Raw genomic sequence first — 72,089 nt, 5'->3', positions numbered from 1 at the left:
ACCCTTATTGATGACATTTCTGCAGCAACCAGCACGGCTTCTAGAGACAATGGTCTCTCGAAACGCAGCTTGCTCTCTTCGTCCACGTGGCCCAGAAGGCGGTTGATGCACACGACAGGTAGACGCCGTGCTGCTTGATTTCTGGACGGTGTTCGGCACAGTTCCACACTGCTGCTCTTACAAACAAAATACAGGCGTACAGAATACCAGGCCGCCTGTGTGTTTGGACTGAACTGTTTCTGGTAAGCCGGCCGGTGTGGCCGTGCGGTCTAGGCGCTTCAGTCTGGAACCGCGTGACCGCTCCGGTCGCAGGTTCGAATCCTGCCTCGGGCATGGATGTGTGTGATGTCCTCAGCTTAGTTAGGTTTAAGTAGTTCTAAGTTCTAGGGACTGATGACCACAGATGTTAAGTCCCATAGTACTCAGAGCCATTTTGTTTCTGGTAAACAGAATACAGAAACTGATTTTCAATGGGCTGAGGTTTGCAGACATAAAAGTAACTTCAGATGTACCACAATGAATGGGCTATTATAGACCCACTTTTATCAGTTTGCATGGAGTGGCAACTGATCCTTAAGATAAGTAGATGTAACGTATTATGTAACAGGCAGGAAGACACACTGCTACATGACTACAGGATTGCAGAGCAATCAGTGGAGGCAATTACATCCATAAAATATTTACTTGTAGGTGTACAGAGCAATCTAAAAGCATCAGCAGGTATCCTAAAAGCCAGGCTAAAGTTCACTGGAAGGATCCTTAGGAAGTGTAGTCTACCCACAGAGGAGGTAGCTCACAAAACACTCGTTCAACCAATACCCGACTATTGCTAATCGGTCTGGGATCAGCAGCAGGCAGGACTGATAGAGGAATTGAAGGGGATTCAAAGAAGAGCAGCTCCATTACAGGTTCGTGGCAGACGACCTTGTGTTTGGATTGAAGTGTTTCTGGTAAACGGAATGCAGAAAGTCATTTTGAATGTACAGAAATTTTCAAACATAATAGTGACTTTGGCTTACTCAAAAGGAGTACTATAGAATCATTTTTATCAGATTATATAAATTACCTAGTAGTTTGACGCTTTTCACGGAACACGCTGCTGTACATTGAAAAAGTTGCAACGCTAGGAAAATCTGCAGAGGGTCGGCTCTTGTTTGCAGGGAGTGGCAGCCGACCCTAAAGATAAACAAATGTAATTTACTACTCATAAATAGGGAGAAAGTCCCACTATTACATGATTGCACAACAATCACTGGAAGCAGACAAATCCATAAAATTTCCGTGTGTATGTGTACAGAGTGACTGGAATTGGAACGTCCATGTAAAAGTAACAGTTGGTAACCTAGATGACAGACTGAAGTTCATTGGAAGGACCGTCAGGAAGTGTAGTCCACTCACAGAGGAGGCAGCTCACAAAACACTCGTTCGGCCAATACTTGGATATTGCTCGTCAGTCTGGGATCTGTAGCAGGTAGGATTGATACAGGAATTAACGAAGATGAACAGAAGAGTAGCTTGTTCCGTTACACAAGCATCACGGAGACGCTGCATGAGACACATTCTGCAGCACTGCGTGGTTTAATGTTAAAGTTCATAGAATGTACTTCCAGTCATCTCGCAAAAGACCGTGAAGGTAGAATTGGAGAGAGTCGAACACACACAGAGGCTTACTGACAACCGTTCCTCCCTTGAAGCATTCTCGACTGGAACAAGAAAAAGGGGAAGTGTCAGCGACTTACAATGTATCCTGCACCATATACTGTAAGGTGAACTGCAGGGCACAGCACAACGACATCTGGTGTGCAGCACAGGCCGCCAGCACGGCGAGCACTGTCGAGACTTCCCTCAACGCCAACAGCAGAGACGGGCGCAGTGACAGTGGTGTGTGCAGCAACAGTGCAGCAACAGCGCAGTACACAGGGCTGGCGCCGTATCATCGTTAGAGATCAGTCCCTTTTCTGTGTACCGTATGACGGTGGATCTATCTGCGTGTGGTCGCTAAATAGGAAACAAACGTATCCAGGCTGCATTTGTCATCAGCATGAAGGCCTACCACCTGAGGTGGTGGTATGGGGTGCCATTTGGTACGTGAAACAATCTAGTTCACTTAACCTATAACATAGATGTTGCCGGGTACATTTCTTATGTGCTAAGGCTGACTGATGTGCCCAACTTTTGATGTCTACGTAATACTATTTTCCGACGAGATAACGCAAGACCACATGCTGACAGTGCCTCCCTGACATGCCGCCACACGGAGGGCGCTGGACTGTCTCCCTGGTCAGTCCATTCTCCAGATCTCTCAGCCAGTGGAGAACTCTGGTGGCTTGTTGCTGGGAGGCTGGGACGCCACCACTTGGCAGCCACTATGGTGGCCTCTGGCAGACAGCTAAAGCAGCATGGAGGCACACGTGTATTTGTCGTCTGAGCCCGGTTCAGCTTGATGGGCAGCCATATTAGAGCGACTGTTGATGCCAGAGACGGCAGCTTTGAGTACTGAATGTCGCACCCTGTATACCCTGAATCACCTACAAAACTTAATCGTGCATCCTCGGTATTACGCTGTAGTATCCACAGCAAGTATTGTTAATTGATATTCCTGCTTCTGTTGCAATTTCATTAGCAGGCAGTGCCAGAGTAATTAATTTTATGTCAAAAACTGCTACATAGTTGCAAAATACATATGTGACCTGTTTAGCCCGTCTGACTGGAATCAAGGACAACTGACCGACTATCATTTGTGGTACAATCGCAGCCATTCTACATCCAATGCCAAAAGTTACCGTTTGACGTCGTTCAAACTGAAAATGCGACAAATTTTTCAATTACGGATAATCGAATTTAAACGAGTTACCGAGTGCATTGCGACATATCACATCCCAGGGGAATAAAACATTTGTCTGCGAACGGACGGGCGGATTGCGCAAGCGTGTTCACGCGACAGGTGACACGCCGTGACCTCGGATGCGGCAGATAAGCCGGCAGGCGCTGCCCGCGGGTGACGTCACGCGCCGGCCGTAGCAGGTGTATAAAGAGCGGCTGCCGCCACCTGCGCTGCCGACGGCGCTCCCTCGTCTGACGTCTCTCTGCCGCGGTCCGCCTACACTCTACAGGGTGAGTAGCGGCGCTACTAAATGGGGGCTGCAGAACGCTAAGCGTTTAGCAAACGTTAGGTTTTTTGGCGCCGGTCGGGCGCGGAATGAGTCATCTATGTCAGCAAAACTCCCAGCTAGCGGCTGGCACACCAGAAAAACTTCAGTGCGATTATCCACAGGTCTTGGGTCGAGGCTCTACGTCCAATCATTTTAATTTTCTTCATTTTATATGTCACGCAGCGAAAAAACCAGAATAATACTCCAGACAACGTATTTATTAATATTTTAATAAAACGCATGAACACTAATGTGAAAGTAAAATTAGAGATTGCAAATATTTGTGCTAGCTGTAAAGTAATGCCTCCGAATTTTTTTTATCTGAAAACTCTTAAAGCACTTTAAGTAAATCTAAAGTTTATTAACATTCTACATATCTATTAATCGACACGACCATGCTTGCGACCAACTCGTTTGTCCCGACAAGAGGCCAGTTTCTCGGTGCTGTCACTGTAGAATGTTTGACTTTGTTGACGAGCCCACAACCTCACCTCCCCACGCACCGCTTCACCACTACCAGAGTCTGCAGCTCGTGGTCTAGTGGCTAGCATTGCTGCCTCTGGATCATGGGGTTCCGTGTTCGATTCCCGACCAGGTTGGGGATTTTCACTGCCTGGGGACTGTGTGTTTGTGTTGTTCTTACAATTTCGTCATCATCATTATCATTCGTGACAGTGGCTAAGTAAAGAAATTGGACTGTGTGAAATATTGGGTCTTTGTATTTGCGATGACGACCGCGCAGTTGAGCGCCCAACACAACAAAACTCATCACCAAACATGACTATTAGAGTGAAGTGCTCGACGGCGTTTCTTTAAATTTCGCGAACAGGTGAAAATCGGATGGGACGAAGTGGGGACCGTACGGAGTGAAACAAAGGCGTCGGATGGCCGCAGATGTCGCAGCGCCTGTGTGAGGTCTGGCAGTGTCGCACTGGAGGACAGGATTCTCCGCGTGCGGACGGACTCTTCTGCAGTCAGAAACTGAATTACGGGCGCCACACTGTTTCTCACGCACTAACGTAGCTACGTTGCACAGCGACGTGTCGCACGCCACGAATCAGAGCCCTCTAGCGGCAGACGGTTGTTACATGCGTCAGCGAAGCGGGGAAGTCGACCGAGTGACACGTACAACGTGTGATACCTCAGCCGATGTTGAGAACAGGTGGAAATATTCGGAGGTGTTGCTTTTCAGCACGGTCTCATAAATTTTCTGGAATGGATTGTAAGGCACGCATGAGAAATTTGTATGTATAACTAGATACTTTTATCGTTTTAGAGTTGACGATTCGCACGTGCTGGAGTGATATAAACGGGAAAAGCAGTAATAGTCTCAGTGTCTTACACATGCCACAAATGCTGACTTTTTTTCAATTACATGCTTGTTTTCAAGATTCCCAAGAAAAACAAACTTAGTTACATACATTGTCGAAATACGTCTGGACTGTAGAATGACACACACTACAGAACAGTAGAAATGTAACACCAAAACTATAAGAGAACTGACAATGAGTCTATAAGTTTAACCACTTGCAAACCTTCACATGTTTCAGACATTATAAAGGCACATTTGCATGCCGAGCGTGGGTTTCCTCGGAAACGCGAAATATTAATTAAATAAATAATCAGTGACAAATAAATAAAGCCTATGGCACACAACTGCAGCGCTGTGTCGCTGATAAAACAAAACCACAATTACGTTACTCTTATGTTTGATTAAGAAAGGGAGAGCTCTGGTTGAAGTGGTGCGAGAAGCACGTATTTTATTTTATTGTCTGGCACACCGCCATATTTCATGTTATAGAAGAATTCTGCGAGTTGCAACCACACTAGGCACTCGATTCTGTAAAGAATTTATATTTATAAAAGTAAGTAGGATTATGAACTGTAGGCTTATTCATTGAATATATCTGATTTAACTAACTGTGTAACTTTTTTATGTTTAGTAGACAATCACCTCTGTACGACGTATTAGCATGGCTGGCAAATTATTGTAATATTGAGATTTAGATTATGAGTCCGCACCTACCGCAGCAGTCTTTGGAAACGATTTAATTACGAAGTCCGATTATTCAGTTTTATTTCACGGTCAACTACGAGTAACATTGCCTTTACGAAAAAGCCATTGTCAAGCGTCTGATAACGAATAATCAAACGTCCACGTTCCAGATAAGCGAACACAATTGCAATCACAATCACCATCATACAGATAGAATAATTAACATATTCAAAATAACATTTTTTTATTTATTTTATTTATTTTATATTGGCGACTGCGTGTCGGACTTGTTATTTTGTCATTTGTTACATTGTTCTCTTTGTTTCATGTAAAAAATCAACTTTCTGGACCTGGACGTCAATGTATGAGAGATAACAAAATCTGAAGATATTTTCCAATTCTGAAATTGTGCGGGAAGACGCAATGAAACTTCCAGCAAAATAAGGTAAGACGCAGCATCTTTGCATTGGTAGGCTTGACCAGACGTATAATTCAGTGTATTAGCTTTTCAGTAAATTCTGTAGTGTTTCTTTTCTGCATAACAGTTTCAGTGATAAATTTCATTCTCAGTACTTTTCCCTAAACAATAACACACAATACACGAGTGTACAATATGGCCGACTTCTGTACGATATCATGTAACATGGCTAGCAGCCATTACCAATAATCTCAAATTCAGTTTATATTTTTAAATTAACAGACAGCCATTGTTGCTACGAGCGATTCATGCTCAACTACATTTTATTTTAAAATCAGTGTCAAAAAATTTTCTTGAAACATATATCACGTGTGGCATGGTAATAACTAGAAAACAATACGCAAAAATGGAACAGCAAGGACGTACTATTCAGACGCAATCCGACACGGACGTGAGACAAGTGTTAGAAAATGACTTTACGACAGCAACCGGTAGTGACGATTCATCAAACATTGACGCAAGTGTTGACGAAAATTTTGACAATAGGCCGTCCACTACAAAAATTTCAAAATCTCAATCAGAGCCCATGTTAATGCATGACGTCACGTCTAATGACGCGGCGGGGGCAGAGAACTTGCAAACGGTAAACATTGCCGACATGTTACAAATGCTAATGAAACAAAACGCCGAAAACATGGCAACCTTAAATGAACAGTTAAAAACACAAAATGACGAAATCAAATCTGATCTCATAGCAATCAAGATAGGTAATGACACTTTGTGTAAACGTGTGGAACTTATAGACGCCACACTGACCAAACAGATGACCGAACTCAGTACTAAATTTTCCCAGCTCAATACGAGACAAGAAAAGACTACAACTGACGTAGCACTTTTACAGACACAAGTAAAAAACATTAATGTCAAGTGTGAAGTTCTTACTGAACAAATTCAAACATATCCTTCAGTACATGACAGCCTTGAAAAACGAATTATTGACGTACAGAATAAATTTGACAATGTTGAACAACACCTGACTGACATCTTACAATCAGATGCCACAGCTCATTTTCAAAATATTAATAAAGAATTTCATGATTGGGTTGAGAACAAAGACAAACATTTTGATAGATGCTTACGTGAAAATTTACCAACAATTGTGCACGACTCCGTAGCGCAATACATTACTAATAACAAACAGCTGATCAGTGACGCAGTACAATCCGTCACTGCACCCATGAGACAATTCACCGATCAACTACAGTCTGAATGTAACGAAAATATCAGTCAAAATGTACAGTTCAGAAACCAATATACATTCGAGTATGATTCACACGTTCCGCACACGACAAATACACAAGAACAAAACACACCACGACTACAACACATACCACGATGTGGAAACACAAACACAAGCTATTATCATGGTAAACCACAGCAACATTATCGTAATTACTCGCCAGCTGAACATACCAGTAATTACAGTGGAATAAATCCATATCACAATGCGAAGGAAGATGAAAGCTTAATGAAACACAGGCAATTTCAAATTTTTATCCCAGAAAAACGAACCATTCATCCGGTGATTTTTCTTAAATCTTTTAGTAACGCATTTCCACGCACTTGGAGTGACCGGAAAAAGATTTCATATATTGTCGGTTACATCAAAGGGGATGCAGCTGTCTGGGCATACAGTCAAGCTGACGTATGTACCACGTACAGTGAGTTTGAGCGTGCTTTTCTGAACAAATTCTGGTCGCAATCCGTCCAGGAGCTACTCAGAAGACAAATTTTAGAACCTGAAACTTTTAACAGTAAAAATGGTAACTTACGCAGATATTTTGAAAAATACTTGAACATGGGACATTTTTTAGACGAACCAGTCGCAACGCGTGATATACTCCGAGCGTTGAAGGCCAAATTGCCTTTCAACATTAAGGAAAAACTTCTACATATCCCGGATGACGATTCAGATTATTTTTTAACAGCTTTAGATTCGGTTGACATGTTACATGAAGATCAGTGCTTCGCGCGGCAAAACAGCAGCCACAATGTTTACACTAGTGGTATGCAAAACATGCAGGCTTGCCAACACAATTCTGGCGCGCCCACAGTTGGATACGCGGTACAACAAAAACAGCAAACTCACATGCCGTCTCAGTACGGAAATCAAAATCAACACGCGTATTCCAATACAAACAATAGTTACAACAGTAATAACATTTCATGCGGCAATCCATACAAAAGGCACCGCGGTAATAACTACAACGGTAACAACGGATACAAAGGTAATAACAAAAACACAAACAGAAATAGAAATAATAATAACTACGAGCCAAGACCGCATCAAGGTTGGACTCGTAACGATCAGTACTTTCATTCAAACTCTGCTTTACCACAGCAGCCACCAGGTCAAAATTGGAGCATACCTTACGACCGACAGGTAAGTTATAATGCGCAACAGCAACAACAACCGCAAAAGTTTGGAGATCATAATAGGCAATATCCGAATGTGAATATAATAGAAATGACACCTGATACACAACCTCAATCTGTGTCAGTACCTAATACAAATGCTAATCCAACAAACTAGAAACAGTCACTTCTATGCCCCGGGTCGTGGCTGAAGAATTCTTGGGGGACGACTTCAATGTTAATCAGTTATTTGACACCACACTTGAACAACCGAATAATGATATGCCGAGTAATTCTAAACAAAAACTACCTGTTTTATTTATAAGATACAACCACAATAACAATATATCAGATGAACTTTTACAAGACAGTACACAATGTCGTTTAAACACAAATGAAATTGTTTTAGCATCTACTACTGGTGTAGTAGGTGGGATTCCAACTACTATTATCCTAGATACAGGTGCAGCTGTAAGCGTTTTGTCTTTTAATTTCTATAAAAAGATGTGTGAATTGGAACCTGTGCCTGAGTTTCCTGCCCAAAACTGTAAAATAACTACTGCACTAGGTAATAAGTCATGTAGGGTTACGAAGCAAGTTTTTGTAAACGTTAAAATAGGTAATGGAACCGTACAATGGCCATTCCTGGTTGTACAAAACCTTGTGACAAATTGCATATTAGGAATAGATATTATGAGCGAGAAGGACTGCATTATAGACTTCTCCAAAGGTAAATGTATTTTAAATGATAAAAGCAGTGTAATTATTATTGATTTGGACAGGAGAACTCTAAAGCATGACAAACACTGTACAGGGTACAAGGTTCAGTTAGTACTTCACAATGACATTCAAGACATGCAAACACACTCATCTGACACAGAGCTAATGGACTTGAAAACATTGCTTGATCATAAGATAAGTGAAGCTACAGCTCTCAGTGTACATGAACGTATAAAACTACAGGAAGTGTTATCCAAATATTTACAAGTTTTTACCAAACGATTAGGTGTTATCAACACGTATGTGTACAAGATTGAAGTTAAGCCTCACAAGATCTTCTACCATAAGACATATAACGTACCGTTATCTCAACGACCTACTGTGTGGCAAGAATTAAAACAAATGTTAGACTGGAAGGTCATTGAACCATCCACCTCACCTTATTGTAGTCCTCTACTTGTTGTCAAAAAATCAAATGGAAGCCTTAGGTTAGTGTTAGACGCACGAGCTATTAATGAAATAATTTTACCGGTTCACACAAAACCTGAAAATTTAGAAGAGCAATTACAGAGATTTCTAGATGCAAAATATTTTTCCACAATAGATCTCGCTAATTCGTTTTGGCAGGTGGGTATCACTCCTGATTCTCGGAAATATACTGCATTTATGTTCGGGGGGCGAACCTATCAGTTTTGTGTTCTACCCTTCGGACTGAATGTCAGCTCGGGGGTATTCATTACAGCCCTGGATACCGTGCTTGGCGACGATTTAGTTGAGACAGTCACACACTATGTAGATGATATACTGATAGCTACACAATCTTGGAATGAACACGTTGACACTCTTCAAAGAATTTTAGAAAAATTTGCACAAGCTGGAGTCACAGCCAACCTAAGAAAATCAAAATTTGGTAGCAGTGAGATAAAGTATTTAGGACATATCATTAATTCACAGGGCATACGTCCGGATCCCAGTAAATTAGATGCTATCAGAAACTTTCCTAGCCCTCGAACTAAAAAGCAGTTAAAATCATTCCTTGGGCTATGTTCATTTTTCAGACGTTTTTTGCCACAACCACTTTTGAACAGTAAACATCTGCTAAAACTACTCAGAAAGAATCAAGTTTGGATCTGGTCGGAACAGTGCCAGAATGACTTTAATACAATTAAACATGCTTTAGTGAATGCTAACATATTGAGCCATCCAGATTTCAATTTAGATTTTTGTATGACTTGTGACGCTTCACGTACTGGCTTGGGCTGTTGCTTATTTCAAGTTGTAAAGAATAAAGAGGAGGAACAGATAAGAATTATTGGGTTTGCGAGTCGCACTCTAACTGAATGTGAGCGTACATACTCCACTACTGAGTTAGAAACACTTTCCATAGTATGGGCATTCAAGAAATTCAATTATTATTTATTTGGAAAACATACGGTAATTTACACCGATCACCAGGCCCTGACATTTTTGTTAACTTGTAAACTTGTACATCCTAGACTATCACGATGGGCAGTTACACTCCAGAACTACTCTTTTGAAATTAAGTACATAAGAGGTAAGGACAACACCATTGCAGACACTTTGTCTAGACTTCCACAAGGTATGAATGATACCAACAGTGACTTAGAAAATATAAATGACTAAAGGATTCTCTTAATGCAAGACAAGCAGTATCACCAATATTATATTGATATGTGCAGAAACATGGCTGAATTACAAAAATCTGATCCTCACTGGTATAAGATAATAACATTACTGGTAGAAAAACACAATCATCCTTTGACTAAGTATTACAAGTTACACAATGATGTGCTATTTTACCGCCGACATCCAAATGCTACTAACTGGTGTGTATGCATTCCCAAAGAGTCTGAACGTAATTTAATTTGGCACACACACTTAGTTTGGGGTCATTATGGGACAAAAAAGTGTTTAGCGAAGCTCAGCACATACTGTTATTTTAGCAATATGAGAAGAAAAATTTACAGGGAACTAAAAACATGTGTCATATGTCAAAAATCAAAACCTCAGAATTTATCCACAAAAACAGATTTACATTCTATTTTACCTAGTAAACCCCTGGAAATTCTGTGTACTGACATCAGTGGACCGCATCCAGCAAGCTCTGGAGGCGTCAAATATATCTTAGCTTTTTACGATATATTTTCTAAACATGTAAAACTTTATGCTTTAAAATCCGCCACTGCAAATGCTATAATACGAAGATTCTCAAGTGATTACCTGACGCACGTGGGAAAACCTAAAGCAATTCTATCAGATAATGCAGCATACTACTCTGGGTACAAATGGAGAAATTTCTTGAAGGACAATAACATTAAAAGTATATTTATTTCGAGGTTTAGTCCACAATGTAACGCGACTGAGAGACTTTTCCGAGAATTAAATCGATTCATGAGGACCTATATTTCATCAAAACATACTAATTGGGAGTCCTACCTAAGTCTTTTCGAAGACGTACACAATAACTTAAATATTTACTATACGAATTACACACCTAACGAGATCATGTTCAATTGCAAACAGAACGATCAGTGGATAGAACCATTACCTAAGTTGTCAGACAAGGAAATCACACCTGAACAGAAAATAAAAGAAGTATTGACTACATTGACACATCACGCACAAATACGAAACAAACATCACAGAAACATAATAAAAAGAAAACAAAAATTCGAGGTAGGAATGCTTGTACTACTTCGTACTCATCATAAATCTGTAGCACTCAAACGACGCAACGCTAAGTGGCGTCTGCTATATGAAGGACCGTATGTAATTGTTAACATACCCCATCCTGGTGCGTATCTGTTACAACATCCTAGAACTAACAAAATTATTGGGCTATACGCACACCGAGATCTTAGAGCATTTCATGCTGAATAATGTCAAAGTCATACCCATCAAAATATTGCTAAGCAACTCGAAAAACTCTGTTGTTACAACACAGATAATAAGTAGTATAAAAATTTTCATTTCAGCGGTTCCAGTGACGCAGTTGAAGACAGAAGAACTCTTCTTTCAGCGCGCGCCTCCACCTGAAGGACGGAATATTAAAGTAAAATTTATGATTACGTAGCAGTGGATGACATATTAATTTTTCACGGAACATTTGTTACTGAAGGTACCACTGACTTGGTGTGACACCTGACGAACTGACAGACGTCATCTGTGAAGCGATCTTTTACTTTGAGAAATAGATTAGACGCACATCTCTCAACACGAAAAGCATCTATCAGTAGTCAAGGCCACACAGACACTCTATACACACGCACAAAACGCGAGGAATCGAACATTTTCTCTCTCTTACTATTTTGAATATTTATTGAGTAGTGAAAACGCCTGGTCTTGCCTACTGATGTAATGAATGTTGTGTATAACCTATCTTAATTTCAGATGACATCACAAAAAAAAAAAAAAAACATCGATAATATCCCAGCAAAACCGCTAAAGAGGATGTAAATATCTGCAATTCATGTAATCAAATGTGACACAATGTAATAACCTATAGCGATGTAATGATGATGTAAACATGTTTATGTGCAACTATATTATGTTTATGCTAAGAAAATATGTGACGTGTGTATGTATAATTACTTATTTTTTTAACTGATGTATAGTGCAACTGTTACTATGTAAAAATTTGAACAAAACGAGTGCCAAAAAGACATTGCATAGTGAACCACTGTTCACGGACATTAACGAACATTACTAACTCTGCAACTACGCGGAAACCTATGTGAAAGAAACTGTTAATGCCATTCATTATGCAGCGTATCTATGTGAACGCGATGAACGATTTCCTTGATTAATAACTACGAACATTTAGGTGAGCTATATTCAGCAAAAATCTGAAAATGTGAAGTGCATAATTCGTGCATCGTCTAGTGACATTACTACAGTACCCGACTTCAAGATGTTAACTGGATTAAATGGACACAAAGTGCCTGTCCAGAAAACAACACGACGGGTGGAAGAATTTTGGTTGGAACTTCAGGGAATGAAATGTTCTCGAAATGTGACGGACACTCTTACCTGGACTGTCCAAGGATCGACGCCAGCTGTGTGCCGTCCGAGGTTCTGCAACCAAGCTTCCACGGAATGTAAAAAACGAACTGCACGTGGACCAATTACTCGACGGGTCACGTCTGATCTGTAATAAGCAATGCTTTTAGTCACAACGAACTGCATCACTACGACTATAATGGAAATGAGAAATGGACACGCTTATGTATTAATCACGTTGTTATACAACGATGTTACTGTGATCAAAAAACTTTACCACGACGATACTAACCTGTAAAAAATTATTGTACAGCGGATGAATATGAACTGTAATAACGACAAGATGTGTATAGGTCAACGCACCTGAAAAATACGGACATTTTTCTTTGAAGTATTTCAAAACAATACTATGTAACTAAGAACATTCAACAATCTAAGTTGTATTGTGTTATAACAAATATTGTAAATTTAAAACTAAGTTACCTGTCATAGAATGTAGTCTTCATATGTAATCTTGGTTGAATATTTTCTTTGTGCAACAACTGAAAAACGCGCGCACACGAACAATATGAACTGCAATACTGTGCCGCGTGATCTAACTGTACGATATAACGGCAGTGCCGCAGTTACACAGACACTTCTGCGCATGCGCGCACTCTATCTGCCAACATTAGAACTTTTACGGCGCACCCGCGTCATTCAAATTTTGTATATAATGTGTATAATGTGTAATGTAAGTCATGTAAATAGTTGTAGATAACTTAGATTTTCTTGTGCCTTTAGGTGAATTGCTCGCCTGCAGGTGTGTCCTTTCGCCTCGCAATTCAGGGGGCAATATAAAGGCACTTTTGCATGCCGAGCGTGGGTTTCCTCGGAAACGCGAAATATTAATTAAATAAATAATCAGTGACAAATAAATAAAGCCTATGGCACACAACTGCAGCGCTGTGTCGCTGATAAAACAAAAGCACAATTACGTTACTCTTATGTTTGATTAAGAAAGGGAGAGCTCTGGTTGAAGTGGTGCGAGAAGCACGTATTTTATTTTATTGTCTGGCACACCGCCATATTTCATGTTATAGAAGAATACTGCGAGTTGCAACCACACTAGGCACTCGATTCTGTAAAGAATTTATATTTATAAAAGTAAGTAGGATTATGAACTGTAGGCTTATTCATTGAATATATCTGATTTAACTAACTGTGTAACTTTTTTATGTTTAGTAGACAATCACCTCTGTACGACGTATTGGCATGGCTGGCAAATTATTGTAATATTGAGATTTAGATTATGAGTCCGCACCTACCGCAGCAGTCTTTGGAAACGATTTAATTACGAAGTCCGATTATTCAGTTTTATTTCACGGTCAACTACGAGTAACATTGCCTTTACGAAAAAGCCATTGTCGAGCGTCTGATAACGAATAATCAAACGTCCACGTTCCAGATAAGCGAACACAATTGCAATCACAATCACCATCATACAGATAGAATAATTAACATATTCAAAACAACATTTTTTTATTTATTTTATTTATTTTATAACATATATGTGGTTCCTCCTAGTATAACCACAGTCCCAGATCGAAGCATTAGTTGTACAAGTGTAGAAAAAAGAAAATATCGAACGTAAACAAACCTGTCACGTAGTATGACTTTGGCTCTCTGAAGGGTGTCACACGAGATGGACAACAAAATTAGAAACTTGTATAACACCTGCTAATCATGTCCCAGAAGTACTTTCGTCTGTGTGTAATGTATGTGTGTTACAATTATCTGATCTGGAAATTAGTGCAACATCGCATTAAATGCCAACGTCCCATGCTAATAGAGCTAATATTACCTCCAGTACACTATATCACACGTTCTGACGTTCAGGCAGTGAACTGGGACCTGCATTTCAGGACTATTGTTCCTGAGCAGGCGTACCACATTACTGGAAACTGTGAGATGCTGAGTCAGAAAATTTTCACCAGTCGCACGTTTGCTAGATCCTTATGGCTGTCTTGAAGAATGAGTCATCTGACACAGACAGAAACAATTTGCTATATTTTATAATGTGCTGTCCAGAGATTGTTTGGCAGTGAATCTCTAATCTCCATGACTCTCTGATTCCAGCCGATGTGTTCCTTTGGTTGTTTTCCCATTCACAGATTCACCTATTATTGTTTCCAGGACCCCTTTATGTCTCAACAGATAAGGGAACTAACATTCCTCCTGGGTTTATGTTTTGTCTGCAGCTGTAGGTGGCGCTTAAGGGGTCGACGTTTTAAACTAAAAGCACAAAGTCATGTGGTTGTGTGGGTAAAATTCACACACTTTTGTTTCCAATGTTGGTGTAGTCAAGTAGGCAAAACTACAGACATAAGGTATTTATCATTCTCTGACAAGATGACATTTGTTCAACCACGTGAACAGCTACCTCGCTCACAGCTACATAGCTTTTTGCACCCTGATGATGTGGTGCAGGTATGACCCTGCTGGATCTGTGAGGCTTAGACGACAGTGTTTCAGTATTGATTGCTCCACCGCCCCCCCCCCCTCCAGATCTCCCCGTCTATCGACATTTAAACAGTCACGGATGAACACTTTCGGTTGTGTTGAGGGCGTGGCCGCTTGTGGTGACCGATGTCTTCATATGTGGCGGCCGCTGTCCTCCAGTCTGGAGGTACCTGGCTGTCGCTGGAGCAGTGTGATGGCAGCGTGGCGTGTCTCTGGTCAGTGTAAATACCACCAACCCCGCACTTTTTTTTATCCGAAGTGAGATTCTTGAAATTTGGCTTCACCTTTTTAAGGAAATAAAGTTACTATTTCCGCTGGCTGGACAACTATCTTAAACGTTCAGTAACTTTACACTTTTCAATTCATTCTTCTTTCTTTGAATGGAAATCCAAATGTCTCTTTCAAGATTCGTGGACAGTGTTCCTCGTTCACTGATTTAACGCATAGGAATGTAGAGCCAACCTTTCACTTTCATTGCTCGCACCCTGAGAAGATCAGTAGAAACATTGTCGATGCTTGGTTCATGTTAATTATCGACTTCTACAGAACTATTTCGAATGGCTGGTCCATGTTAATTCTCGACTTCTACAGAACTATTTCGAATGCCTGTTTTAAAATGGATTCTTTGGCGACTTTTACTAATAAAACAATGTAAATCGAATAAACAAATAGTGATTTCCCATCTAATTCAAAGGCCGAGACTCGGCATCTAATGCACACAGTCTACACAGTCAGTATAAGCGCGAACTCTGAACTTCTTCAGCGAAAATTAGATCTCGTAGATGAGAAACTGTATCATCGAGTGTTATCTACTGTTACCAATACCATCTGAAATGCCGAGTTACCGTGGTTTCAGCTACAAAATGATAGTGTACGTGTTAGTTGAAGAGAAAGCATATTCTCTGTGGCTGGCTCCAACACATCATGCTGTGTGTTGTTGTCGGATGTCGTTCTGTTCGACTATTTGAGAAGCTCTGAGAATGTGTTGCAGGTTGAGTAGGCATGCTTCCCATAGGTAATGTTTCCCAGAAAAACCCTTCAGGTTTTAGTAGATGGTTGATCCCCTGTATGAATCAGCTCCTGCAAGGATGCACGCACAACTATTGGTTAAATGACGAGTAATACAGATTCCAGCCATAAAATAATGTTTTCTTGAATAGCAGGAGAAGTGTAGAGAATATCTCTTTGAATACTGCTACAGTTCTCGACAACCTTCTTAGTATTTTGGTAGATGTCCACTTCGAACGATTTCCAGATCAATTAAATTCGCCTTGTAGAGAAAATAATGGAAATGATGCCTCCGCTCCTTCTGAGGCTTGTTGTGCAAATAAAATGTGCTGAAGGAAAAAAGTAACTATTTGAAATGGCATTATTAAAGATTTGTGGCTATTCAGCAATGGCATGAGTCTCACACAGCAAGGACATGACGGTACTGCAACTGGTTGGTGACTGACTACTTCTATGCACTGTCTCTCAAGACCAGTCTGCCTATCGCTCGCAGAAGTATCGAGAGTTGCCTGTAAGCTGAAAGGGCTTCTCGGTGATGCCGTGTTTCAGAATCGTCCACAATGGAAGCAATTAAGGACATCACGGAGACGGCGGCCGTGGACCTGGGCGACCTGCTGGACGCCGGGGACGGCGCTGTGGTGATACTCGAGGCAGGTGACACGCGGCTGTTGGCGCACAGGGCCGTCCTGGTGGACAGGAGCCCCGTGTGCGCGGCCATGTTCGCGGCCATGTTCGCGCACGACACCCTCGAGACTAGCACCGGCGTGGTGAGCATCCCGGACGTGGGGGGCCCGGTGCTGAGGCAGCTGGTCTCCTACCTGTACACCCTGCGGGCCCCCCAGCTGCCCGGCACGGCCCCCCAGCTGCTGGCCGCAGCAGATAAGTACGGGGTGTCGCGGCTGAAGGCGGAGTGCGAGCGGCAGGTGGCTGCTCAGCTGACCGTCGAGACCGCGGCAGCCGCAGCCACCCTCGCAGTCCGCCACTCCTGCAGTGACCTTAGGCGCACCGCCATCGAATTTATTAAGACTCGTACCCACGAGGTGATGGCCACTCAGGGGTGGGCAGATGCCATGCGGAAGCAGCCGGAAGACTTGATCAAAGTGAGCCGGTTGCCGTATGATCCACCACCACGAACCAGGTAAGTGTGAGACAACCCACTGATTCGTGTCTTTCAATTCTGGATATGTGTGTGTGTGTGTGTGTGTGTGTGTGTGTGGGTGTGTGTGTGTGGGTGTGTGGGTGTGTATTTACAACTCTATAATTTTTGTAACTGAGTTTCCTTAGATGTGTAAGGAAAATACACCATCATAGACCACATTCTGAGCCATCAGGAAATGACTGCCATTGTCCTCCTTTAGCAGGTTTATTGAGTCCCTAAACTGAGTCCAGTTCATTGACAGGTACGTTACCTAAGAAAAATCATCAAACAACCAATTTGTAGACATTATTCTGTCTAACTATGTGTACAAAAGTGGTTCTTCAGATTTTGGCGTCAAGTGTCGGAAGAAAATGGTATATTCACTGTGTGAATACAGCATGAGCCATTCTGCTGTTGACACAAACCTGTATTTGCCAGCACAGGCTCTAGCACAGTGATTTGTGCATCCTGTATGGGTATCTGTAAGCCTGTTCTCATGAAGTAGCGTTTAAAGTAGTTCAGTGCCTCTGTGGCTGATGACAATGAGGCACCATTGAATAATGTGACGTTGAATAAACATGGCGACCAACTTCGTCACTTCTGACCGACACCTCAAGTAAGGTAGCGAACTGCAGAATAGTTCGAGGAGGGTGGCAACATATTTCCAATTTTCAATTGCTGATGTTGATCTGTGGAATTTTCTTCACATAGTAAAGCAGACTGCTTGAGTAATCGCTATTCACACCTCACTACTACTGCTTTGTCTCTCCCAGATCAGCGCCAACATTTTCAACATCTCAAACTCAAATACATGCGCTGTAACTGTACATGACGATTGGTCTAATAGTGAAATGAGTACTTTCAACTCGATTTTGTAGTCGCTGAAATAAAATCACATAACAATCAGCTGCACTATTGGCATTATGGTATGATGCAGAAATCTCTGCAGGAAGTGTTGTCCCCCAGCTGAGAAGATGTAATTTTGTACGAGTTAATGGTTACACTAACAATGGATCATACAAAATAAACTTGGTGACCAATATCAATCAAATTTCCAGAAAGTTCTCAAGATAGTTTTGTCACATTTATAGATGCAATAGTGTGTCATCGTGTCAAGAGTAGTTAAATACTTTATAGTGCTTTATTTTTGTGTTAGAGGTTTATATTTTTACAAAAAGAATAGATGTATTAGGCTTATAAGGACGTCATTCATACATAGTCATTATTGTGTTCAGGCACTGGGTCCATTGTTATTCTGGAAGTGTCGTTCTTTTATTACAATTTCCAAAAAGGAATTTATTTCTTACAATGAGATGGTATTAAGCTACAAAGCAGCTTTGTTTATCGAATACTATTTACACCATTCATCTTGGCAAAGACGAGGCATATCTTCAGTAGATGTAGCTTATGTAGCACAGGTGATCCCTCTGGATAAATTAGATGTGGAAAAATTTACCAAAGGCTGTAGGGGAGTGGAAAGAGACCTAAAGAAAGTATCGTGCAACTGCTCAGGAAAGTGCATATTTTTTCTCACATAGCATTCAACATTGATGCATATGGCCTAAAGAGCATAATCAACCGAAACAATTAGATTTATTCATAAGACAGTAGAGAATTTGTCTGATGTGTTGTCATACAGGGATCTATAAGTCCGTTTATCGATCGTCATTTTTTATTTGGAGTTATTAACTGTTTTTATAGTGATGTATTGATAGTTGTACATTTGAAGGTTATAGGGATTAATATTTAACCATTCAAAAACACTGCACGAAACATTTTGTGCGTGTATGTGGTAAGTGCAGCGAAGAATTCACATCAGAAAACAGTTTTGTTATTTCGAGTAGGATTGTTTTGATTAGGCAGTTTACTTGGGGTTCAAAGTCCTATCAACTGCAAGACCATTATGGTCAAAGCAGAATCTACAGCTCCCTAACTCGAGGAAGGAAATTGATAGTTCCCTTTTCAAAGGAAAGGTCAGCATTTGCGTCCATCGATTTAAGGAAATATAGGAAAACGTAAATCAGGATGTGCAGGAGGGCAACTGAACCACTGGGCCTTAACTTAATAAAAGGAAATTGTTTGGCCCTGTCAAAAAATGTACAATCAAAGGTTAATGTGAGTTCTCAGAATGTAGCATCACGCATCTGGTGTGAAGAAAGTGTTTTGCGTTAAGAAATCCTTCCAAGCGCTATGCCCATAGTAATTAGCATGTTTCGTAATCGTGGCTGGATGCAAAGGTTTTCATCTTGTCATTTGAACTAGTAGTATGTGCAAATGGTTCAAATGGCTCTGAGCACTATGCGACTTAACTTCTGAGGTCATCAGTCGCCTAGAACTTAGAACTAATTAAACCTAACTAACCTAAGGACAGCACACACATGCATGCCCGAGGCAGGATTCGAACCTGCGACCGTAGCGGTTGCTCGGTTCCAGACTGCAGCGCCTAGAACCGCATGGCCACTCTGGCCTTCTAGTATGTGAACATCAAACGAAAAGAGAAAAGTAATTGTGATTCTTATTGTCTGTGCATGTCTTGTCAACAACGACGGTTGGTGTTGGTTTCGACTTCGCCACATACCCGACATTTCAAGGCATCATTTCAGGTTAAAACATGTCACTCCTCGCGACTGGCGAAACAGAAATCGACAATCAATATCTCCTTGTGTGCAGTGATTAAAGATGCTGTGTGCAGGTTTAGATTCCCCCAGTCACATAGAACTTTTCGTTACATTATATCCAGTTCAGACATGTGCACATATCGCTGCAGGTGAACTAAGCAGATGTTTAACGTGTATTTGTGGCTAGAAAACAATGATAGGTGCTGGATTCAATTCCACTAAAGGAACAAAATTATTTGTCTCGCCGTTTCAGGTTGTCATCTCGCTAACAACAAAATATTTGGATATATAACGTATTATTGTTCTTAGTTAACAATTCCATTAGGTGCTGGGTTCAAATTGCCATACACCCAAAATTTTATAGAACGTCAATGGAAGATTTCAATGTTGCAGCATGTGGACACTGGCTTACCTGTGGCTGAAACGATATTTAATATCTTTGGTATTTAGTTAACAGAGACAATGGTTGTTCGATCTGAGTCCAGGATTTCAGTGTGTACAAAAGTTTTCGCCACGTAATTTCAAGCAGTAAGTTAGTTTCTGAAATGTCATTTATTGCAATAAACTTGAGTTTACCGTAATCAAATAATAATTTTTTTTTCTGGCATTGACGTTATTGTGATATTAGTCTGATTCTGGACTGACAGCCTTACAGATCAGTTTCCCCAAGTGTGCTCTTGCAGTAACCAATTTGAACCATGAAACACCCATACCAGAAAAGAGAGCAGAGGGACTGCAAGACAGTAACACTATATGGGTGTATACTAATCAGGTGGAGTGGAATTCAGATCGTTTGGATAATTTCAAGGGTGATAGTACCTGAGCTGACCTGTCCAGTAATTCTGTATGTACCTTATGCCTGCGCTTGGAACTACCTGTTGTATGGTGGTGTGTTCAGCTGCTGTAGGGAGTTCAGGTGGCGCAACTGACTGTCATTAGCTCACCGACAATTCATTTGTATTAACTGGACTGCTATCATAGTGTTCGGCACATGTCGTCTGCTGGTGGCCTGTGTGTGGACGGTCCCTCATCTGGGCTGGCTGCAGTAAGCCACGCCACATCCCCACGTGGACAGGCCAGCCAGCTCTCACTCTGCCTCTCTCTGTATGTGCAGCGCACCAGCCGCCACCATCACCACTGCCACCGCCACCACGGCCAGCACACCCTGCCAGCCACCTGCCGCTGCTGCACCGCCCATGTCTCCTCCACCTGGACAAGCCACTGTCTCTCGCATCTGGTGAGTTCCCTCACTACACACACACACACACACACACACACACACACACACAGAAACACATTAGCACTACATCGTACAGAAGGTAGAAAGACTAAAAAAGGAAATGTAAAGCCTCAGTCTAGATTCAGTGAGGGTTAGCAACATGAAATGAAAAGGAAATCATAACATATGGTCAGATGTATAATGGGGTGGTATCCACAGAATGAGAAAGTTGTATTATGAGAGAAAGGGCAATCTAAAATCTATTGTGAACATTTCAGTGATATCTTCCCATCAGAATCAGTAAACCAATCCTACAATAACTCTGGCATTTAAGGCGACGTCACACACAGAAAATCCAGTCACAGAGAGGGATTATGAGAGCACTTCATGCATAACACTGTATTTAAAAAGATATAAACATCTAAAAATCACGGAATATAGGAATGCTGTAGCAAGGGGCGAGTAAAGACAGATCTATGAGGCAATTTAAGGTCGGTGGTAGAATTAAAAAAGGAGAAAGGTTCCTAGACTTCTGGAATAAGTTTGTGCTAGTAACAAGAATCATTCTGTTCAAGAATCAAAACAAAAGGAACAGTCTGCTGAGGTGGTCTGTTCTGCCTAAGCTTCTCAGGGCTACGACCAACTTGTTTGCAACACTGTATTTTGGTGTAACAGGTAGTCAAAATAACAACAGACATGCAAAGCATAAACTCTGCCTACTGTAGATCATATTTCTGTCTGTCAACACATTTAAAGGGCTGAGATACACTCATTTATTTCTGGGAAGAGAGGGTGCAGGGTCGCCCTCTTCACCACAGAGAAGCATTTGCATCCAAAGTCTTATGTTATTTGTTGGATGTAGTCCAAACTTTGTCTTCCTCTACTGTTTTTGCTCTCTGCTGCTCCCACCAGTACCATGGCGCTTATTCCCTGATGTCTTCAGGTATATCCTACTTTCCACAGTTCCTTTCTTATCAGTTCACCTAATTCTCAACATCTTTCTATTCCACCCATTTTGAATGCTCCAGTTCTCTTCTCTTCCCGTATCTCCCATAATCGATGATTCATTTCCGTACATTACTGTGCTCCAAATGCACATTTTCAGATATTGCGCCACCAAATTGAAGCATTAGCCGTGTTTTTCCTGTAACGATCTGTTTTCGTGTGCGACGTTACTTCTTATAACAACCTCGATTTGCCCTACTGTGTAAATTTGCTTTCCTGGTGGCAGAATCACTTAAATTCCTTCACTTTGTGGCCACTATATTTTTATTTTAAGTTTGTCATTGATGTTATTTCTGCTACTCCCCAATACTTCTGTCTTTCTTTTGTTTAAATCGTAACCATGTGCCCAACCTACTGTTTACTGCGTTCAACAGCTCTGGTAATTCTTCCTCACTTTCGAGAACATGGTAATATCACCAGTGAATTTTATCAGTGAAATCTCTCACCCTGAAATTTAATTAAATTCATTAAAGTTCATTCAATTCCACGAACGATTCCTTGATGTACAGTTTGAACAGCTGAGGATACTACCTTAATACTACCTTAATCCCTATATTGCACCTTTTTAATCATGATACTTCTTTCTTCAAATTTTACTGTTCCTTGTGCATTAGTGTACATACAGTTATTTATATAATCTGCCTGCCCTCTATATCTCACACGTATTTTTGAGAATTACACGTGTGTCACATTACTTTACATTGTCACTCTTTTGAAAGCTAGGCTAATCCAGTGTAATTTCCATGATTTTCCTTAGACCTTTGCTTCCCTTATAAAGTGCAAGGTCAGATCTGCCTCTCTGGAGCCTATATCTTTACTAAATGCAAACTTATCGTCCTCTGACATGTCCTCAGTTTCCTCCTTCCATTCTTCTGTATATTAATCTTGTCAGCAATGTTGTTAACTCATTGTGCAAAAGCTATCGCATTTATCAGCCCTTCGTCGCATCTGGAGTGTGCAGATGATATCGTTCTAGAAGTTTGGTGGTATGTCTCTAGTCGCATAGATTCTACAGATCAAGTTGAATAGTCATTTGATTGCAGCCTTCCACAAGAACCATATATATTCTGAAGGAATGTTCTCTAACCATTCTGCTTTATTTTTGTGCAAGACTTCTAGATCCTTGTTAAACTTTGAGTCAAATGGCCAATCCTCTGTGTTCACCAATGCTTGACCTTCATTTATGCTAATATTGTGTCATCCGATAGTTCATTCCCTCATGGAGGAGCACGGTGTACTGTTTTCAGCCATCTGCTCTCTCTCTCTTTCTCTCTCTCCCTCTGTCTCTCTCTCTCTTTCTCTCCTCTGCATTTAACATTGGAATTCTTTTCCAACTCTTAGTGTTTTTAACGTTGTATTTAATTTCACTAAAGGATGTTTAGGCTTTTACAAATGCCGATTCTGTCCATCCTATGATCACTTTTTATTTACTTAATCTGATCCTTTCTACAGACATTCTACTTTATCGCACCTCATACTTACAGTGACATTATTTAGCGAACTGCAATACTGTATTCTTGGCTTTCCCTGTCTATTGTTGTACTGCTTTCTTTCATCAGTCATCATATATATATATATATATATATATATATATATATATATATATATATATATATATATATTTGCTAAGATTTCTTCACAGTTTTAATGTTTGGCGTTTTGAGAGACATCATTTGCTGTTCACCTGAAATTCCAAATTTGGCATTCATTGTCGATTTATGTACAGCCTCATAGAATTAAAAATAACCATTGTTTTCCTCAGTAGTTCAGTATACAATTTATTTACACACAGATTCCTCCTGACAATCCTCTTAAGCTTCAGTTTACTCAACAGCATGCTTAAATTGTGCTCTGAGTCAGCATCTACTCCTGGATCAAACTTATAATTCATCAGGTTCTTTGTCTGGATTTGATATAATACAGCTGGAATTGTCCAGTACCTTCAGGTCATTACCAAGTATGCCACTGCCTTCTTCCTTAACCTTCTGAAAGGCCAGACACACTGCGGCACTGTAACCCACATATGAATATCACAGAATACATAATGTAGACTTGCAGTAACGCCGCCAGTAACAACAGGAGTTGGAACGGAGCAGGGGGCGTCTTACAGAGGGTGCAGTGTGGAGAGAACCTGCTGATAACTGATGAGCAAATGCCATTGAGGACACTTCAGTAATGGTAGTACACGATAATCCAAAGATCTTGTAATTTTTTCTGGAGGTGCTGTCCTATAGGTGATACATATTTCAAAATTGGTTGTTGAATAAAGAAATTTATTAGCAGCTTGAAGTGTTAATCATGGTACTTTTCAGAGTTTTGAAATGTCGCTTGTCCTTACTATTTGACTGATTGTTACCATTATAACAGCTATAAAGACAGACACACATGAATGCGAAAGGCAATGGTCCCGAGTTCGAGTCTTGGTCTGGCACACAGTTTTAATCTGCCAGGAAGTTTCAACTCTGTAATTAAGTTATGTGTAAGTGTAGGGCACTGTACATACATTTCGTTCAAGCTTGCTTTTGAACTACCTGTTGTGCGGTATTGTGATAAACTGCTGTGGGAAACTCAGGTGGTGAATGTGATTATGTCACTAGCAAGTCGTCTGCACTCTCTGGACCACTAGTCCCATTGTCGGCGTGAGTTCTGTGTTTGTGTGTGTGTGTGTGTGTGTGTGTGTGTGTGTGTGTGTGTGGACGATCCCTCAGCAGTGCTGGCTGCAGTGAGCCACCCCGAGGAGTCTGTTCACACTTTGCCTCTCTCTCTGTGTGTGCAGCCCACCAGCTGCTACACAGCTGGGGCCCACCACCTCCACCGCCACCACCACCGCCACCGCCGCCGCCACCACCACAACCAGCACCACCACCACCGCCACCACCAGCACCAGCGCCACCACCAACACCACCGCCGCCACCAGCACCACCACCACAACCGCCACTAGCACTGCGAGCACAACCTGCCAGAGGCTTGCTGCTACTGTGCTGCCCATGACTCCTCCACCTAATGAAGCCACTGTCTCTCTCATGCAGTGAGTTCCCTCATCACACACACACACACACACACACACACACACACACACACACACGACCATTATCTGATAGATAACATATAAATACTGAAAGACGAAGTGTAAATGCTGAGCCTGCATTTAAGGAGGATCAGCAAAGTCTTGAACTGGGAATAAAATCAGAACATACAGTTAGGTAACAGGGCGATATCCACAGGATTAGGAGTTTCTATCATGAGAAAGACGTTAATGAAGAGGAGGTTTGGTAGGGAAAATGGTGAGTCGTTGTCAACAGTTCAGTGATCCCTTGTCATCAAAATCAGCAAACCAATGCCAATAAGAATTCAAGCATGTAAGCCAACGTCATAGACTGAAAATCTAGTGCCAGTGAGAGAGTATGACTGCACTGAATGTGTAACTCTCTGCATCAAAAGAGATAAACGTCTACTACTCTTGGTGCATTGGAATGGTCTAGCAGGGGTCAGATAAACACATGTTTGTCAGACCATTTGGGGCGGTTGGCAGGAATGAGACATTTCTGCTAGTAACAAAAAATATATTCGTCAAGCACCAAAGAGAAGCAAATGTCGGCAGAGCCTCAGCTTGTCAGGGTGTGGACCACTTTTGGTCACTCTGCCGCAGTATGGAGTAACAACCAGTAACAGTAACAATACATATGCAAATCAGGAACTCTACCTGCTGTAGATGATGTTTCCATCTGTTCAAGCAACAACTTTAGTGTGCTGTGAGCACTCAGAGTTCACAATCGTTTGTGGTGTGCATTAACATCTCTGTCTTCCTATAAAGTTTTTACCCTCTAGTACCAAGGCACTTATTCCCTGATGCCTTCACATATAATCTATTACGCTGACCCTTGTTCTTGTCACGGTTTTCCACGTATCGCTATCCTCACCTATTCATGAGAGACATTTCAGGGTTCTTCTGTTATGAGTTCACCTAATTTCGACATGCTCCTATTGCACCGCATTTAGGATGCATCGTTCTCATTCTTGTTTTTTCCCTTTATTCCACGATTCATTTTCATACATTACTGTGCAACAAACATTCATATGTTGAAAACTTCCTGGTAGATCAAAACTGTGTGCCAGACCGAGACTCCAACTCGGGACCTTTGCCTTTCGCAGGCAAGTGCTCTACCAACTGAGCTACCGAAGCACGACTCACGCCCCGTCCTCACAGCTTTACTTCTGCCAGTACCTGTGAGGACGGGGCGTGAGTCGTGCTCGGGTAGTTCAGTTGGTGGAGCACTTGCCCGCCAAAGGCAAAGGTCCCGAGTTCGAGTCTCGGTCCGGCACACAGTTTTGATCTGCCAGGAAGTTTCATATCAGCACACACTCCACTGCAGAGTGAAAATCTCTATCTGGATTCTTTGTCCCATGGCGTAAATTGGCTTCTCAGGTAGCAGAATCGCTGCAATTCGTCTACTTTGTGGTCCTTAATTCTGACGTAAATTTTGCCACCAGTGTTATTTCTGCACTCCCCAATACTTTCCTCTTTCTTCCATTCATTAATCCTAATTCTGTGCTCACTCGACTGGTTATTACAGTCACTAACGCTGGTGATTCTTTCTCACATTCAGTGAACACAGTAATATCACCAGTGAATTTTATCAACGAAATTCTTTTCATCCTCAATTACAATTAAATTCCACGAAGTTTCTCCAGTTGCACCAACGATTCTTTAGTGTTCAGCCTGAAAATTTGTGGAGACTACCTGTATCCCTGTCTTCAGTCATCTTTAACCAGAGAACCAATCCTTGTTGATTATTGTACATATTCTACGTTACCTGCTGTTCCCTATGTCTTATACCTATTTTTTAAACGTTTCGTACATTTCTCACAATTTCACGTTGTCAAACGTCATTTAAAGATCTAGAAATCCAATAAAGATCTAAATTTTCCTTACACTTTCCTTCCACTATCAAGTCGAAGATCTGATCACCTATGCCAGCAATAATTCAGGCACGTAAGCCAGCGTCATAAGCAGAAAATCTAGTATCAGGGACAGAATTCGACTGCAATGAATGTGTAACTCTCTACAAAAAAAGGGATAAACGTCTAACATTCTTGATGTATTGGAATGGGCTAATGGGGGTCAGATAAACACATGTTTGTAACACCATTTGGGGTGGCTGGCAGGAATGGAAGAGGACAAAGAACCGAATAATATGCCATAAAATTTCTGCAAGTAACAGGAAATATGCTCGTCAAGTGCCAAACAGAAGCAAATGTCGGCAGAGCCTTAGCTTGTCAGCGTGTGAACCAATTTCGTCGTCCACCATAGTGTGGTGTAATAGCCAGTCCCAGTAACAAACACATATGCAAAGCAGAAACTCAGCCTGCTGTTGACAATGTTTCTGTCTGTCTGAAGAACCGCTTTAGATTGCTGTGAGCACCCAAAGTCCACAATTATTTCTGGTATGCATCCCTATTTCTGTCTTTCCCTAGAGTTTTTCCCTTCTACAGCTCCCTCTAGTACCATGGCAGGTATTCCCTGGTTACTTCACATATGACATATTACGCTGACCCTTGTACTTATCACGGTTTTCATATATCACCATCCTAACCTATTCTGCAGACACGTTACAGAGTTCCTCTCTGATGACTTCACCTAATTTTAACATCCTTCTATAGCATCGCATTTAGAATGCTCTGATTCCCTTCTTGCTTTTCCCATAATCCACGATTCATTTTCATACAGCGATGATGATGAGATCCCATACTCCGAGTAGCATAGGGTATGATGTGGGAGATCTACACCACCGACTAGGCAATTTCCTAGAGGAGGTGGTTTTCCATTGCCTTCCTCCGACCAGAATGGGAACGAATGATGATGATGAAGACGACACAACAACAGCTAGTCATCTCGAGGGAGGGAAAATCCCAGACCCTGCCGGGAATCGAAGCTGGGATCCCATGCACGGGAAGCGAGAACACTACCGCAAGACCACGAGCTGTGGACTTTCATACAGTAATGTGCTCCAAACTTCTATTCACCCATATCTTCCCCAAATGAAAGCCTATTTTTTGTATTAGTAATTTTGTTTTGCGAAGAGCATCCTGTTTTCCTGTGCTACATTACTTCTTATAATAACCTCCCTTTGTCCCTCGGCGTAAATTGGCTTCACAGGTAGCAGAATCCTTGCAGTTCGTGTACTTTTTGGTCCTTAATTCTCATATAAACTTTGCTATCAATGTTATTTCTGCCACTCCCTAATACTTTCCTGTTCCTTCTGTTCATTAATCCTGATTTGGTGTTCATTCGACTGTTTATTACATTCAGCAACTCTGTTGATTTTTTCTCACTTTCAGGAAACACAAAAGTATCATCAGTGAATTTTGTCGATGAAATGCTTTTCACCCTCAATTTTAATTAAATTACTGGACATTTCTTCAGTTCTCCAGAGCTGTTTAGTTGTTAGATTATATGATTTTTTTCTGAGAGCGGTAAAACATTTACCATTATTTGTGTGTGTGTGTGTGTGTGTGTGTGTGTGTGTGTGTGTGTGTCTATGTGTCTGTGTGTGTGTGTGTCTGTGTCTTGAAGCATCAAGGCTGTTTGGTTTTGAGTGGTGTTTAGTTGTTGGATTACGTCATTTTTTTAAAATCGATGTTTCTTTCAATTACTGTTCTTCTAGTTGGTTTGTTGGGGTTTCTTTTGCCAGTGGCTTGCAGACAAGCAGGGCAAATCTCTGGTGCTTCTGCTCCTGAAGCAGTGACTGATAACTTTTGTCTGGGCGATCTTTCTCCCAAATGAGGGTGTCAGGCAACAATATAGTCAATTGCTGTCACTTAGTTTCATTCTAAGTACTCTGAACAGTGTAAGAATGTGTTGGTATGCATGAAGCTATGAATATATCCCACCCCCAGAAGATAGTCATATGAAGACTGGCAGGAGGCAACTCTTCCTGTACTTCTGTGATACTTTCCTGTCCTATCCTTTCATACTAAGTGCCTTGAACGACGTATGAGTGCAAGGGCTGTGACACAGTACTGCAAACTAATGAATTCAGTGTGAAAATTTTGTAGGTGAATCTCAGGTGAACACATGCAGAGCGTTTCCACCCAATCTATAGGATCGTATTTAGGGCGTGTAGTAATAGCCACACCAGTAGGTAAGTTTTTTCCTTCCATTTAACGGCTGTAGAACAGTTTAGAGTGGTATTGCTAAGTCGCACACGTGCTCAGCAAATAGTAAGGCTGGGAGCCATAGAAAGTGAGTATGGGAGGTGGTGATATGTGGGGGTGATTGTGGAATGGTTTGAAGTCACTCTGATGGCTGTATTGTGAAGTACAGCAGTCAGTCTTCAAACGTCAAGCGAACATATACACACACAATGGGAAAAAAAGTGGGAGGACAGGACTGCAGATAGTGGGGGATGGGGGTGGTCGATAGTAGGTGCAGAAGGTGTTGGAGTGTGGAGAACAGACCAGCCGTTTCCCACCAAAAACAGTTATACGATCACTCACCTCACTTGCCTCTCCAATAGCAGGCAAACTGATCATTTTCCGACAGTGTCATGGGAGGGAGCTTGGTGGAGGGTGGGTGAAGTCATATTAGTGGAGGTAGGAGTGGGGGAGGCAAACAGTGCTCTTGGCTGTATGTGGCATGAAATAGCTCAACTGGACCCCGCATGTTTTGGCAAACACACATGTCTCTGGGTTAGGCTATTGCAAGTAACCCATTTGATTTCTAAATAAATTAATTAACTAATTACATACCATGCCTTCCTCTCCAGGAATGAATTACTGTTTCCCACCAAAAATAAGGTAAACAAAACTAACTATCCTCTTCTGTAACTGGACAGAGACTGACCATATCCCACCACTATGTGGGGGTTGGGTGGTGGGTGGGGTCAGGAGACATCATATGGGGTAGATGTATGACGTAGTTAAGTAGACACATTATCATTTTTGCAGGCAAAATTTCTCCAGCCATTGAGGGAGGGGGGTGTGACATTATAGAGGGGTGGGGGAGGGGAGGTGGAACCCAACTACTATTTTGAACAAATTATCTTCACCAGAAATCTCCAACTGCCACAACTCATGCTCAATGGTAAATTGTGACACTGGTGCGGTCTTGCACAGACTTCATTCCAGCTGAAATACTGAAATCATCTGCATGTGCGCATAATATCTGTAAAAAGAGAAACTGGGGGTGTGGTTGGGCCACACTGGATTTATCAGCAGCAACCTCTCCTTTGTCGTACTAGTAGAAGCACTTGGCTCTCAGTTGTAACTGATTTGCAAGAAATTTGCTTTATTTTACTCATGACCACATGTAACGCACAGTGCATGGGACTGGTATATAGGTATTCTCTGTTTGGCTCATTGTAGACAGGTTATCACATGCCAGTGAGAAGCTGCCATTTCCGGGTACTAACATGTATGGTGTAAGGTACAATGTGTGTTCAGAAATCCAAGGTTGGATTACAGTAGTAAGTGTGACAATATGTCAGAGTGCACACATTTTGGTAATTGCTCCAGACACATGCCAGCTGCAAGAATATAGTTAAAGTGTATGTGTAAGCGAAGGAGGATGGTGTCTTGGGTTTTTGAGTGTGAAAGTGCGTGAAGATGTACTAGTTCGACAACCTACACGCCATGGAAACCTTTTACGTCTTGTAGCTACAAACAGGCCTGGCCTAACTGACGGCATCTGTATCGAGACAGGAATTTCGGACCATGATGTCTTCATAGTGACACTCATTACAAACATTAAACCAATCACGAAAGCTAGGACACTATTTATGCTAGAAATACCAGATACACAGCTGCTAGATCCCATTTGACAATGGTTTGACATCATTCACTTCGAATACAGTGAACGTAGATGAATTATCGGAAAGTTTCAACAGACTGTAAATCATAGTCTGGAGAAGTATCTGCCGAGTAAGCGGACTAAGGACGGTAAAGAGCAACTGTTGTTCAACAAGAAATTTCGAAAAGTGCTGAAGAAGCAAAGGCTGTTGCACTCTTCATTGAAAAGAGGAACAGCAAATAACTGAAGGCAAAAGTTAATAGAAATTCTTGCGTCCATAAAAAGATCGCTATAAGACGTTTACAAATAGCACCGTCACACTTTAGCAATAGATCTTGCTGAGAACCCGAGAAAATTCTGGTCCCACATAAAATTGCTGTAAGGATGTAAGGCCTCTGTGAAGTCAATCGTTGAACTGTGTGATTTGGCAGTAGAAGAAGGCAATTTACCATCATCTGACCATCACAAGGATTCCCATACGGAGGAGATCTTCATAAGCATTGTTGGTGTAGAAAATCAAGAGAAAGACTTGGAAATAAACAAGTCGGCTGGTGCTGATGGACTTCCACTTCAGTTTTACAAAGAGTACTCTACAGCATTAATCCTTTGCTTAGTTTGCCTTTAATGAGAATCTCACGGACGGCACAAAGTTCCAAAAGACTGTAAAAAAGTGCATTTGACACTTGCATATAAGAAGAGAAATGAATGGACCTACAAGTGTATAGACCAATGTTTGTAACATTGATCTACTGAAAAATCCTTGTGTGTATTTTTAGTTCGAATATAATAAATTTCGTTGACAAGGAAAATCTGTGATCCACAGATCATCATGGTTGGGGAAAGCATCTCTCATTTGGAACATAACTCGCTCTTTTCTCATATGAGATTCTGTGAACCACGGATGAAGGACAACAGGCGGATTGCGTAGTTCTGTAATTCAGTAAAGCATTTGATGGTGCTGCACTACCGACTGTTAAGGAAGGTACAAGTGTACATAATAGGTTCCCATATATGTGAGTGGTTCAAAGACATCTTAAGTAGCAGACCACAGTATGTGGTCCTCGACAGCGAGTGTTCATCAGGGACAAGGTAGCGTCAGCAGTGTTCCAGGGACGCGTGATGGGACTGTTGACACTTTTTATATAGATAAATGATATGGTGGACAGGGTAAGCAGCAATCTGCTGCTCTTTGCTGGTTATGCTGTCGTGTATTGAAAGGTGACGTCGTTGGTTGACTGTAGGAGAATTTAAGCTCACTCAGACAAAACTTCTAGTTGGTGTGACGAATGGCAGCCAGCTCGAAATGTATAAAAGTGTAAGTTGATGCAGATGAATAGGAAAAATAAGCCCATAATTTTCTAATACTGTGTTGGTAGTGTGCTGATTCTCACAGTCATGTCAATGAAATATCGAGGCATAACATTGCAAAGAAATATGAAACTGAACGAGCATGTAAGGATTATAGGAGGGAAGACGAACTATCGACTTCAGTTTATTGGAAGAGTATTAAGAAAGAGTGGTTCATCTGTAAAGATGTCCAGATATAGAGTGGTTCATCTGTAAAGATGTTCACATATAGTATACTAGTTAGACCGATTCTTGAGTATTGTTCAGGTGTGCGATTTCTGCATCAGGTGAGATTAAAGGGAGACATCTAAGGAATTCAGAGGCAGGCTGCTAGGTTACTTACTAGTAGCTTCAAACAACCCACAACTATTGTGGATATGCTGCAGAAACTCGCATCAGAATCACTGGAGGGAAGGTGACATTCTTCTCAAGGGGCACTATTGAGAAAATTTAGTGAACTGGCATTTGAGGCTGCTGCAGAATGATTCTAGTACTGCCAACGTATATTTTGCGTAATGAACATGAAGATAAACTTAGAGAGGTTAGGGCTGTATATGCGAGTGGAACAGGAAAGGAGACGACTATGGTCAATCAAGATAACTTTTGATTAGTCATGGTATCTTTGTACCATTTCCTATTTTTGCTGCTGCTCCCTCTACAGGGATTACTCTGTACTAAAAGCAACAGTATTTTTACCTCTGTGGTTTCAAATTAGTACTTCAGTTGTCTTTTCAGCTTCATACAAGCTCTCGGGCTTAAAGATTGTCCTTTAAATTAAGTTGGGTGTAAAGAACAGTTCTGGCTACAGTGATTTAAGTTGATCAATGCCAGGGTTATACAAATATTTTGAGTTTTGAAAGTAATCACGCAATACTACAGTCTGATTTCCTTCTGGCGTGGTCTGAAAATAGGGTTCTTTTTGAGACTGATCTATATTTTCCATAAATTACTCTGTAACTTTGTACAAGTATTAAAACAGTAATTTTACTCGAATATGGCATAGTTGGTGCACATTTCCACTTTCCCAAGCGCTGAGTAACCGTAAATACAAAGTGTTACAATAGCTATTACGGTGTGTAACTTATTTTGCAGTCAACATTTTCAAAATATTGAAAAAAGTGGTACAAAGTTACTCGGATTGACTGTAGCAGAGGTACAGTGTACCTGTCACCACAAACCTGCTGAGTGTGTACATAGATGTAGATGGATGTTTTGGTGGATGTATCTTCCGATGGATGCATATTTATATGAGCTTACATGCTGAGACATATAGAGTGTGTATGTATGGGTGGCAGGGACAGTCGACCAACTACTGTGTGCAAAGTAGTAATTTTCTGTATTTGGTGTTGGTGTGTCAGAAAATTTTCTAGCAACTGTACTGAACGTATTTGGTGTCAGGTCAGGAAACTGTATTTCATTAATTAGAGATGTGATTAGTTTCCTATGTTTTCTTCTTAAGTTTTAGAAAGGATTCCTACACATAAAGGTAGCGTTAGCAGTATGTTTAACTAGAGTTCAGTGATTTCTTACCAACAGGACGCTGGGGTCAAGGGATGTGATTTTATCATAGGAATGCTGTTTCTTAGGCAGAAGATTTTTTACACTGCTCGTAGTTTCGCATCTGTGATTGTTTCTTTCATTTGGTGAACATCTTTATAACAGAGTGTAAGAATATCACTGTTTTGTGCAGGAGCATTTCTGCGGAGGAGAGAAGCAGGAAGCTGATAGAGGCAGCTAAGGAGGGGTTGGTGGAGCAGCTGCGAGCGTTGCTTCTGGCAGGGACGGACGTGCATGCGAGGGACAGAGACAGACGGACTGCCCTGCACTGGGCGGCAATCAGGGGACACTTGGAGGCGGCGATCAGCCTTGTGGGAGGCGGTTCAGAGGTGAACGCCAAGGACAGCTGGCACAACACGCCTCTGCACTTGGCTGCACGGAGTGGCCATGGAGCTGTGGTGTGGCTGCTTTTGGGGGCCTACGCTGACCCCAACGAGAGGAATCAGTGGGGTTCGACGCCGCTGCACAGGGCGGCAATTGGTGGCCACATAGAGGCGGCAGCAGTACTGATGCAGGCTGGAGCCGATACAGAGGCCAGGGATGAGGATGGGGAGACCCCCCTGGACCTCGCCTGGAAAAACAACAAGCACCAGCTGGTGGACTTGCTAACACATAGTTGACACAGGGAACATCATTTATTCATTTCAAAGTAAGGAATACAATAAATTAATCCTTTCTTCATTCATTTCTACCCATGATTTTTTGGTGAATATAACTGTTTCAGTAACACCACGACAACTGCAACAGCAGTAGGTCTTTGTAAACTAACGTGAGAAACCTTTCTTCTGAGGATTCAGTTTGTAAAATATTTTACTAGCAATCTTCGTAAAAGTGAACATCAGTTGAAAAATACCCCATTATTAATAAACATCATCTATAAAATATTCACACACCTTACAAGAATCCAGTGGACATCTTTCACAACTGATGGTATTTCACCCTGACACTTTGAAGGCACAAATGGAGGGAACGGTGGTTGTTTATTGCACCATCTATGTTGGTATGTTGCACCAGGGTTAACTGCACCATATGCAAATTACTGTCATATACATAAGCTGTGCAGCTGAAATGTATCTTCATTTGTCATTTCCCACTGAATTTACTTCTGTGTCTGCCATACACAAATGCTACAACCTCATAGTGGTACCATTACTTAGACTGACATCTACAATCGTCTTATTAGTCTATGTTTAGTTAAAGAGAATAGAAGAACCACCTTTAATCATTTCTTTCCCACATTTTCAATGGTGCTGTTACAAAAAAAAAAAAAAAGTACCTTCTCTCAGGGAAAATGCACCTTCACTCTCATATAACCGGGTGATACAGCAAGGTTGCCAGCTTTCCATATTCCCCACAGCCCTCAGTGCATTTCCCTCAGGATGACGTCACATCAGGACAGCTCCTGCAGGACCGCCACGCAACCTGCTGCGCAATAACTTCGGTCAGACAATTTGCTGCTGCCCACAACGTGATCACAGCCACACACAGAAGTCTACAGATCTACAACTCGAACTGTGTAGGCTGATGAAGCAGTGTTAACAGTCTGTGCAGACAATCAACCACAAATCTCAACGCAGGAGACATGAATGCCACTTCACTCTAAAATAACAAAAACTTTTGCTGCTTGCAATACTTCAGGAAATTATTGTGCTGGTAGAAAGAACATTCCTCGATAATTTACTACAATAAACAACAAAATACAGTTGTCAGACAGGACATTTCTATTGATTTTCAAATAGTAATTACAGACTATCGTACAAAGTTTAATATAAAGGCTATCTAAGGTAACCCTCCTCAAAACTTACAAAACTGAACAGTAGATTTTCGATATAGTCAAACAGTCTATGATTAAATATAAGCTACAGATCCTCTTTTCTCAGATGAAGCCACAAGAAGCAATAGTACAGTCAGAAGTGAAAGTTAACAAGCGTGAAATTTCGGAATTCGCAATATTGCCAAATACACTTTTTGCCATCACACTATCATCATTCAAACAGTTAAAGCTGCTCTTATGACAGCACATAGGTCAACTGAGTTCAGCAGCCCATAGTCCATAACACTGGACACGAAATGTGACATGTCAGGTAGTTACATACAGATGACGTGATAATGAAAATTTATAAGAATTAAAATTCCCTACTTTGGCCATAAATCAAGTATGTAATTCCAATTGCCGGCGTAAGTCTAACGAGTGACTTACAGTTACGTTAACTGAAATGTAGGCGTCTCTGTTGATGTAAATTACACAGTCATCTTTTATCAAGTGTTAAGCTGGAATATTTTTTCCGAAAATTTTTAGAAAATTTTTAGAACCCCGTCGATACAAGCGACCATAGCTGCAGGCAATGAGTCTTTCACACTTCAGAGCTGTGCGGCGTGGCCACATGGTTAGAGGTGCCATGTCACTGATTGCCGGATGTTTGTGTCCTCCCTCAGGCAGGTTATTGGCAGTGGTCAATTGTTCATCTGTATAAACAGAAAAAACAAATAGTTCTCTTTTAATTACACCGGCCAATGATGGAAAAGTTTTTTAGGGTGGGAAGTCCAAATATGACACTTAAAAAACTGTATCACTCACCATTTCGTAACATTTTACAGTTAAATTTATTAAATTAAGCAATTTTTTAAGGAACTTAACAGCTTTTATATATTTCAAATTTTTTAAACAGATAGTGTAATGAATGTAGATGACGTTGGTAACACTGCTGAAAAACATTTGCTTGCAAAAACAGTCGATTCTATTTTTGTGTTAGCCGATGGTCTTTTATTTACCATCAGCCAAACTTCACCTTCCCATTTCCTGCACATGTGCTCAGTACAGTGTGTAATAGGGGCTGTAAAAACTCTGCTGACAGTTTTTGTTATATTTGTGGAGAATTATTTGTCATTAAAAAACACCAAAGAAACATTACAGACTTCGTGAAAAAGGTTTATCTATATACTGTGGATCTAAACTTTGTGATCAAGATAAATCTTGGGCGCTGCATAAGGTATGTCATGTGTGCGTTGAAGATCTGAGAAATTGGTCCAAAAAGAAGAAAAAAGCCTTTACATTTGCTGCTCCTATGAGATGGAGGGAGATAAGAAATCATTCTAATGATTGCTACTTTTGCAGTGTTGAAATTACTGGTCATAAATCAAAAAACAAGAAGGTGATAAACTACGCTAACCTTCCATCCACCATCCAACCAATAGGGTATGGTGTAGGTTTGCCAGTTCCTGTACCACCACATGATATAAGTTCTATTCCAACAGAAGTGTTTTCTGATGTACAATCTGATTTACATGAACCAGGTGATGACGAAATCCATTGTAATATAGAAAGTCTAGAGCCCAAATTGTTTCCTCATACCGAGTTTAACGATTTGGTTAGGGATCTGGGTTTAATGAAAGAAAAAGCTTAATTGCTCTAGATTAAAATAAAAGAACTTATTGGAACCAGCATATACATATATAGAAAGAGAGAGCAGCAATTTTCCAAGTTTTTTCAACAAGAAGTTGATTTAGTGTACTGCTCAGACATTCCCGGTCTGATAAATGAGTTTGGTATTGAATACAAAAAGGAAGACTGGAGGCTGTTTATTGATTCATCCAAAACTAGTTTAAAGGCTGTTTTATTATACAATGGTAACATGTATGCATCTATACCTGTTGGGCATTCTGTACATATGAAAGAAAGCTATGAAAACCTATAAATAATGCTAAATAAAATAAGCTATTCTGCTCATGGTTGGATGATATGTGGTGATATAAAAGTCACGTGCATGCTCCTTGGTCGGCAAGGTAGCTTTACCAAATTTTCATGTTTCTTGTGTGAATAGGACAGTAGGGCTAGGAATCAACATTGGTGCAGAAAGAACTGGCCTGTGAGAGTGTCTTTAAAAAATCTGGTGAGAAGAACTTCCTATGTAAAAACCATGTAGATCCAAAAAACTTCCTCCTAACACCTCTACATATAAAGTTAGGCCTAATGAAAGTTTTAGGAAAGGCTTTGCCTAGAGATGGACCATGTTTTAAGTATCTCTGCCACAAGCCTCCACACCTTTCTGAAGTTAAACTAAAAGAAGGCGTCTTTGTCGGACCTGACATTAGAAAATTGATGTTTGACGCTAACTTTGAATACACAATGACCTTAAATGAGAAAGAAGCATGGCTATCATTCAAGCGCATCGTTACAAAATTATTAGGACACGAAAAATAGCCTGAATATGTTTCTACTATAGCTACAATGTCAAAGAAGTTTAAAACTTTAGGATGCTTAATGAGCCTGAAAGTTCACTTTTTGAACAGTCACCTTGATTACTTCCCAGACAACATGGGAGATGTTAGTGAGGAGCAAGGAGAGTGTTTTCACCAGTAGATTAAAGTGATGGAAAAACGCTACCAAGGCCGCTGGAACACCAGCATGATGGTGGACTACTGTTGGTCACTTCACTGAGAAGTTCAGAAAGTGACTCATTGTAGAAAAAATTTCGCAAGAAGCTTGAAAGAAAAAAGATAAAGAAAATACAAACCAATTCCAGCTGACAAGTGAAGCCTCTATTAACACTCATCATTGTTTTAAGTAGCTTACTGTAAATACAAACCATGCTTATGTTGTAACAAAGGGTTTCATTAATTTCCCCATTAACTGTATAGCAATTGCTTTTTATACTGCATACAATTTAATAAAAAGCATGTTACTCGAAAAGTATGGGCGATTCAAAGAAACTAAGGCTAGATTTGGATTCAGATCATAAAAAACTATAAATATCAGCCAACAAAGTAAAAAAGTTTTTCAAAAGTATTTTTCGTTGGCCTGAGTTATCGTTAAATGTATAACTATAGCCTGGATTTTGTTGTTACAAAATACTTTTAAAATGTACAAACAACACTAGAAATCACTTTCATTAATGACGCAAATCTTAATAAAATATGTTATATAATGAAGTAAATTATCTCATAGTAAATGTTTAAAAAAAGAATTATTAAAAATTATAAAAAAATTATTAAATCATAGACCTTAAGTATAAAATTATATCATAAATTAATACCTTAAGTATACACAAAATATGCAAACAATAAGGTGCTGAAGTACTATGAGCAGTGTTTCTATTTCATGATGAATTAGACTCAATCGAATAATAATTGTATAGTTACCCTGGAGTACTATATTTACGGTTCTGTTAACTTTTGGTAATCGTCATTTTGCTCACTGTTACACTGTGGTCACTAATAATGAAAGGTAACTGTTATGTAGCTCTGATCATCTGCTGTGGCAGATGAAAATAGAAAAGCTCCAATGGATGTAATCTTTATCAGCAACTGTAGAGACTATTACTCTTTAATAAAAAATTCTCTTCCTGCACAAGGGACGACGCTTTCCTGGTTCTCTGTCATGTGCCACAGCATTGGGTTCAGAGTGGGCGAAAAACACGACTCCCGCGCATTTTAATCATTTGTGAAATAATCTAACGTCTTACAGATAGCACTTGCACTATTTATCATTCAGCACTATTACTTTACCCTTTTCTATAATCAATCAATTTAAATACGCTCAGTGTGGCTATAGTTGGCGATACTCACTTACACCACGAAGGCTGATTGAGCTGCAAGATGGTATTATCTATTTTTCCAAGTACAAGGTAAATCCACCATTCTCTGGGCATTAATTCCAAATTCAAAAGGAACATTTACCAGAGCGAAGAGCAACACTCTTTTGATGATATGATATGTTCCTTTAGTCACAGGCTCAATTTAACAAAAGATAAGGACTATCTGGTCTGCTACTATACAGGGCGGTCCATTGACAGTGACTGGGCCAAATATCTCACGAAATAAGCATCAAACGAAAAAACTACAAAGAACGCATTTCGTCTAGCTTGAAGGGGGAAACCAGTTGGTGCTATGGTTGGCCCGCTAGATGGCGCTGCCATAGGTAAAACGGATATCAACTGCCTTTTTAAAAATAGGAACCCCCCTTTTTTATTACATATTCGTGTAGTACGTAAAGAAATATTAATGTTTTAGTTGGACCACTTTTTTCGCTTTGTGATATATGGCGCTGTAATAATCACATACATATGGCTCACAATTTTAGACGAACAGTTGGTAACAGGTACGTTTTTTAAAATTAAATTACAGAATGTAGGTACGTTTGAACATTTTATTTCGGTTGTTCTAGTGTGATATATGTACCTCCGTGAACTTATCATTTCTGAGAACGCGTGCTGTTACAGCGTGATTACCCGTAAATACCACATTAATGCAATAAATGCTCAAAATGATGTCCGTCAATTTGCATGTATTTGGCAATACGTGTAACGACATTCCTCATAACAGCGAGTAGTTCGCCTCCCGTCATGTTTTCACATGCATTGACAATGCGCTGACGCATGTTGTCAGGCGTTGTCGGTGGATCACGATAGCAAATATCCTTTTATTTTCCCCACAGAAAGAAATCCGTGGACGTCAGATCCGGTGAACGTGCGGGCCACGGTATGGTGCTTCGAATACCAATCCACCTGTCATGAAATACGCTATTCAGTACCGCTTCAACCGCACGCGAGCTATGTGCCGGACATCCATCATGTTAAAAGTACATCGCCATTCTGTCGTGCAGCGAAACATCTTGTAGTAACATCGGTAGAACATTACGTAGGAAATCAGCATACATTGCACCATTTAGATTGCCATCGATAAAATGGGGGCCAATTATCCTTCCTCCCATAAAGCCGCACCATACATTAACCCACCAAGGTCACTGATGTTCCACTTGTGGCAGCCATCATGGATTTTTCGTTGCATAATAGTGGATATTATGACTGTTTACGTTACCGCTTATGGTGAATGACCCTTCGTCGCTAAATAGAACGCGTGCAAAAAATCTGTAATTGTCCCATAATTTCTCTTGTGCCCAGTGGCAGGACTGTACACGACGTTCAAAGTCGTCTCCATGCAATTCCTGGTGTATACAAATATGGTACAGGTGCAATCGATGTTGGTGTAGCATTCTCAACACCGGCGTTTTTGAGATTTCCGATTCTCGCACAATATATCTGGTATTGATGTGCGGATTAGCCGCGACACCAGCTAAAACACCTACTTGGGCATCATCATATGTTGCAGGTCGTGGCTGACATTTCACATGTGTCTAAACACTTTCTTTTTCCTTAACTAACCTAACTATCCGGCGAACGGTCCGACACTTGGATGATGTCTTCCAGGATATCGAGCAGCATACATAGCACACGCCTGTTGGGCATTTTAATCACAATAGCCATACATCAACACGGTATCAACCTTTTCCCCAATTGGTAAACGGTCCATTTTAACACAGGTAAAGTATCACAAAGAAAATACCGTCCGCACTGGCGGAAAGATACGTGATACCATGTACTTATACGTTTGTGACTATTACAACGCCATTTACCACAAAGCGAAACAAGTGGTCCAACTAAAGCATTCATATTTCTTTACGTACTACACGAATATGTAATAAAAATGGGGGGTTCCTATTTTTAAGAAGGCAGTTGATATCCGTTTTACCTATGGCAGCGCCATCTAGTGGGCCAAACATAGCGCCAACTGGTTTCCCCCTTCAAGCTAGACAAGTTGCGTTCGTTGTAGTTTTTTAGTTTGACGCTTATTTCGTGAGGTATTTGGCACGGTGACGATCTGTTGACCACCCTATGCACGGCTAAGCCGGAAATAATACCGACATAAACGGGGCCTCCACATGGCCAAGTGTTAAGCTAAGATTAGGTTTTTTGGAATTGCGAATTTAAGGGCTAGCTGAAAAGCAATGTCGAAATTTCTTAAAGCGCTTTAAATACATCAAACTTTATTAACATGGTACATTTCTTTTTCTTCATGTCTACGTATCAATTAATCAACATAGCCACTCTTGCAACGAACACATTTCTCCCGACAAGAGACCAGTTTTCGATTCCGTCACTGTAGAATGTTGGACCTCGTTGGCGAACTCACAACCTCACCTCCCCACGTTCTTCACCACTGTGAGAGTGAAGCCCTCGGGAGGCTTTTCTTTACGTTTCGGGAACGGATGAAAATGGGATGGGGCCAAAACGAAACTGTACTGTACGGAGGATAATCCATGACAATGAAACTAGGCCGTCGAACTGTCGCAAATGTCGCAGTGCTCGTGTGAGGTCCGGCGTTTGTCACACTAAAGGAGAGGGTGCTGCGTGTGTGGACGGACTCGTCTGCAGTCAGAAACTCAATTACAGCACACTATTTCTCACGCGCCAACATAGTTGCCTTGCACAGCACTATGTTACACGCTATACATCAGACCCCTCTAGTGGCTGAAGCTTGCAAAATGCATCAGCGAAACGAGAAAGTCGACCGAGTGAAATGCATGACATGTAATACCTCAGCCGATGTTGAGAACAGATGAAGAAATTCGGAGGAGTTACTTTTCAGCACGCCCTCCTAAACTTCCTGGGATGGATTGTAAGGCATGCACGAGAAATTTATTTGTGAAAGTAGATACCTTTATTGTCTTACAGTTGATGATTTACACGTTCTGGCGTGATATTAATTGAAAAACAGGAAAAGCAGTAATAGTCTCAGCGTCTTACCCATGCTACAAATGCCGAATTTTTTAAATTGCGGTGTGCACTTCTCTTAAGGATTCCCAAGAGAAACGAACTTGATTTCGATACTATTCATTATACACATTGCCGAAATAAGTCAGGTTCATATGGTTCAAATGGCTCTGAGCACTATGGGACGTAACATCTGAGGTCCCCTAGACTCAGAACTACTTAAAACTAACTAACCTAAGGACATCACACACATCCATGCAAGAGGCAGGATTCGGACCTGCGACCGTAGCAGCAGCATGGTTCCGGACTGAAGCACCTAGAACCGCTCGGCCACAACGGCCGGCAATAAGTCCGGACTGAAGAATGACTCACACTACAGAGCAGTAGAAATGTAATATCAAAGCGAAAAGAGGACTCCCTTGCAGACCATCCAGTGTTTCAGGTACACATGTGGCTTGTCTTGGTGTAACCACATTTCCAGATCGAAGCATTAATTCTACAAGTGTAGAAATATAAGAAAACGTGGAACAAAAGGAAAAACTCCTCAGGTGCTATGACTTTGGCTCCACGAATGAAGTCACACAAGAAGGACTACAAAATTATAATCTGGTGTAACACCTGCTAGTCATCTATGAGAAGTTGTTTCGTTTGTGTGTTATGTCTGTGTGAAAAAATCAGCTGGAACTGGCAACGTGTGCAACATGGCATTAAACGCCAAGGACCAGTGCTAATAGAGCTATTAGTACCTACACAACACTAATCCACAAGTTCTGACGTCCAGTCGATGAACTGGATCCTCCATTACGGCAGTAATGTTCCTGAGCAGGCATAACACGTCACTGGAAAATTGTGAGATACTGAATTAGAAACTTTTGATCACAATAGCCATACATCAACATGACATCGAACTTTTACGCAATTGATAAACGGTCCATTTTAACACGGGTAATGTATCACAAAGCAAATACCGTCCGCACTAGAGGAACGTTACCTGATACCACGTACTTAAACGTTTGTGACTATTACAGCGCAATCTATCACAAAGGGAAAAGTGGTCCTACTCGAACATTCATATTTCTTTACGTACAACACGAATAAGTAATAAAAATGGGGTTCCTGTTTAAAAGAAGGCAGTTATCCGTTTGACCTATGGCAGCGCCATCTAGCGGGCCAACCATAACGTCATCTGGTTTTCCCCTCCAAGTTAGACTAGTTTCGTTTTATGTTGTTTTTTCGTTTGACGCTTATTTCGAGTTATATTTGGCACGGTCACGATCAATGGACCACCCTGTATATACAGGCGTCACTCTACATGGCATAAAAAGGGATTTTATTTGAATAGGAAGGAAGCAGCTCATCTCGACCGCAATCTCGCTTCAACTCCACGTGTTGTACAAGCACATGCTACGCTTACTTAATTAGTAGACCCAACGGAGAGGTTCTGCAGAGGGAGTCGCAATATTATGGCTTCATTACGCCTCTACTGACTACAAAATTCCTGCTTCCCACAAGAACAAAACGTAAACGTTAAGAAAGTGCACTGGAAAGTATTTTGTCCACCAAAATTCCCAGATAACGAAGCTGATGACGTAATTTACAAGGAATGATTCGAATATGCCGTATTGCGTGCTCTCTCGGCCGCGTGGTACTGCCCACTGTGTCTCATACCGATTAGAAAGAAAACCAAGGAAATAGTTAAAGTACTCCTCAGCAGAGGGTTGCAAGTGGCGTCTTACCTATTCGCATTGCTGGTGTCAGGCACTGAAGGTGCGTTACATTCTGTAGTTTTGGTGCGAAATGTGGCCAAGTCCCACACACCAAGAAAATTCACTTAAGTATAAGGTAATTTTCACGAGACATACGTTAAAATGAAGTACACACTCTACTACACAAAATATAGGCGTTCACAGACATGACTATCGAACTTTAAGGTGCCGCATTGACAGATAGCACTGTCCATTACCATTTGACCCATGCAAGCTCAATTACTTCAGTTGAAATGAAATGAAAGAAATTATTAATTTTCCCGACGTCTCTTACAATAAATCGACTTCTAATTCCGCGTTTTGAGCCAGATTTACTAACAAATATCACTTTTTTTACAAACTGTCTCAGCATTTCTGCAGTCGCACCTTAGACTCCTTTGCTCCCGAGGTCCCTCCGCATTTGACTGACTAAAATCGCGTAAACCTGCTCCCAGTGTCCTCCTACTCAAACCTAGTGAGGAAGAAGGCCTCCCACCGCCTGCTTCCTTACTCACCCTCAGGAACACGAGAAAACGTCTACTAACATCCCCTTTGCATTACCTAATCCAAAGATTTGCTGACTCCTGTCCACCACCTCTAATTCATCTTCGGTTAATACCACTAGGTACTCATATATCACTCACACACTCTCATCCTCATGGAAAGGGTAAGGCTAGGAAGTGTGACTGAAATAAAACAAGAATATCGTATTTACATGGTCAGATGGCCAGAGGAGTAGATGAAGTTACAGTCACTCATACACAGCGTTTAATTAATTTGTCAATAATTAACCCCAAAGGGCTCAAGTGGGGCGAACGGTAGTACCACTTCAAGCTCTTACGCTTCACTGACCGAAAAATGTGCCATACAAAACTTCCCAGGTTCTGTATCTACCCTACAAATATACAGTGACCTACACTGTCAGCATAACCAAAACCTTTGCAACGGATGGATACCAAAATAAAATAGCCCACCTGAATAGTCCAAAACCAAGCTGGTACTCATAAAAAAAATCCCAACAATAGGTTTATACTCAACCACTTTGCCACCAATGAATCCGCAGAGCAGGAGAAATCACTGTTTCTACAATTAACCCGCAATTATCGATCCATCGTGGGCGGTGGGCCAATAAATGTACCACAAATCCGAATAACAGGACACTGACCATAAAATTCATACCTCAACAACAAAATACTGCTTCCTTCGTCCAGGAAGCCACATCCTGCCTTGTAGTTAATATTAGCACACACAAAGGGAAGCGGCCTCTTGCCCACCAACCTTCCCTTGTTACACGATGTCGGTAAGGCACAAATCGGAAAACGACCGCTGCTCTTCTGGCGTCAGCTGCTCGACGACTTCCGTTCACAAAGGCCCTGGCGAGCAAAGTGTCCAGAACCACCACAACGACAGAATCTCCCTCTGACCTTCTTGTCTGACTCTGTTAAACTATCCTGACGATGACACCACCCCCATCCCCTCCCCCTCCCCGACTGAACACGGGCCACCTCACTCCCTCACTTGAGAGTAGCCTATTTAACAGCCTAAGCGATGGTGACTAAACGGTCTAAGTCGCTGAACGTAAATAGTCTCTCAGCAGATAAAGAGACTGTCAGGTTTCACCCCCTGTAAGATAGTTATTATTACCTTACACTTAGGAAGCTGCACATCAAAAATCTTCGCCTCTGTGAATATCTCTCCCTTATATTGCATCAAGCCCACATCTCGTGGTCGTGCGGTAGCGTTCTCGCTTCCCACGCCCGGGTTCCCGGGTTCGATTCCCGGCGGGGTCAGAGATTTTCTCTGCCTCGTGATGGCTGGGTGTTGTGTGATGTCCTTAGGTTAGTTAGGTTTAAGTAGTTCTAAGTTCTAGGGGACTGATGACCATAGATGTTAAGTCCCATAGTGCTCAGAGCCATATTGCATCAAGTACTCCCCCACGCATTGAACCCAAAAGAAATACTAATTAATTAGATTACATTTAATCTTGGCTGACAACCTCTCTATCAGAATTCCTTCATGCGGTTCCTGCAGGAACCTTACACCAACAAAATCCCACCCTCCATATTTGCTAAGATGCTCCAATTCGAAGTGTTTCATAATCACCTCCCAAGATAACACATTCACCTGTCCCTCAAATGTTACTGTAAATGCATGTCGTCCGTCGCAGGACACTCAAGAGAGTTTGCAAATTTAGGAAAACGGCATGTCATCCCACCTACACTGCGTCTATTCTGATCCCCCAGTGGCCTATAATAGCGAAGAGCCGCCGTTTTTACCCTGCCCTGGGTACACACCCCGTTTTAATGCACCAGATTTCATTTGCAGTTGCATTACTTGTCCTGTAACCTACTTAAGGCCAGTTACAGATCTGTAATTAGAAGACTCAAATCCCCAGCCTGGTGGAACCAGTGCGTGATCCGTAACTGCCCCCTATATACCTGCATGTGAGAGGGGTGACAACGTTCTAAGAAGACAATATTATTTTCTGCGACCAAAAGAGACCAGACACAGTGCCCAACTGCGGCATTGATCTGGCCAATGTGTGCTGCAGTTGCGTACACCAGATGGTTCGCTGCATCACGCTGCCGAGAGCACTACTCTGCCACCTTTCTGGCTGCCCGAATATTCGAAGTTCGTATCGGAGTTGTTTCTTCTACAGACAGTCCACCCCTATCAGCATCCTAGGCTCTATCGAACCACCGAGTACACATGCAAGTAAACCAAGTGAGTAGACTGTGACAATGCAATTTGTTTACAAACAAGTAAATTCGCATATCAGGAATAATGCTCAATAAAGATCAATTATTTAGGCCGACTCCCAAAGGATGCTAGGCTCTGTTGCCATTTTCAAATGGGGCCTACTGCTAGGTTGGCTTTTGGGTGGAAGGACTGGTAAAATGGGGCCTGAACGCCATTCGTGACAGAAGTAAATTTTGTACACACTTTACTGCGATGATCAATTCCCTTCACAAATGTGTCTTTGAACAACACAGACATAAAATAACATTAAAGTGTGTGTGATGAAAACTGATCAAATTTACACTTTAAAATCTGTCATCAACCACAAGAATCTCTTTTCTGTAAGAAGAATTTAAATAGAATGCAAACGACTCCCAGCAATTTCTATTGGTGCATCAGCATTCGAAATGCTGAGGAAAATATGCATCTCAAAGTAATTACCAACAAAATCAGATGGTATACATGGACACTCACCAGAACTTGACAGCAAGATGTCTGAGATTCAAAGAGCGCACATGTACTTAAACAAGAAATGAAAGCTTAACCCTTATCAAGAAGTTTATAAAAGTACTTACACTTCATTTTAACGCAAATGATTTGAATAAATGCAAGTGCGCTCGCACTTGAACTAGAGAACATAGGCCGAATTAGTGTAATACTCTAAAATCAACAATTGAATCATGAGTGAACTGGCGTTTAAGCAACATCGGAATTAATAGTTTGATAAAAATCAAGTTCTTTAACAAGAGAAGTAAATGCCAACACCTGTTGCGTGTAAACCCACTTCACCACACAAACTACAGTTAGAGTCTGCTACACCGAAAGTTAGTGTGCCAAACAAAAGGCAGCTCCCATCAACACAGCAGAAGGGAGCATAATTAATTCATCAACTTCTCTTACAGATTACGCTGATCAGACAGCCCTTTAAAACGAATCACAAGCAGGGTGTTCATTGCAGAATTGTTATAGGAACCACAAAAATTTTAAAGATATCAGTTCTTATAACATAGTTACGAAAACCAGAAGCAATAAGGAAGGCTGCGTAGCACGGGACTCAGTTGAAGTGTCTGTAACCTGCTTGTCCGCCCCCATAAAATCAGATCCACACCAGGCAGAAGCATGAGGAGCAGAAGGAACAGCACTGCCGATTGACACCACTGAAGAAATTGGAAGAACTGGTCGCTCATCAAACCTTTCACCAAGACCACAACGTGCGACGCGATGGCGTTAATAATTGGGAAAGTTCCAAAACGTGCTCACCTGTAAGCGAACCCGTCAGGCTGGTAGGAAACGCAAGTCGGCGTCGGTGTGGCAGCCGCCTTCCTCCGGCTGCAGGAGTCCCTCTCTGCTGGCCGCTGTCCACGGCTGTAAGCGGCAGGCGGCTCACCCCACGCAGCCGGTCGAACCCTGATCCGTCCAAGTCGCCACGGCCAGAACGACTCGCGTGCTCCTGGAAGGACTGCGCTGGCGGATCACGGATCCAGAATGTGAGGCCACTCGAGCCAACATCGAGTGAAATTGCGGTCGCCTCGGCCAACGGTATTGTCCCAGCACGGAACTACAAGAGACTGACGCCGTTGGCCAAAGATGAACACTACTGACGGCATGTCGCGACCTAGTGATCTGCCACACGGCTCACTAGCATTTGTTCTGAATTTCATAAACACTTTACAGATCGTCCTTCAGATGCTTCTACTCTGTGCTGACCGTGAGTAACCTAAACGGATTTTACTTAACCTTTAATGTGATCCAAAACAATCACTGACTTCATTAACAATGTACGCTGAGGATAAGGGCTCTGATCGAAAAATTTTGAAGACCTATAGATTACACGTCCACTTCCTTACAACTTCGTTTTATTCTCAGGCCAGCTGCATGTAATTTGCAGACAAATCTCATATTCCCTTACCGTATGACGATCCCTCTACAAAGAATGTTATTCTACGAAGACTTTGGTCACCACCTCTGAAGGAGCAATTAAATGTTTCAGGAATAAATTTACTACTGTGGAAATAAAGTCAAGTATGTTTTGTGAATCTGCCTTTACTCAAAGAAAATAGATAAGTATGATTTGTCAATTTGAGCTTTACTTAAAGAAGATGATTAAGTATGTTTTGTAAATTTGTGTTTCTCTTAGAGGAGATGAACTGAAACAGTGAAAGTACTATGAGCGGAATTGCTACCATCTTTAGAGTTTTGAATTTACATAACTATTGAATTTAATTACTTAAAACACAAAGAAAAATTAATTATCAGCACGTTGCCAAAGCGAGCTAATTATGTAACTGTAACAGATTTTTAAGCTGTAAAACACGAGTAGTAATTGATAACTGGCGACCAAAACGATTTGTCGTAATACTATGAAAACGAATACAACTATTTAAGTTGTATAAATTCAAGCAGAAAGCTTCATGAAATATATGAACTTGAATCAGTAGTGAGCCAGAGCCACGGTTCTTTAAGTACTTATGGTTCAAGATTCCATCTTATCCCTGTCATCTTATCCTTGCATTCCCCGACCCATAATTTTAAGAGTCGATTTTGCACCGTAATTGGCAGAAACACACCAAACGTCACTTCATTTAACACAGCAATTCCACTTTTAATTTCACCTCCCCAGGTATTACAGAGCTCGACGTCTGCACAAATGGCCAGGACTTCTTCGACTGCTGCCTTTCCTACGTCTGTTCGCTGCATGACCCACACCCCAAGCCCAACGAACAATTGGATGTAAAACCCACAATGGATGACCACTGCGTGTACACTTCATTTCAGAATTCATTCACCCTAAGAATATTACAGTCGCAATTACGACACTGAAAATTCAGTGTAATGAAATAATAGTCATTAACAACTAGTTATATGCATCTTCATTTAGGCGGTATCACGCGACTGAAAGTTGCCGGCAAAGTAGATATTTCTATACGACTTTGGTAGTCGTAGGTAAATTTTAAATTTTTTCTTAAATTTTAGGCTACGTTTAAGCAGTTGCGTTACAAACTCTTCAAGCACATAAATTACGAGCGTGTGTCAAATATTATATTTATATACATTCAACCAGCTTTGATGTAATTCGCCAGCTGGGTTGGCCGAGCTGTTATAGGCGCCACAGTCTGGAACCGAGCGACAGCTACGGTCGCAGGTTCGAATCCTGCGTCGGGCGTGGATGTATGTCATGTTCTTAGGTTAGTTAGGTGTAAGTAGTTCTAAGTTCTAGGGGACTGATGACCCCAGATGTTAAGTCCCATAGTACTCAGAGCCATTTTGTTTCTGGTAAACAGAATACAGAAAGTGATTTTCAATGGGCTGAAGTTTGCAGACATAAAAGTAACTTCAGATGTACCACAATGAATGGGCTATTATAGACCCACTTTTATCAGTTTGCATGGAGTGGCAACTGATCCTCAAGATAAGTAGATGTAACGTATTATGTAACAGACAGGAAGACACTGCTACATGGCTACAGGATTGCAGAGCAATCAGTGGAGGCAATTACATCCATAAAATATTTACTTGTATGTGTACAGAGCAATCTAAAAGCAACAGCAGGTATCCTAAAAGCCAGGCTAAAGTTCACTGGAAGGATCCTTAGGAAGTGTAGTCTACCCACAGAGGAGGCAGCTCACAAAACACTCGTTCAACCAATACCCGACTATTGCTAATCAGTCTGGGATCTGCAGCAGGCAGGACTGATAGAGGAATTGAAGGGGATTCAAAGAAGAGCATCTCCATTACAGGTTCGTGGCAGACGACCTTGTGTTTGGATTGAAGTGTTTCTGGTAAACGGAATGCAGAAAGTCATTTTCAATGTACAGAAATTTTCAAACATAATAGTGACTTTGGCTTACTCAAAAGGAGTACTATAGAATCATTTTTATCAGATTATATAAATTACCTAGTAGTTTGACGCTTTTCACGGAACACGCTGCTGTACATTGAAAAAGTTGCAACGCTAGGAAAATCTGCAGAGGGTCGGCTCTTGTTTGCAGGGAGTGGCAGCCGACCCTAAAGATAAACAAATGTAATTTACTACTCATAAATAGGGAGAAAGTCCCACTATTACATGATTGCACAACAATCACTGGAAGCAGACAAATCCATAAAATTTCCGTGTGTATGTGTACAGAGTGACTGGAATTGGAACGTCCATGTAAAAGTAACAGTTGGTAACCTAGATGACAGACTGAAGTTCATTGGAAGGACCGTCAGGAAGTGTAGTCCACTCACAGAGGAGGCAGCTCACAAAACACTCGTTCGGCCAATACTTGGATATTGCTCGTCAGTCTGGGATCTGTAGCAGGTAGGATTGATACAGGAATTAACGAAGATGAACAGAAGAGTAGCTTGTTCCGTTACACAAGCATCACGGAGACGCTGCATGAGACACATTCTGCAGCACTGCGTGGTTTAATGTTAAAGTTCATAGAATGTACTTCCAGTCATCTCGCAAAAGACCGTGAAGGTAGAATTGGAGAGAGTCGAACACACACAGAGGCTTACTGACAACCGTTCCTCCCTTGAAGCATTCTCGACTGGAACAAGAAAAAGGGGAAGTGTCAGCGACTTACAATGTATCCTGCACCATATACTGTAAGGTGAACTGCAGGGCACAGCACAACGACATCTGGTGTGCAGCACAGGCCGCCAGCACGGCGAGCACTGTCGAGACTTCCCTCAACGCCAACAGCAGAGACGGGCGCAGTGACAGTGGTGTGTGCAGCAACAGTGCAGCAACAGCGCAGTACACAGGGCTGGCGCCGTATCATCGTTAGAGATCAGTCCCTTTTCTGTGTACCGTATGACGGTGGATCTATCTGCGTGTGGTCGCTAAATAGGAAACAAACGTATCCAGGCTGCATTTGTCATCAGCATGAAGGCCTACCACCTGAGGTGGTGGTATGGGGTGCCATTTGGTACGTGAAACAATCTAGTTCACTTAACCTATAACATAGATGTTGCCGGGTACATTTCTTATGTGCTAAGGCTGACTGATGTGCCCAACTTTTGATGTCTACGTAATACTATTTTCCGACGAGATAACGCAAGACCACATGCTGACAGTGCCTCCCTGACATGCCGCCACACGGAGGGCGCTGGACTGTCTCCCTGGTCAGTCCATTCTCCAGATCTCTCAGCCAGTGGAGAACTCTGGTGGCTTGTTGCTGGGAGGCTGGGACGCCACCACTTGGCAGCCACTATGGTGGCCTCTGGCAGACAGCTAAAGCAGCATGGAGGCACACGTGTATTTGTCGTCTGAGCCCGGTTCAGCTTGATGGGCAGCCATATTAGAGCGACTGTTGATGCCAGAGACGGCAGCTTTGAGTACTGAATGTCGCACCCTGTATACCCTGAATCACCTACAAAACTTAATCGTGCATCCTCGGTATTACGCTGTAGTATCCACAGCAAGTATTGTTAATTGATATTCCTGCTTCTGTTGCAATTTCATTAGCAGGCAGTGCCAGAGTAATTAATTTTATGTCAAAAACTGCTACATAGTTGCAAAATACATATGTGACCTGTTTAGCCCGTCTGACTGGAATCAAGGACAACTGACCGACTATCATTTGTGGTACAATCGCAGCCATTCTACATCCAATGCCAAAAGTTACCGTTTGACGTCGTTCAAACTGAAAATGCGACAAATTTTTCAATTACGGATAATCGAATTTAAACGAGTTACCGAGTGCATTGCGACATATCACATCCCAGGGGAATAAAACATTTGTCTGCGAACGGACGGGCGGATTGCGCAAGCGTGTTCACGCGACAGGTGACACGCCGTGACCTCGGATGCGGCAGATAAGCCGGCAGGCGCTGCCCGCGGGTGACGTCACGCGCCGGCCGTAGCAGGTGTATAAAGAGCGGCTGCCGCCACCTGCGCTGCCGACGGCGCTCCCTCGTCTGACGTCACTCTGCCCCGGTCCGCCTACACTCTACAGGGTGAGTAGCGGCGCTACTAAATGGGGGCTGCAGAACGCCAAGCGATTAGCAAACGTTAGGTTTTATGGCGCGGGTCGGGCGCGGAATGAGTCATCTATGTCAGCAAAACTCCCAGCTAGCGGCTGGCACACCAGAAAGACTTCAGTGCGATTATCCACAGATCTTGGGTCGAGGCTCTACGTCCAATCATTTTAATTCTGTTCATTTTATATGTCACGCAGCGAAAAAACCAGAATAATACTCCAGACAACGTATTTATTAATATTTTAATAAAACGAATGAACACTAATGTGAAAGTAAAATTTGAGATTGCAAATATTTGTGCTAGCTGTAAAGTAATGCCTCCGAATTTTTTTTTATCTGAAAACTCTTAAAGCACTTTCAGTAAATCAAAAGTTTATTAACATTCTACATATCTATTAATCGACACGACCATGCTTGCGACCAACTCGTTTGTCCCGACAAGAGACCAGTTTCTCGGTGCTGTCACTGTAGAATGTTTGACTTTGTTGACGAGCCCACAACCTCACATCCCCACGCACCGCTTCACCACTACCAGAGTCTGCAGCTTGTGGTCTAGTGGCTAGCATTGCTGCCTCTGGATCATGGGGTTCCGTGTTCGATTCCCGACCAGGTTGGGGATTTTCACTGCCTGGGGACTGTATGTTTGTGTTGTCCTTACAATTTCGTCATCATCATTATCATTCGTGACAGTGGCTAAGTAAAGAAATTGGACTGTGTGAAATATTGGGTCTTTGTATGTGCGATGACGACCGCGCAGTTGAGCGCCCAACACAACAAAACTTCATCACCAAACATGACTATTAGAGTGAAGTGCTCGACGGCGTTTCTTTAAATTTCGCGAACAGGTGAAAATCGGATGGGACGAAGTGGGGACCGTACGGAGTGAAACAAAGGCGTCGGATGTTCGCAGATGTCGCAGCGCCTGTGTGAGGTCTGGCAGTGTCGCACTGGAGGACAGGATTCTCCGCGTGCGGACGGACTCTTCTGCAGTCAGAAACTGAATTACGGGCGCCACACTGTTTCTCACGCACTAACGTAGCTACGTTGCACAGCGACGTGTCGCACGCCACGAATCAGAGCCCTCTAGCGGCAGACGGTTGTTACATGCGTCAGCGAAGCGGGGAATCCGACCGAGTGACACGTATGACGTATGATACCTCAGCCGATGTTGAGAACAGGTGGAAATATTCGGAGTAGTTGCTTTTCAGGACGGTCTCATAAATTTTCTGGAATGGGTTGTAAGGCACGCACGAGAAATTTGTATGTAAAACTAGATACTTTTATCGTTTTAGAGTTGACGATTCGCACGTGCTGGAGTGATATAAACGGGAAAAGCAGTAATAGTCTCAGCGTCTTACACATGCCACAAACGCTGACTTTTTTTCAATTACATGCTTGTTTTCAGGATTCCCAAGAAAAACAAACTTAGTTACATACATTGTCGAAATACGTCTGGACTGTAGAATGACACACACTACAAAACAGTAGAAATGTAACACCAAAACTATTAGAGAACTGAAATCAGTCTATAAGTTTAACCACTTGCAAACCTTCACATGTTTCAGACATATATGTGGTTTCTCCTAGTATAACCACAGTCCCAGATCGAAGCATTAGTTGTACAAGTGTAGAAAAAAGAAAATGTCGAACGTAAACAAACCTGTCACGTAGTATGACTTTGGCTCTCTGAAGGGTGTCACACGAGATGGACAACAAAATTAGAAACTTGTATAACACCTGCTAATCATGTCCCAGAAGTACTTTCGTCTGTGTGTAATGTATGTGTGTTACAATTATCTGATCTGGAAATTAGTGCAACATCGCATTAAATGCCAACGTCCCATGCTAATAGAGCTAATATTACCTCCAGTACACTATATCACACGTTCTGACGTTCAGGCAGTGAACTGGGACCTGCATTACAGGACTATTGTTCCTCAGCAGGCGTACCACATTACTGGAAACTGTGAGATGCCGTGTCAGAAAATTTTCACCAGTCGCAAGTTGGCTAGATCCTTATGGCTGTCTTGAAGAATGAGTCATCTGACACAGACAGAAACAATTTGCTATATTTTATAATGTGCTGTCCAGAGATTGTTTGGCAGTGAATCTCTAATCTCCATGACTCTCTGATTCCAGCCGATGTGTTCCTTTGGTTCTTTTCCCATTCACAGGTTCACCTATTATTGTTTCCAGGACCCCTTTATGTCTCAACAGATAAGGGAACTAACATTCCTCCTGGGTTTATGTTTTGTCTGCAGCTGTAGGTGGCGCTTAAGGGGTCGACGTTTTAAACTAAAAGCACAAACTCATGTGGTTGTGTGGGTAAAATTCACACACTTTTGTTTCCAATGTTGGTGTAGTCAAGTAGGCAAAACTACGGACATAAGGTATTTATCATTCTCTGTCAAGATGACATTTGTTCATCCACGTGAACAGCTACCTCGCTCACAGCTACATAGCTTCTTGCACCCTGATGATGTGGTGCAGGTATGACCCTGCTGCATCTGTGAGGCTTAGACGACAGTGTTTCAGTATTGATTGCTCCACCGCCTCCCCCCCCCTCCAGATCTCCCCGTCTATCGACATTTAAACAGTCACGGATGAACACTTTCGGTTGTGTTGAGGGCGTGGCCGCTTGTGGTGACCGATGTCTCCATATGTGGCGGCCGCTGTCCTCCAGTCTGGAGGTACCCGGCTGTCGCTGGAGCAGTGTGATGGCAGCTTGGCGTGTCTCTGGTCAGTGTAAATACCACCAACCCCGCACTTTTTTTTATCCGAAGTGAGTTTCTTGAAATGTGGCTTCACCTTTTTAAGGAAATAAAGTTACTATTTCCGCTGGCTGGACAACTAGCTTAAACGTTCAGTAACTTTTCACTTTTCAATTCATTCTTCTTTCTTTGGATGGAAATCCAAATGTCTCTTTCAAGATTCGTGGACAGTGTTCCTCGTTCACTGATTTAACACATAGGAATGTAGAGCCAACCTTTCACTTTCATTGCTCGCACCCTGAGAAGATCAGTAGAAACATTGTCGATGCCTGGTTCTTGTTAATTATCGACTTCTACAGAACTATTTCGAATGGCTGGTCCATGTTAATTCTCGACTTCTACAGAACTATTTCGAATGCCTGTTTTAAAATGGATTCTTCGAAGACTTTTACTAATAAAACAATGTAAATCGAATAAACAAATAGTGATTTCCCATCTAATTCAAAGGCCCAGACTCGGCATCTAATGCACACAGTCTACACAGTCTGTATAAGCGCGAACTCTGAACTTCTTCAGCGAAAATTAGATCTCGTAGATGAGAAACTGTATCATCGAGTGTTATCTACTGTTACCATTACCATCTGCAATGCCGAGTTACCGTGGTTTCAGCTACAAAATGATAGTGTACGTGTTAGTTGAAGGGAAAGCATATTCTCTGTGGCTGGCTCCAACATATCGTGCTGTGTGTTGTTGTCCGATGTCGTTCTGTTCGACTATTTGAGAAGCTCTGAGAATGTGTTGCAGGTTGAGTAGGCCTGCTTCCCATAGGCAATGTTTCCCAGAAAAACCCTTCAGGTTTTAGTAGATGGTTGATCCCCTGTATGAATCAACTCCTGCAAGGATACATGCACAACTATTGGTTAAATGACGAATAATACACATTCCAGCCATAAAATTATGTTTTCTTGAATAACAGGAGAAGTGTAGAGAATAGCTCTTGAATACTGCTACAGTTCTCGACAACCTTCTTAGTATTTTGGTAGATGTCCACTTCGAACGATTTCCAGATCAATTAAATTCGCCTTGTACAGAAAATAATGGAAATGATGCCTCTGCTCCTTCTGAGGCTTGTTGTGCAAATAAAATGTGCTGAAGGAAAAAAGTAACTATTTGAAATGGCATTATTAAAGATTTGTGGCTATTCAGCAATGGCATGAGTCTCACACAGCAAGGACATGATGGTACTGCAACTGGTTGGTGATTGACCACTTCTATCCACTGTCTCTCAAGACCAGTCTGCCTATCGCTCGCAAAAGTATCGAGAGTTGCCTGTAAGCTGAAAGGGCTTCTTGGTGATGCCGTGTTTCAGAATCGTCCACAATGGAAGCAGTTAAGGACATCACGGAGACGGCGGCCGTGGACCTGGGCGACCTGCTGGACGCCGGGGACGGCGCTGTGGTGATACTCGAGGCAGGTGACACTCGGCTGGTGGTGCACAGGGCCGTCCTGGCGGACAGGAGCCCCGTGTTCGCCGCCATGTTCGCCCACGACACCCTCGAGGCCAGCAGCGGCGCGGTGAGCATCCCGGACGTGGGGGGGCCCGGTGCTGAGGCAGCTGGTCTCCTACCTGTACACTCTGCAGGCCCCCCAGCTGCCCGGCGTGGCCCCCCAGCTGCTGGCCGCAGCGGATAAGTACGGGGCGTCGGGGCTGAAGGCGGAGTGCGAGCGACAGGTGGCTGCTCAGCTGACTGTTGAGACCGCGGCAGCCGCAGCCACCCTCGCAGTCCGCCACTCCTGCAGTGACCTTAGGCGCACCGCTATCGAATTTATTAAGACTCGTACCCACGAGGTGATGGCCACTAAGGGGTGGGCAGATGCCATGCGGAAGCAGCCGGAAGACTTGATCGAAGTGAGCCTGTTGCTGTATGATCCAGCACCACGAACCAAGTAAGTGTGAGACAACCCACTGATTCGTGTCTTTCAATTCTGGATATATATATATCTGTGTGTGTGTGTGTGTGTGTGTGTGTGTGTGTATTTACAACTATATAATTTTTGCAACTGAGTTTCCTTAGATGTGTAAGGAAAATACACCATCATAGACAACATTCTGAGCCATCAGGAAATGACTGCCATTGTCCTCCCTTAGCAGGTTTATTGAGTCCCTAAACTGAGTCCAGTTCATTGACAGGTACATTATCTAAGAAAAATCATCAAACAACCAATTTGTAGACATTATTCTGTCTAACTATGTGTACAATAGTGGTTCTTCAGGTTTTGGTGTCAAGTGTCGGAAGAAAAGGGTACATTCACTGTGTGAATACAGCATGAGCAATTCTGCTGTTGACAGAAACCTGTATTTGCCAGCACAGGCTCTAGCACAGTGATTTGTGCATCCTGTATGGGTCTCTGTAAGCCTGTTCTCATGAAGTAGCATTTAAAGTAGTTCAGTGCCTCTGTGGCTGACGACAATGAGGCACCATTGAATAGTGTGACGTTGAATAAACATGGCGACCAGCTACGTCACTTCTGACCGACACCTCGAGTAAGGTAGCGAACTGCAGAACAGTTCGAGGAGGGTGGCAACATATTTCCAATTTTCAATTGCTGATGTTAATCTGTGGAATTTTCTTGACATAGTAAAGCAGACTGCTTGAGTAATCGCTATTCACACCTCACTACTACTGCTTTGTCTCTCCCAGCTCAGCGCCAACATTTTCAACATCTCAAACTCAAATACATGCGCTGTAACTTTACATGACGATTGGTCTAATAGTGAAATGAGTACTTTCAACTCGATTTTGTAGTCGCTGAAATAAAATCACATAACAATCAGCTGCACTATTGGCATTATGGTATGATGCAGAATTCTCTGCAGGAAGTGTTGTCCCCCAGCTGAGAAGATGTAATTTTGTACGAGTTAATGGTTACAGTAACAATGGATCATACAAAATAATATTGGTGACCAATATCAATCAAACTTCCAGAAAGTTCTCAAGGTAGTTTTGTCATATTTATAGATGCAATATTGTGTCATCGTTTCAAGAGTAGTTAAATATTTTATAGTGCTTTATTTTTGTGTTAGAGGTTTATATTTTTACAAAAAGAATAGATGTATTAGGCTTATAAGGACGTCATTCATACATAGTCATTATTGTGTTCAGGCACTGGGTCCATTGTTATTCTGGAAGTGTCGTTCTTTTATTACAATTTCAAAAAGGAATTTATTTCTTACAATGAGATGGTATTAAGCTACAAAGCAGCTTTGTTTATCGAATATAATAGTTTTTTGAAGAGGTCGTTCATTATTATTCTGTTACTATTTACACCACTCATCTTGGCAAAGACGAGGCGTATCTTCAGTAGATGTAGCTTATGTAGCACAGGTGATCCCTCTGGATAAATTAGATGTGGAAAAATTTACCAAAGGCTGTAGGGGAGTGGAAAGAGACCTAAAGAAAGTATCATGCAACTGCTCAGGAAAGTGCATATTTTTTTGTCACATAGCATTCAACATTGATGCATATGGCCTAAAGAGCATAATCAACCGAAACAATTAGATTTATTCATAAGACCGTAGAGAATTTGTCTGATGTGTTGTCATACAGGGATCTATAAGTCCGTTTATCGATCGTCATTTTTTATTTGGAGTTATTAACTGTTTTTATAGTGATGTATTGATAGTTGTACATTTGAAGGTTATAGGGATTAATATTTAACCATTCAAAAACACTGCACGAAACATTTTGTGCGTGTATGTGGTAAGTGCAGCGAAGAATTCACATCAGAAAACAGTTTTGTCATTTCGAGTAGGATTGTTTTGATTAGGCAGTTTACGAGTACGGTCCAATCAATAACTGGCAAATATGATGAAATGCGAACGTCTAATCTTCGTGCTACACTTGAATTCAATAGGGAACGCTTAGGAGGAAAGAAAGGAGTAACTTGGGGTTCAAAGTCCTATCAACTGCAAGACCATTATGGTCAAAGCAGAATCTACAGCTCCCAAACTCGAGGAAGGAAAGTGATAGTTCCCTTTTCAAAGGAAAGGTCAGCATTTGCGTCCATCGATTTAAGGAAATATAGGAAAACGTAAATCAGGATGTGCAGGAGGGCAACTGAACCACTGGGCCTTAACATAATAAAAGGAAATTGTTTGGCCCGGTCAAAAAATGTACAATCAAAGGTTAATGTGAGTTCTCAGAATGTAGCATCACGCATCTGGTGTGAAGAAAGTGTTTTGCGTTAAGAAATCCTTCCAAGCGCTATGCCCATAGTAATTAGCATGTTTCGTAATCGTGGCTGGATGCAAAGGTTTTCATCTTGTCATTTGAACTACTAGTATGTGCAAATGGTTCAAATGGCTCTGAGCACTATACGACTTAACTTCTGAGGACATCAGTCGCCTAGAACTTAGAACTAATTAAACCTAACTAACCTAAGGACAGCACACACATCCATGCCCGAGGCAGGATTCGAACCTGCGACCGTAGCGGTTGCTCGGTTCCAGACTGCAGCGCCTAGAACCGCATGGCCACTCCGGCCGGCTAGTATGTGCACATCAAACGAAAAGAGAAAAGTAATTATGATACTTATTGTCTGTGCATGTCTTGTCAACAACGACGGTTTGTGTTGGTTTCGACTTCGCCATATACCCGACATTTCAAGGCATCATTTCAGGTTAAAACATGTCACTCCTAGCGACTGGCGAAACAGAAATCGACAATCAACATCTCCTTGTGTGCAGTGATTAAAGATGCTGTGTGCAGGCTTAGATTCCCCCAGTCACACAGAACTTTTCGTTACATTATATCCAGTTCAGACATGTGCACATATCGCTACAGGTGAACTAAGCAGATGTTTAACGTGTATTTGTGGCTAGAAAACAATGATAGGTGCTGGATTCAATTCCACTAAAGGAACAAAATTATTTGTCTCGCCGTTTCAGGTTGTCATCTCGCTAACAACGAAATATTTGGATATATAACGTATTATTGTTCTTAGTTAACAATTCCATTAGGTGCTGGGTTCAAATTGCCATGCACCCAAAACTTTATGGAACGTCAATGGAAGATTTCAATATTGCAGCATGTGCACACTGGCTTACCTGTGGCTGAAACGATATTTAGTATCTTTGGTATTTAGTTAACAGAGACAATGGTTGTTCGATCTGAGTCCAGGATTTCAGTGTGTACAAAAGTTTTCGCCACGTAATTTCAAGCAGTAAGTTAGTTTCTGAAATGTCATTTATTGCAATAAACTTGAGTTTACTGTAATCTAATAATAATATTTTTTTCTGGCATTGACGTTATTGTGATATTAGTCTGATTGTGGACTGACAGCCTTACAGATCAGTTTCCCCAAGTGACCTCTTGCAGTAACCAATTTGAACCATGAAACACCCATACCAGAAAAGAGAGCAGAGGGACTGCAAGACAGTAACACTATAAGGGTGTATACTAATCAGGTGGAGTGGAATTGAGATCGTTTGGATAATTTCAAGGGTGATAGTACCTGAGCTGACCTGTCCAGTAATTCTGAATGTACCTTATGCCTGCGCTTGGAACTACCTGTTGTATGGTGGTGTGTTCAGCTGCTGTAGGGAGTTCAGGTGGCGCAACTGACTGTCATTAGCTCGCCGACAATTCATTTGAATTAACTGGACCGCTATCACAGTGTTCGGCACATGTCGTCTGCTGGTGGCCTGTGTGTGGACGGTCCCTCATCTGGGCTGGCTGCAGTAAGCCACGCCACATCCCCACGTGGATAGGCCAGCCAGCTCTCACTCTGCCTCTCTCTGCATGTGCAGCGCACCAGCCGCCACCATCACCACTGCCACCGCCACCACGGCCAGCACACCCTGCCAGCCACCTGCCGCTGCTGCACCGCCCACGTCTCCTCCACCTGGACAAGCCACTGTCTCTCGCATCTGGTGAGTTCCCTCACTACACACACACATACACACACACACACAAACACATTAGCACTACATTGTACAGAAGGTAGAAAGACTAAATAAGGAAATGTAAAGCCTCAGTCTAGATTCAGTGAGGGTTAGCAACATGAAATGGGAAGGAAATCATAACATATGGTCAGATGTATAATGGGGTGGTATCCACAGAATGAGAAAGTTGTATTATGAGAGAAAGGGCAATCTAAAATCTATTGTGAACATTTCAGTGATATCTTCCCATCAGAATCAGTAAACCAATCCTACAATAACTCTAGCATTTAAGGCGACGTCACACACAGAAAATCCAGTCACAGAGAGGGATTATGAGAGCACTTTATGCATAACACTGTATTTAAAAAGATATAAACATCTAAAAATCATGGAGTATAGGAATGCTGTAGCAAGGGGCGAGTAAAGACAGATTTATGAGGCAATTCAAGGTCGGTGGTAGAAATAAAAAAGGAGAAAGGATCCTAGACTTCTGGATTAAGTTTGTGCTAGTAACAAGAATCGTTCTGTTCAAGAATCAAAACAAAAGGAACAGTCCGCTGAGGTGGTCTGTTCTGCCTAAGCTCCTCAGGGCTATGACCAACATGTTTGCAACACTGTATTTTGGTGTAACAGGTAGTCAAAGTAACAACAGACATGCAAAGCATAAACTCTGCCTACTGTAGATCATATTTCTGTCTGTCAACACATTTAGAGGGCTGAGATACACTCATTTATTTCGGGGAAGAGAGGGTGCAGGGTCGCCCTCTTCACCACAGAGAAGCATTTGCATCCAAAGTCTTAAGTTATTTGTTGGATGTAGTCCAAACTTTGTCTTCGTCTACTGTTTTTGCTCTCTGCTGCTCCCACCAGTACCATGGCGCTTATTCCCTGATGTCTTCAGATATATCCTACTTTCCACAGTTCCTTTCTTATCAGTTCACCTAATTCTCAACATCATTCTATTCCACCCATTTTGAATGCTCCAGTTCTCTTCTCTTCCCGTATCTCCCATAATCGATGATTCATTTCCGTACATTACTGTGCTCCAAATGCACATTTTCAGATACTGCGCCACCAAATTGAAGCATTAGCCGTGTTTTTCCCGTAACGATCTGTTTTCGTGTGCGACGTTACTTCTTATAACAACCTCGATTTGCCCTACTGTGTAAATTTGCTTCCCTGGTGGCAGAATCACTTAAATTCCTTCACTTTGTGGCCACTATATTTTTATTTTAAGTTTGTCATTGATGTTATTTCTGCTACTCCCCAATACTTCTGTCTTTCTTTTGTTTGAATCGTAACCATGTGCCCAACCTACTGTTTACTGCATTCAACAGCTCTGGTAATTCTTCCTCACTTTCGAGAACATGGTAATATCACCAGTGAATTTTATCAGTGAAATCTCTCACCCTGAAATTTAGTTCAATTCATCAAAGTTCATTCAATTCCACGAACGATTCCTTGATGTACAGTTTGAACAGCTGAGGATACTACCTTAATCCCTATATTCACCTTTTTAATCATGATACTTCTTTCTTCAGTTTTTACTGTTCTTTGTGCATTAGTGTACATACAGTTATTTATATAATCTGCCTGCCCTCTATATCTCACACGTATTTTTGAGAATTTCACGTGTGTCACATTACTTTACATTGTCACTCTTTTGAAAGCTAGGCTAATCCAGTGTAGTTTCCATGATTTTCCTTAGACCTTTGCTTCCCTTATAAAGTGCAAGGTCAGATCTGCCTCTCTGGAGCCTATATCTTTGCTAAATGCAAACTTATCGTCCTCTGACATGTCCTCAGTTTCCTCCTTCCATTCTTCTGTATATTAATCTTGTCAGCAATATCGATTCATGAGTTGTTAACTCATTGTGCAAAAGCTATCGCATTTATCAGCCCTTCGTCGCATCTGGAGTGTGCAGATGATATCGCTCTAGAAGTTTGGTGGTATGTCTCTAGTCGCATAGATTCTACAGATCAAGTTGAATAGTCATTTGATTGCAGCCTTCCACAAGCACCATATATATTCTGAAGGAATGTTCTCTAACCATTCTGCTTTATTTTTGTGCAAGACTTCTAGATCTTTGTTAAACTTTGAGTCAAATGGCCAATCCTCTATGTTTTCCAATGCTTGACCTTCATTTATGCTAATATTGTGTCATCCGATAGTTCATTCCCTCATGGAGGAGCACGGTGTACTGTTTTCAGCCATCTGCTCTCTCTCTCTCTTTCTCTCTCTCCCTCTGTCTCTCTCTCTCTTTCTCTCCTCTGCATTTAACATTGGAATTCTTTTCCAACTCTTAGTGTTTTTAACGTTGTATTTAATTTCACTAAAGGATGTTTAGGCTTTTACAAATGCCGAATCTGTCCATCCTATGATCACTTTTTATTTGCTTAATCTGATCCTTTTTACAGACATTCTACTTTATCGCACCTCAGACTTACAGTGACATTATTTAGCGAACTGCAATACTGTATTCTTGGCTTTCCCTGTCTATTGTTGTACTGCTTTCTTTCATCAGTCATCATATATATATATATATATATATATATATATATATATATATATATATATATATGCTAAGATTTCTTCACAGTTTTAATGTTTGGCGTTTTGAGAGACATCATTTGCTGTTCACCTGAAATTCCAAATTTGGGATTCATTGTCGATTTATGTACAGCCTCATAGAATTAAAAATAACCATTGTTTTCCTCAGTAGTTCAGTATACAATTTATTTACACACAGATTCCTCCTGACAATCCTCTTAAGCTTCAGTTTACTCAACAGCATGACTAAATTGTGCTCTGAGTCAGCATCTACTCTTGGATCAAACTTACAATTCATCAGGTTCTTTGTCTGCACTTGATATAATACAGCTGGAATTGTGCAGTACCTTCAGGTCATTACCAAGTATGCCACTGCCTTCTTCCTTAACCTTCTGAAAGGCCAGACACACTGCGGCACTGTAACCCACATATGAATATCATAGAATACATAGTGTAGACTTGCAGTAACGCCGCCAATAACATCAGGAGCTGGAACGGAGCAGGAGGCGTCTTACAGAGGGTGCAGTGTGGAGAGAACCTGCTGATAACTGATGAGCAAATGCCATTGAGGACACTTCAGTAACGGTAGTACACGATAATCCATATATCTTGTAATTTTTTCTGGAGGTGCTGTCCTATAGGTGATACATATTTCAAAATTGGTTGTTGAATAAAGAAATTTATTAGCAGCTTGAAGTGTTAATCATGGTACTTTTCAGAGTTTTGAAATGTCGCTTGTCCTTACTATTTGACTGATTGTTACCATTATAACAGCTATAAAGACAGACACACATGAATGCGAAAGGCAATGGTCCCGAGTTCGAGTCTTGGTCCGGCACACAGTTTTAATCTGCCAGGAAGTTTCAACTCTGTAATTAAGTTATGTGTAAGTGTAGGGCACTGTACATACATTTCGTTCAAGCTTGCTTTCGAACTACCTGTTGTGCGGTATTGTGATAAACTGCTGTGGGAAACTCAGGTGGTGAATGTGATTAGGTCACTAGCAAGTCGTCTGCACTGTCTGGTCCACTAGTCCCATTGTCGGCGTGAGTTCTGTGTTTGCGTGTGTGTATGTGTGTGTGTGTGTGTGTGTGTGTGTGTGTGTGTGTGTGGACGATCCCTCAGCAGTGCTGGCTGCAGTGAGCCACCCCGAGGAGTCTGTTCACACTTTGCCTCTCTCTCTGTGTGTGCAGCCCACCAGCTGCTACACAGCTGGAGCCCACCACCTCCACCTCCACCACCACCGCCACCGCCGCCGCCACCACCACAACCAGCACCACCACCACCGCCACCACCAGCACCAGCGCCACCACCATCACCACCACCACCACTGCCACTAGCACTGCGAGCACAACCTGCCAGAGGCTTGCTGCTACTGTGCTGCCCATGACTCCTCCACCTAATGAAGCCACTGTCTCTCTCTCATGCAGTGAGTTCCCTCATCACACACACACACACACACACACACACACACACACACACACACGACCATTATCTGATAGATAACATATAAATACTGAAAGACGAAGTGTAAATGCTGAGCCTGCATTTTAGGAGGATCAGCAAAGTCTTGAACTGGGAATAAAATCAGAACATACAGTTAGGTAACAGGGCGATATCCACAGGATTAGGAGTTTCTATCATGATAAAGACGTTAATGAAGAGGAGGTTTGGTAGGGAAAATGGTGAGTCGTTGTCAACAGTTCAGTGATCCCTTGTCATCAAAATCAGCAAACCAATGCCAATAAGAATTCAAGCATGTAAGCCAACGTCATAGACTGAAAATCTAGTGCCAGGGAGAGAGTATGACTGCACTGAATGTGTAACTCTCTGCATCAAAAGAGATAAACGTCTACTACTCTTGGTGCATTGGAATGGTCTAGCAGGGGTCAGATAAACACATGTTTGTCAGACCATTTGGGGCGGTTGGCAGGAATGAGACATTTCTGCTAGTAACAACAAATATGTTCGTCAAGCACCAAAGAGAAGCAAATGTCGGCAGAGCCTCAGCTTGTCAGGGTGTGGACCACTTTTGTCACTCTGCCGCAGTATGGAGTAACAACCATTAACAGTAACAATACATACGCAAATCAGGAACTCTACCTGCTGCAGATGATGTTTCCATCTGTTCAAGCAACAGCTTTAATGTGCTGTGAGCACTCAGAGTTCACAATCGTTTGTGGTGTGCATTAACATCTCTGCCTTCCTATAAAGTTTTTACCCTCTAGTACCAAGGCACTTATTCCCTGATGCCTTCACATATAATCTATTACGCTGACCCTTGTTCTTGTCACGGTTTTCCACGTATCGCTATCCTCACCTATTCATGAGAGACATTTCAGGGTTCTTCTGTTATGAGTTCACCTAATTTCGACATGTTCCTATTGCACCGCATTTAGGATGCATCGATCTCATTCTTGTTTTTTCCCTTTATTCCACGATTCATTTTCATACATTACTGTGCAACAAACATTCATATCTTGAAAACTTCCTGGCAGATCAAAACTGTGTGCCAGACCGAGACTCGAACTCGGGACCTTTGCCTTTCGCAGGCAAGTGCTATACCAACTGAGCTACCGAAGCATGACTCACGCCCCGTCCTCACAGCTTTACTTCTGCCAGTACCTGTGAGGACGGGGCGTGAGTCGTGCTCGGGTAGTTCAGTTGGTGGAGCACTTGCCCGCCAAAGCAAAGGTCCCGAGTTCGAGTCTCGGTCCGGCACACAGTTTTGATCTGCCAGGAAGTTTCATATCAGCACACACTCCGCTGCAGAGTGAAAATCTCATTCTGGATTCTCAGGTAGCAGAATCGCTGCAATTCGTCTACTTTGTGGTCCTTAATTCTGACGTAAACTTTGCCACCAGTGTTATTTCTGCACTCCCCAATACTTTCCTCTTTCTTCCATTCATTAATCCTAATTCTGTGCTCACTCGACTGGTTATTACAGTCACTAACGCTAGTGATTCTTTCTCACATTCAGTGGACACAGTAATATCACCAGTGAATTTTATCAACGAAATCCTTTTCATCCTCAATTGCAATTAAATTCCAGGAAGTTTCTCCAGTTGCACCAACGATTCTTTAGTGTTCAGCCTGAAACTTTGTGGAGACTACCTGCATCCCTGTCTTCAATCATCTTTAACCAGAGTACCAATCCTTGTTGATTATTGTACATATTCTACGTTACCTGCTGTTCCCTATGTCTTATACCTATTTTTTAAACGTGTCGTACGTTTCTCACTATTTCACGTTGTCAAACGTCATTTAAAGATCTAGAAATCCAATAAAGGTCTAAATTTTCCTTACACTTTCCTTCCACTCTCAAGTCGAAGATCTGATCACCTATGCCAGCAATAATTCAGGCACGTAAGCCAGCGTCATAAGCAGAAAATCTAGTATCATGGACAGAATTCGTCTGCAATGAATGTGTAACTTTCTACAAAAAAAGGGATAAACGTCTAACACTCTTGATGTATTGGAATGGGCTAATGGGGGTCAGATAAACACATGTTTGTAACACCATTTGGGGTGGCTGGCAGGAATGGAAGAGGACAAAGAACCCAATAATATGCCATAAAATTTCTGCAAGTAACAGGAATATGCTCGTCAAGTGCCAAACAGAAGCAAATGTCGGCAGAGCCTTAGCTTGTCAGCGTGTGAACCAATTTCGTCGCCCACCATAGTGTGGTGTAATAGCCAGTCCCAGTAACAAACACATGTGCAAAGCAGAAACTCAGCCTGCTGTTGACAATGTTTCTGTCTGTCTGAAGAACAGCTTTAGATTGCTGTGAGCACCCAAAGTCCACAATTATTTCTGGTATGCATCCCTATTTCTGTCTTTCCCTAGAGTTTTTCCCTTCTACAGCTCCCTCTAGTACCATGGCAGTTATTCCCTGATGACTTCACATATGACAAATTACGCTGACCCTTGCACTTATCACGGTTTTCCATATATCACCATCCTAACCTATTCTGCAGACACGTTACAGAGTTCCTCTCTGATAACTTCACCTAATTTTAACATCCTTCTATAGCATCGCATTTAGAATGCTCTGATTCCCTTCTTGCTTTTCCCATAATCCACGATTCATTTTCATACAGCGATGATGATGAGATCCCATACTCCGAGTAGTATAGGGTATGATGTGGGAGATCTACACCACCGACTAGGTAGTGTCCTAGAGGAGGTGGTTTTTCATTGCCTTCCTCCGACCAGAATGGGAACAAATGATGATGATGAAGACGACACAACAACACCTAGTCATCTCGAGGGAGGGAAAATCCCAGACCCTGCCGGGAATCGAAGCTGGGATCCCATGCACGGGAAGCGAGAACACTACCGCAAGACCACGAGCTGTGGACTTTCATACAGTAATGTGCTCCAAACTTATATTCACCTATATCTTCCCCAAATGAAAGCCTATTTTTTGTATTAGTAATTTTGTTTTGCGAAGAGCATCCTGTTTTCCTGTGCTACATTACTTCTTATAATAACCTCCCTTTGTCCCTCGGCGTAAATTGGCTTCACAGGTAGCAGAATCCTTGCAGTTCGTGTACTTTTTGGTCCTTAATTCTCATATAAACTTTGCTATCAATGTTATTTCTGCCACTCCCTAATACCTTCCTGTTCCTTCTGTTCATTAATCCTGATTTGGTGTTCATTCGACTGTTTATTACATTCAGCAACTCTATTGATTTTTTCTCACTTTCAGGAAACACAAAAGTATCATCAGTGAATTTTGTCGATGAAATGCTTTTCACCCTCAATTTTAATTAAATTGCTGGACATTTCTTCAGTTCTTCAGTGCTGTTTAGTTGTTATATTATATGATTTTTTTCTGAGAGCGGTAAAACATTTACCATTATTTGTGTGTGTGTGTGTGTGTGTGTGTGTGTGTGTGTGTGTCTATGTGTCTGTGTGTGTGTGTGTGTCTGTGTCTTGAAGCATCAAGGCTGTTTGGTTTTGAGTGGTGTTTAGTTGTTGGATTACGTCATTTTTTTAAAATCGATGTTTCTTTCAATTACTGTTCTTCTAGTTGGTTGGTTGGGGTTTCTTTTGTCAGTGGCTTGCAGACAAGCGGGGCAAATCTCTGGTGCTTCTGCTGCTGAAGCAGTGACTGATAACTTTTGTCTGGGCGATCTTTCTCCCAAATGAGGGTGTCAGGCAACAATATAGTCAGTTGCTGTCACTTAGTTTCATTCTAAGTACTCTGAACAGTGTAAGAATGTGTTGGTATGCATGAAGCTATGAATATATCCCACCCCGAGCAGATAGTCATATGAAGACTGGCAGGAGGCAACTCTTCCTGTACTTCTGTGATACTTTCCTGTCCTATCCTTTCATACTAAGTGCCTTGAACGACGTATGAGTGCAAGGGCTGTGACACAGTACTGCAAACTAATGAATTCAGTGTGAAAATTTTGTAGGTGAATCTCAGGTGAACACATCCAGAGCGTTTCCACCCAATCTATAGGATCGTATTTAGGGCGTGTAGTAATAGCCACACCAGTAGGTAAGTTTTTTTCCTTCCATGTAACGGTTGTAGAACAGTTTAGAGTGGTATTGCTAAGTCGCACACGTGCTCAGCAAATAGTAAGGCTGGGAGCCGTAGAAAGTGAGTATGGGAGGTGGTGAAATGTGGGGGTGATTGTGGAATGGTTTGAAGTCACTCTGATGGCTGTATTGTGAAGTACAGCAGTCAGTCTTCAAACTTCAAGCGAACATATACACACACAATGGTAAAAAAAGTGGGAGGACAGGACTGCAGATAGTGGGGGATGGGGGTGGTCGATAGTAGGTGCAGAAGGTGTTGGAGTGTGGAGAACAGACCAGCCGTTTCCCACCAAAAACAGTTATACGATCACTCAACTCACTTGCCTCTCCAATAGCAGGCAAACTGATCATTTTCCGACAGTGTCATGGGAGGGAGCTTGGTGGAGGGTGGGTGAAGTCATATTAGTGGAGGTAGGAGTGGGGGAGGCGAACAGTGCTCTTGGCTGTATGTGGCATGAAATAGCTCAATTGGACCCCGCATGTTTAGGCAAACACACATGTCTCTGGGTTAGGCTATTGCAGGTAACCCATTTGATCTCTAAATAAATTAATTAACTAATTAAATACCATGCCTTCCTCTCCAGGAATGAATTACTGTTTCCCACCAAAAATAAGGTAAACAAAACTAACTATCCACTTCTGTAACTGGACAGAGACTGATCATATCCCACCACTATGTGGGGGTTGGGTATTGGGTGGGGTCAGGAGACATCATATGGGGTGGATGTATGACGTAGTTAAGTAGACACATTATCCTTTTTGCAGGCAAAATTTCTCCAGCCATTGAGGGAGGGGTGTGTGACATTATAGAGGGGTGGGGGAGGGGAGGTGGAACCCAACTACTATTTTGAACAAATTGTCTTCACCAGAAATCTCCAACTGCCACAACTCATGCTCAATGGTAAATTGTGACACTGGTGCGGTCTTGCACAGACTTCATTCCAGCTGAAATACTGAAATCATGTGCATGTGCGCAAAATATCTGTAAAAAGAGAAACTGGGGGTGTGGTTGGGCCATACTGGATTTATCAGCAGAAACGTCTCCTTTGTCGTACTAGTAGAAGCACTTGGCTCTCAGTTGTAACTGATTTGCAAGAAATTTGCTTTATTTTACTCATGACCACATGTAATGCACAGTGCATGGGACTGGTATATAGGTATTCTCTGTTTGGCTCATTGTAGACAGGTTATCACATGCCAGTGAGAAGCTGCCATTTCCGGGTACTAACATGTATGGTGTAAGGTACAATGTGTGTTCAGAAATCCAAGGTTGGATTACAGTAGTAAGTGTGACAATATGTCAGAGTGCACACATTTTGGTAATTGCTCCAGACACATGCCAGCTGCAAGAATATAGTTAAAGTGTATGTGTAAGCGAAGGAGGATGGTGTCTTGGGTTTTTGAGTGTGAGAGTGCGTGAAGATGTATTAGTTCGACAACCTACACGCCATGGAAACCTTTTACGTCTTGTAGCTACAAACAGGCCTGGCCTAACTGACGGCATCTGTATCGAGACAGGAATTTCGGACCATGATGTCTTCATAGTGACACTCATTACGAACATTAAACCAATCACGAAAGCTAGGACACTATTTATGCTAGAAATACCCGATACACAGTTGCTAGATCCCATTTGACAATGGTTTGACATCATTCAGTTCGAAACCAGTGAACGTAGATGAATTATCGGAAAGTTTCAACAGACTGTAAATCATAGTCTGGAGAAGTATCTGCCGAGTAAGTGGACTAAGGACGGTAAAGACCAACTGTTGTTCAACAAGAAATTTCGAAAAGTGCTGAAGAAGCAAAGGCTGTTGCACTCTTCATTGAAAAGAGGAACAGCAAATAACTGAAAGCAAAAGTTAATAGAAATTCTTGCATCCATAAAAAGATCGAATAAGACGTTTACAAATAGCACCGTCACACTTTAGCAATAGATCTTGCTGAGAACCCGAGAAAATTCTGGTCCCACATAAAATTGCTGTAAGGGTGTAAGGCCTCTGTCAAGTCAATCGTTGAACTGTGTGATTTGGCAGTAGAAGAAGGCAATTTACCATCATCTGACCATCACAAGGATTCCCATACGGAGGAGATCTTCATAAGCATTGTTGGTGTAGAAAATCAAGAGAAAGACTTGGAAATAAACAAGTCGCCTGGTGCTGATGGACTTCCACTTCAGTTTTACAAAGAGTACTCTACAGCATTAATCCTTTGCTTAGTTTGCCTTTAATGAGAATCTCACGGACGGCACAAAGTTCCAAAAGACTGTAAAAAAGTGCATTTGACACTTGCATATAAGAAGAGAAATGAATGGACCTACAAGTGTATAGACCAATATTTGTAACATTGATCTACTGAAAAATCCTTGTGTGTATTTTTAGTTCGAATATAATAAATTTCGTTGACAAGAAAAAGCTGTGATCCACA

The 72,089-nt window shown here is 41.8% G+C and overlaps 2 protein-coding genes across 2 annotated transcripts in view; both read left to right on the top strand.

Annotated features, from left to right (window-relative positions):
- The first annotated feature begins 16,791 nt into the window (after positions 1 to 16,791).
- Positions 16,792 to 34,523, top strand: LOC126426479 (ankyrin repeat domain-containing protein 2-like). The gene is made up of 3 exons (XM_050088390.1): positions 16,792 to 17,369; positions 21,102 to 21,224; positions 34,037 to 34,523. Exons 1-3 carry the CDS (start codon positions 16,792 to 16,794, stop codon positions 34,521 to 34,523), a joined length of 1,188 nt encoding a protein of 395 aa, XP_049944347.1.
- Positions 34,524 to 56,994: 22,471 nt separating this feature from the next.
- Positions 56,995 to 72,089, top strand: part of LOC126426478 (poly [ADP-ribose] polymerase tankyrase-1-like) — a 17,805-nt gene continuing 2,710 nt past the window's right edge. The window contains exons 1-3 of the mRNA XM_050088389.1: positions 56,995 to 57,189; positions 57,257 to 57,561; positions 61,424 to 61,546. Of these exons, the coding sequence (XP_049944346.1) occupies positions 56,995 to 57,189; positions 57,257 to 57,561; positions 61,424 to 61,546 (623 nt within the window). The remainder of the gene's footprint in view (positions 57,190 to 57,256; positions 57,562 to 61,423; positions 61,547 to 72,089) is intronic.

Source organism: Schistocerca serialis, chromosome 11 (assembly GCF_023864345.2).
Source record: "Schistocerca serialis cubense isolate TAMUIC-IGC-003099 chromosome 11, iqSchSeri2.2, whole genome shotgun sequence".
Lineage (NCBI taxonomy): Eukaryota > Metazoa > Arthropoda > Insecta > Orthoptera > Acrididae > Schistocerca > Schistocerca serialis.
The sequence above is the reverse complement of the archived record's forward strand: the minus strand, read 5'-3'. Positions and strand labels throughout refer to the sequence as shown.

What these genes read in the sequence shown, in the direction of transcription:
- LOC126426479 (XM_050088390.1), top strand. Translation starts at nt 16,792, where the DNA reads ATGGAAGCAATTAAGGACATCACGGAGACGGCGGCCGTGGACCTGGGC. An exon ending in GATCCACCACCACGAACCAG is followed by an intron (nt 17,370 to 21,101) that starts GTAAGTGTGAGA and finishes CTGTATGTGCAG; the next exon opens with CGCACCAGCCGCCACCATCA. An exon ending in GCCACTGTCTCTCGCATCTG is followed by an intron (nt 21,225 to 34,036) that starts GTGAGTTCCCTC and finishes TGTTTTGTGCAG; the next exon opens with GAGCATTTCTGCGGAGGAGA.